This window comes from Ylistrum balloti, unplaced genomic scaffold (genome assembly GCF_031769215.1).
Source record: "Ylistrum balloti isolate Yb309-2 unplaced genomic scaffold, AGI_CSIRO_Ybal_v1 Utg371122, whole genome shotgun sequence".
Taxonomy (NCBI): Eukaryota; Metazoa; Mollusca; class Bivalvia; order Pectinida; family Pectinidae; genus Ylistrum; species Ylistrum balloti.
In genome coordinates this window covers 329,123-401,211 of record NW_026782616.1, presented here as the reverse complement: position 1 = coordinate 401,211, position 72,089 = coordinate 329,123, and the positions used below count along the sequence as shown (strand labels likewise).

The 72,089-nt window shown below is 35.1% G+C and overlaps 3 protein-coding genes and 1 pseudogene across 3 annotated transcripts in view; 2 read left to right on the top strand and 2 right to left on the bottom strand.

The window, feature by feature from the left end:
• Window positions 1–32,384: 32,384 nt before the first annotated feature.
• On the bottom strand, window positions 32,385–39,305 carry LOC132560844 (uncharacterized). The gene is made up of 13 exons (XM_060225536.1): window positions 39,251–39,305; window positions 38,316–38,681; window positions 37,827–37,983; window positions 37,031–37,242; window positions 36,763–36,828; window positions 36,532–36,558; window positions 36,183–36,273; window positions 35,296–36,032; window positions 35,042–35,132; window positions 33,968–34,158; window positions 33,550–33,747; window positions 33,070–33,260; window positions 32,385–32,709 (listed from the first exon to the last, which is right to left on the bottom strand). Exons 1-13 carry the CDS (start codon window positions 39,303–39,305, stop codon window positions 32,437–32,439), a joined length of 2,655 nt encoding a protein of 884 aa, XP_060081519.1. The 3' UTR covers window positions 32,385–32,436.
• A 6,128-nt stretch (window positions 39,306–45,433) lies between these two features.
• On the top strand, window positions 45,434–49,187 carry LOC132560833 (peptidoglycan-recognition protein SC2-like). The gene is made up of 5 exons (XM_060225524.1): window positions 45,434–45,497; window positions 46,454–46,597; window positions 46,952–47,164; window positions 47,942–48,328; window positions 49,183–49,187. The coding sequence occupies exons 1-5, from the start codon at window positions 45,434–45,436 to the stop codon at window positions 49,185–49,187; spliced, it is 813 nt and encodes a 270-aa protein (XP_060081507.1).
• Window positions 49,188–57,411: 8,224 nt separating this feature from the next.
• LOC132560832 (uncharacterized) lies at window positions 57,412–59,649 on the top strand (annotated as a pseudogene).
• An 8,222-nt stretch (window positions 59,650–67,871) lies between these two features.
• Window positions 67,872–72,089, bottom strand: part of LOC132560831 (uncharacterized) — a 20,893-nt gene continuing 16,675 nt past the window's right edge. The window contains exons 13-16 of the mRNA XM_060225522.1: window positions 69,484–71,294; window positions 69,112–69,171; window positions 68,650–68,742; window positions 67,872–68,172 (exon numbers count right to left, since the gene is read on the bottom strand). Of these exons, the coding sequence (XP_060081505.1) occupies window positions 67,958–68,172; window positions 68,650–68,742; window positions 69,112–69,171; window positions 69,484–71,294 (2,179 nt within the window). The 3' untranslated portion in view covers window positions 67,872–67,957. The remainder of the gene's footprint in view (window positions 68,173–68,649; window positions 68,743–69,111; window positions 69,172–69,483; window positions 71,295–72,089) is intronic.

Sequence of the window (72,089 nt, the reverse complement as noted above, 5' to 3'; positions counted from 1 at the left end):
TGTGCGGTGTACTAAAACAAGGCCAAGGCCTGCAACCTCTTAAATACCGAATAATTGTCAGAGCATTACTTTAATTTCATGTAAGCTAGGATAATAAAACTTGGTGTATACATTGGTGGTAACTAGGAGGACGTATAAGGTACCAAAACAGTGCTATATACTCCAATTTGATCACTTGAGAAACGTGACAGGCAATTATCGTCACTAGGTGTTGGTAACTAATGTTCTCCACCTGTTTCAGTACTTATCGATGTCACGTCACCTGACGCTGGATGGTTACATGATGGGTTATCTTTCCATGGTGATATACAGTTTACATCATCATCAGCTTCAAAGTCTTGTTACTGGAATAATTTTACTGATGCTGAGAGTGATGTCGACCATTATGAAGTGTCGGTTTTTGTGAATAATGAGCTGCGCAAAACATTTGTAACGACAAACAATTCAAACACTCTGACTGATTACACTGTTTCCATGGAACACAGTGACGTCGTATACTGGAAACTAACCGCATATAACGGTGCTGGTCTTGAAACGGATGTTAATAGTGACGGATTCCTGGTTGACCACACAGCCCCCGTGATGGAATACATTCGTGATACCGAACTGGACAGTAAATATCAATCAAATAACTCAAGGCTAGACATTTCATGGAAAGTTTCTGATCTGGAATCAGGAATAAGTCATCACTCGTTTTATATTCAAGAAAAAAAACATGGATCTAAATCTCGATTCTGGCCGACAGAAAAACAATCTGAAGTCATCTACGAGAGTACAGGAACAATGGCACTCCTTTTGGATGATTTAAGTCTCCAGGATGGGGCTATGTATAGCGTTAAAGTTATTTCTACAAACAACGCCCTGCTTTCGACTCATCACGAGTCTCCAGGTGTCATAATAGATACAACAGCCCCAGTTATGTCACAGGTATGTATTATACCTTATAGCATTTCAATAAGCAATTTTGAAAAATATACTAATTTTTTATTGCACTTGAATTTCTATGATCCGTTTCCACAGATACGGTTATCACAACATTGACTAAGTACAAGGTTTGATAACGAGATAAGAAAACTGACATATTTTGTGGTAATTTTGTCGCTTGTTTTTGCCAAAGGCTTCACCTGTTGTCCAAAAGACTTTCTTCTTCAAGACAGTTTAATAAAAAAAGTCTTTTGATTGATTATCAGATCATATGGTCGGATTCTGGTACTTGGCGTTGATATAAACTTGTTTTGCTTCTTTTTTTACAACATTAGTTCTTCGTTTCTGCGTTGGTTGACGCCACAAGGAGTTAACCTTATGAAAAGGATGCCTCTCGAAGTATGGTTTCATTGTTTTTCAAGATTAGTTGTATAAATTCAATTATTTCGTTATCGTTTCACATTCCGATTGGTTTTATTCCTGGGTTTGGATAATACAGTAGTATGATATGCAACTGGAATTTAGATGATAAGATCTTCATTCACCAAATACATCATACATGCCCAACAAATGGTGTTTACATATTGCAGCTGATTTCAATTACGATATTCAATGTGTTCCCGAACAAATGGTGTTTACATATTGCAGCTGATTCGATATTCAATGACCTGTTCCAATTATATCATGTTTCTGTGCAAGCAGTCGCCAACTAACGGACAGACACGGTTTCAAAAGATACAGGTTGATGAAAATTATGGGGAAGATTTACTGTCGTCATATTGATATCTTAAGTCTACTTTGTAGCTTTTGTGTTTGTACTGTTGTAGTTTTTATACACTTAATCATGAAACGTTATGAAACCTTGAGTATTTGTAGACATTTTTCCATTTTCATATAAACTTTGCAGGTACTCATTGGTGTGGCTGGGGAAGATGAAGACATGGATGAGAATGGTAATATTGTACATGTTGAAAATGCACCACTTCGAGTTAACTGGTTTGGTTTTGATTCCGATAGTGCTATTACCAATTACTACCTTGGAGTAGGGACCGAAGTTGGAGAGGTGTCTCTCACTGAGGGTATAATCAACATGCACCAAGATGTATCTGTCGTTCTTGAAAACTTAGACATGAAAAGTTTTGAATTATCACAGAAAAAGTACTATGTTACGATCTATGCCAAAAATGGTGCCGGATTATTGTCAAATTCTATGTCTTCAAAACCTATTGTATTGGTAGAAGAAAACGTTCCGGGCTCCGTAAATGATGGGTTTGAGGATTACACTGATTTTGATATAGACACTGACAAAAGGTCTATCAGCATGTCGTTCAATGATTTCAGAAGTGCTGCTTGCAACATTTTGAAATATGAATGGGCAGTTGGATCTGAGCCATATTTTTCAGACATTCTACCATATACTGACTTTGGAATTGTACTCCAAAATGCTACCTTTGGGCATGGGCAAATTAATGTCAGACTGATAGAAAATATCTTTTATTATACAACTGTACGTGCTACAACAGGATACGGCTGCCATGAACAATATATCTTATCATCGTCAGATGGCTTTAAGATTGACTCAACAAACCCGACGATATTGTCAATATCACCACGAGAAAATGATACCGATACCATCAACGACGCCGATAATATTTTCCAGCGAACCGCCGAATCCCCTTTATTGTACTGGCGAGTTTTGGATTCGTCACAAATTACCTCAATGAAATGGGCAGCCGGGTCACTTCCATATCAAGACAACCTGCATATCTTATCAGAAACGTCGAACACTCGACTACAACTTGGGGATTTATCTATATCGAGTGGAGAGACATTATGGGTGTACGTCATCGCGGAAGATGCAGCCGGAAACATTGGACGTGCTTTATCCTCACCGCTCACATCGGATGTAACATCACCATTAATCAACGGCCTTAATTGTGATCCAACTATATCAACTAAGTACGGTAGAGTATCATGTACGTGGGATGTTATAGAGGAATTTGAAAGTAAATTGAAGTGTCTAGAGATCGGTATTGGAACATCAGAGAGCCAACAGGACATTATGCCTTACACAGCAGTGCATTATGAAAAACAGGACTGGTTCAAAGATATACAGACAGAAATCAGTAATCTTCTACTTACCGAAATCTATGTGAGTTTTCGAGTTCTGAATATTTTGAACTCTACAATGGACTATGTTGTGAAAGTGGACATTGATTCCACTCCTCCCATGGTCGAATCTCTTTTGGTCACTACATCAATGAAAGCTGCATTGGATGGGTTGACAACTCCGACGTCATGTCAGATACCAACATCTTACGTAGAGATATCATTGGGAGCAATAGAAGATACAGAGTCTCTTATAAAAAGGTAAGCGTAACCCCTTTCATTCGTTTTACTTGTATAGTGATATTTTTCCGTAATTAATTTCGAATCAACGTCACTTTTGAAAACCGTACTATTTGGCGACAAGAAACCTTGTGCGAGTTTTGTTTTTGATTATATTGTAAAAAAAAATCATCGTATATGCTGGTTTTAAGCTCACTTGGCCCTTCATGAAGCAGCGTTTGTCCGTCTGTCTAGAAGAAATCAGCTTTTCACTTCAAACAACTTCTTCTCAATAACGGGCAGGTCCTGAGTGCTAATATTGGGACTGTAACATGCTGGGATGTAGAGCTACAAAATGATTGAATGAATGATTTGACCTACTTTCAAGGAATACAAAGCTATCAAGTTTGTTCAAATGGTAGATCTTGACCTACTTTTAATGTTTAAGGGGTCAAAAGGGTTAAAACAATTTTCAAACAGCTTCTTCTCAGTAAGGCAAAGGCCAAGTGTAAAGAAATTGCGCCTTTAGCATACTGGGAAAAACGATTAACAGGATTATCCAAATGATTTGTCTTTCCACTTTCAAGGTCAAAGGGGTCAAATGTATTGAAATCTTAAAAGTACTTCTTCTCAATAGCCAAAAGGCTCAGGTTACTGAAATAAGGCATGTACAAGTAGCTTGCTGCGATGAAGGGCTACAAAGTTTGTTCAAATGCGTGAACTGACCCCCTTGCGAGACAAAATGGGTCAAATGTATGAAAATCTTCTAACAACTTTTTTCCCATTAACCGAATGACCAGTGGTATTGATATTAATCCTGCATGCTGGAATAAAATGCTACCAAGTTTGTTCAAATGGCCTACTTACAAGGTTTTAGGTGTTAAGTGGGTTAAAAAACTTAAAACAGTTTTAAGTAAGGAAAAGGGCAAGTGTAATGAAATTGGGCCTATACTGGGAAAAACGATTACCTGGATTGACCAAATGAATTGCTTTGATCCATTTTAAAGGTCAAAGGTGTCAAATATATTGAAATCATAAAATAATTTCTTCTAAATAGTTAAAAAGCCCAGGGTACTGAAATAAGGCATGTACATGTAGCTGGCTGCGATTTTCTCAATCTACCTCGTTCTCCACCTTATAACAAATGCATTGTATATAATTGTTCATATTGAGGATTGACTATCCAGTCTTCTGTCTACTTCCAGGACAATAATATTGTAATTAAAATCTTTATACCGATATCTAAGTGAAGTCACTGTTCATGTTTTCACTTTTGCCATCCACCCCGAGTCCTCATATTATTGCTATGCCATTAGTGTCGATTTACAAAATCATTACAGTATTACTTATTCCAATGAATGACCTTGTCGACCCACATTCAACGTCACCCTGGTCAAATGGGTTGAAAACATTTGTTACAAATAAGTTGTTGAAACTTGTAACACAACCTAATGTCAATTAACAATCAAGTGAACGATGCAGACGCATTCGGTCTCCTGTTCTTTATTTGCATATACTAGTTTTAATCATTTATCAAAAATTGTTCTTTGTGTCAAATAGAAAAGAAAGCAATTGTTTGTCGCTGTTCATATGAATTAAATGTTCACTATTTATGCTAAAAACAGAAAGAGAGTAAAGCCTTAAACTTATTTGATTTTCAATTATTAGAAAACTTGAAAATAAAGTATTATATTTTTCACCATTTTCCCTTCATTCATTGATGTCAAGTTAATACTCAATCCGCGTACACGATCTTCATATTAGTATAATATTGTAGTACCAATACATAGTCATGTTCTTTGCGCTTGCAAATGGTTAATCAAACCCAAATGTCAATCTTCTGGTAACGCAAAATGCCACATTAGCTAAGAACGCATAATTCTGAATACTGAATATCGTATATCGAACGGTGTGGCATTCCAACTCGAGTATAAAACCTACTTCACACATTTTAAAAAAAACGTAATTAATAAATCGAAATATCTATTTTGTTACCTTTAATAATTCTAAATTTATCCTAAGTTTAAGCTCATCAATTGGTGTCACTTGCTATTTGAATATTTTCTTACCTACCACACTATATGTAGAATATATTCGTATGTAACTCATAGCCAAAAAAAGAATATATCATTTGCATTGTTTACGTTCGGAGTTGTGAAGAACACATTGTGATCGCACTCGTCCGTCCGTCAGTCACACCTCTATTTCCGTACAATGTTTGTTTAGTCGATTTTTCTCTTATGGCATTCATGACCTCCTGAGTGCAGTCACCTGTCTGGAATCGCTTTTCATCTAAAGAAACCGAAAGTCAACGTCACAGTTGATTAGAAAATCCATACAATGTCGCGAGTACTGTTAGTCTGTTTCCTCTCAGATTCCTTCAATCGTCCCTGTGTCGCTATGTATAGTGAATCTCTACGCCATATGTGGAGTCATTTCCAACAATATCTAAATTTTGGGTAAAATCCAACAATATCTTATCCACTGTTTCACTGCAGGAAAAGGCTACACCGGATTGCTTAATTTGTGTTAAGATTAAAAGTCAAGGTAGATGTTACTATAAATAGAAATAATGTGTATGTATATCTCAAATATTTTCTACGGCCTATTGCTTTTATAATTCATTAATTGTTTTCTCAAGAAAAGTAAAGCTGATGAGTGCATACATGGATGTGATCCACCATCATTAGCATATAAGCATGTATTTGTATACATTTGTAATAATTAATGTTACGATACATTTTTTTTCCAAATAATGAAGGTGATAATTAAAGCTGCCAAATGTGACTTGAATTATTCACCGATTTCTGTGATATCTTATTCATCATTGCATTCAAGGAGATCTATTAGTGTAATGTACATAGATGGACAAATGATATCTCAAAGTCAACATTAAAAATGAAATACGTATCACAATTGGATTCTAAAACACTTGTCGGTAAATAAGTATTGTGGCGATACAACGTTATTGCATTGTTAAAAACGTCAAATTTTAACGTCAGGTTGGAAGTTTCCCTCAGTACTGATATTGGAGAAGAAGACATTTTGCCATACACAGAAATCCAAATGCCTATCGAGGATCCAATCTTTATTGGACATCTTTCTCTTCAACCCGGAACACACGTTTACGTTAAGGCACGTGTTCATAATTCGGCAGGTATGTACAACACTGTTATTTCAGACCCAATCAAGGTCAGTCAATCACCTAAACTTGTCATACACGATGGAATATCGGGAATCGACAGAGACGTTCAGAGAGAGATCCATAAACTGGATGGCGAATGGTATTATTCTGGTCAATGTCAAGTACGGGAAGTAGAATGGTCCATACTTGACAGCACTGGTGCAGTTGTACAACATTTCCAAACCCTCCCTGACACTGGCGGCTTGTTCTATAACGATGAGCTTTTACTTAATGATGGGATAACTTATACAAATGTCTTAAAAGTCACGGACTACCTCAACAGAACAATAGAAGATAAATCAGATGGTATAACAGTTTATATTCAACCACCATCACCAGGATACGTACGGGATGGATTGGATGAAGACATTGATTATCAGCTGGCAAATGACCACTTGTCAGGAAACTGGGATGAGTTCGGAGATCAAATATCGACAGATCCAACGCAATTAATATCTCATTACGAAGTGGCTATTGGAAACGACGTTCGTTATTCCTCAATGACAGCCAATGTCCATTATTTTGTTAATACTGGACTGGATACATACATAACATTCAATTCACTGAATTTGACTAAAAGAACAGTTGTGTATCATATAACAGTAAGGGCATACAGTTTATCTGGAAGCTATGCCGAAGCATATTCAAATGGCATACAAGTTGGTTACCAAGACGGTATAGAAGGAGGAGAAGTAAGTAACGAAAGACACCAACAGGAGACAAATCAGATGTCATTTTCCTGGTCCGGATTTAAATCTGATATTGGACTGAATAGATTTTACGTAGGAATAGCTTCTACAAATGTACCGGTGACAAATAAAACTTTTAATATCGAACAACTTACAAGTTTTGCAAACATTTGTGATATATTCCCCCTGACGGATGTTAATGAAGACATGTTTTTTACCTCCGACAAACTTACGCTTCTTCACGGCCAAAGGTATCAGCCAGTTGTAGTAGCTGTTGACAATGCTGGGGATTGTAAAGTTGTAGTCGGAGAAAACGTCCTAGTTGATACAACGTCACCATTAACATCGGGCGCTACCCTGCTGGTGAATGGAAGATTATCTAGTACATATACTTATATTGACAGCTCGGACACTATAAGTGTCGACTGGAAAAATATATCTGACCCTGAAAGCGGCATATTATCGTACACTGTAACCGTTTATGCATATTACGGATGTAATGGAACAGGTGACGATAACCAGAAAGTATATTTGAAAAGTATGACTGTGTCGTCAGAGACACAAGTGAATTTCCGCTCAATGAACCTTGCAACAGACCAGAACTATGTTATAGGTATAGAAGCGGTAAACAATGCCGGTTTGTCGGGGTTTGCAAAGGAAGTATATTTCCGAGTTGATGCATCAAAACCAATGAAAGGTACAATTAAAATAACAGATAATTGGCTGCACGAAAACGCACATCAGTCTTCACATACATCAATGACAGTATGGGTCGCCATCGCACGTTCTGCAGAGGCATTTACCTGTCCTTCTCAATCACAACTGATTCCAAATGATGCAAATTCCGTCGATTGGTTTGAAGATAGCGTCTGTGACAACGAATGCGTTTACATATCAAACAATTTACTTAGGATAAAAATAGGATACAACATCGCTCTTACATCAATTGATGCGGGGTGCATTTCAAGTGAGGATATTATATTGCGAAAAGGTAAATACATTGCAACGATGAACATTGCAAAGGGAACAAATACGATAACCTCTTTCTTTATCGGAACATCACAGCGAGCAGTATCTATACATCTAACGCCTCCTATTCCGGATGATTTCTCTTCGGTGATAGATGGGTACGACTTTGTAACAGGTGATACATCTAACACAACTTCATCATCAAACGGTACTGTGAGAGATGTGGAAACAGCTGAAATTGTTAGTGAAGAGGAAAATATCGGCGTCCATGGCTGCGGTGTAAGTATTATCGGAGAAAGGCAGGCAAATAGTTCATTCTGGGATGGATTATTTTGGTGTGTAGATACATATGGCCGAAATAAACAATGGTTTCAATTGGAAAATGACCCTACAGATCGTCGGAATTCATTCACAATTCGACTACTAAACAAGGAATCAGGAACATGGAAGCTAGATCTCCTAATAAATGGAAAACAGGAGGCGGTTTTGAGCGGGATTACATTGCCTTTGCAGGTTAGAATATATTTCCATACCGAGACCAATAACGATTACATCTATACAAAGGACCCATTTGACCCATTCCAGGCACATGTAACAATAACGGAAGTATCAATACCAACCGAGATTGACTCACTCTGTCAACATGGTCAAGGTTTCTTTGACAACGAAAGTGGCATTCAAAGTATATGGCTAGGAGTATCTGATGGACTTAATGAAGCTGTTAACATTTCACCACTTGAGAACATGAGGACATTTTGCGAGAAATGCACTGACAAATGTTCTGTCGGATGTGATGAAAATTGCTCCTTCATCTCTGACTATGAATTGTATTCATTTAAATTATCAAATCTGCAATTACAATCAGCTGTTATTGCGGAAACAGAAAGCACTGTTACTGTGCAAAACGATACTACGTATTACGCCGTTGCTAAGTTAATTGATTTCGCCGGTAATGAAATCATTTCGTATTCGAACGGCATAATTGTCGATGTAACCCCTCCAGTATGTGAGCTTATAAAATGTATCGATCCAGCTTACAGCAGCACGGAGGAGACGGACTTCATTGGCACCGATCGGATGATAGGCGCATATTGGACTTGTAGCGAAGAAATTAGTGAGCTCCAAGAAACAATAGTTAATGTAACTTGTCTTGATGATGGATTGACTGTTTATCCCAATGAGAATATTGGCCTGCAGTCATCATTCAACATTGAGTTACCAAATGAAACCTACTTTGAAGATAAAAAACATTACAGGTTTAATATGAAGATAAGTAATACGGCTGGACTATCGTCTTTCTATTCCTGTGATGTTACTGCCCTGTTTTATCCCCCGAATACAGACAGTCTCCATGTGACTTCTTTGTTTAATGCTGTGACAGACAACAATGCTAGCGCGGTTGAATGGATACAAAACAACGACAGAATAGGAATATCTTGGACCAACGACGGGGATACCGTGGAGTTTTATGGTAATGTCATATTGTTATTTTTATTGTTATATGGTCTCCATGGAATGAATCAATCAAATGTAAACAATGGTAAAGACCGATTTTATCACAAGCAAAGATAGTAGTAACTTTGTCATTGTATTATCTTTCATAGAATACCAAAATTAATATGTTTTGACATTTACAGACAACATTCTAAACGTTGCTTCATTTACAAATATTTTAGAGTGGACAGTAGGTACAGCGCCAGGAGAAGAAGACATCATTCCCTTGTCCATTATTGGTGGGAACTCAACATCAAGTAGTTTTTATATTATTAACAATCAAATATGGATTGACGGTGTCGTGGCAGAATGGACGCTAGCTGACCTCGCTAACCCCTCGACAACAAATCAGTACAATGTGAGTGGCGCTGCTCCGATGCTTTTAATGGAGCCGGGTCGATGTCTCTACATTACGCTGCTGGTACTCGGACCCTCACACTTAACTAGTGCCCAGCAGCAGACACCAATATGTATTGCAAGTAAGACCAACAGGTTCATAATGTGTACAGAAACTTTGATTACAAATATGTGTTTACAATAGCGTATATTATAACAGTAGCAGAATATTAACTACGTTAGAGCTACATTTAACATCAAATGATTATTGATGAAACGGTTTCTAAATATAATTGTTATATAAAAACAACACTCGTTTGTTTACTGAACAGGAAATAATGATACTATACTGAATTCAACAACACAAACACAAATGGTGGTGAGGTCTATCGGAAGCGCCATGACGACATTGCAGGTCGAAAACGGGACAGAATCGGATTTGATCGTCAATTTTACAGGTAACTTGAATAAGGTTTATAGTTCCTAATGCCGATGAATATGAAACAGGCTTCTGTCCTTCGTCCTGTGCATCATTGGTCCACAAGATTGATATTTGGACAATGAAGTAATAACGAAACAATATTAGGAATGATAACACCATCTCCTCATAGGACTTAATCAAAATCTAAGCAAATTTCAGATCAAGGTATAGAGGACACAAATACTAGCGGAGCAAAGCTTCTGTTGTCCTTTTTGATTTCGTTACATTTCTACGAATATCGGTAGGCTACATAACGAACATTTGCATTTCCCTTTGTCAATAGATGTGTACGTGTCTTAAGAGACTAATCAAAAATCAAAATGGCCCACAGGCGGCCATCTCGGATTTAGACTTTGACAGATTGTTTGGCAATTTCCTGAAAAATTACTTGATGGATTTTGTCTCAAATTTCATTTATTAGTTCCCCTTGTTCCCTAGTTATGCCCGCTTTAATTTGGCGCAAGATCCTTACGGGACCTCTTGTTGGACATACTGGTTTATTTTCGATCCAAATAACTTTGAAATGATTTTAGTTGAATGCCAATTTCAATATTATATTCTACATAAGGCTTTACGTATGGACTAATGCGATAAAACTGATTTTAAATTCAACAATATAATTCTTTATACTCAGATACTTGTAATATTTTACAACGCAGAAAAGTTTTTAAAATTTCGGAAATGAATTATATATTATATATCACCATTTTCTTATGATTATTCATCTTTGATCACTTTACAAAACAATGTCGAAAGTCTGTGCAGAGATTTAGTTTTACTTAGTTTTATCAACAAAAAATACCACACGACAGATGTGATGACGAATATTTGGAATCGGTCTATGTCTATGTCAGCAAAGTTTTATTTCTGATGACTCATTGATGAATTAAAAATCAGTTTGTCAAGTCCCGATATGTATAATACACAATATAATACTGCTTTCTCTCCAGATTTCTATGGAGACGCTGTTGTGGGCAGGTTGACTGACGCTGATATGATGGCAACATACGGCTCTGCATCCTCTGCAACGTTTTTGTCTTTTATCAGCAACCCTTATAGCACGCACGAAATAACGTCACGGATGTTAACAAATAGGTCCGTCAGTGATATTTTGCTATCTTCGGATTCCTGACAAGTGATATGATCATTTCATTGATGCAAATTAACAAGAAGAAAAGATATTGTTTAACGAAGTTTTGTAACATGCTGGTGACTTCAGATAAAGCTATTAAATGAAAGTACATAATAAGATTATGAGTTGCAACTATTGTTACAATAGGAATTCATGTATTAACCTGTGAAACCGATGTTCTCTTTTCATTCATTTAAGGATTTACCGTTTCCTCGGTCAGAGTTTTTTCATATCTCCAACACAATCTTATCAGTTCTTCACCATGAGTGTGATGATCAGGGTCAACTCAACCTTTGACACTAATACTAAACCCGTGTTAGCGGTGTGGATAACAAACCATGATGGTAAATATATATTTAGTTGTAGACATGGTTTTAGAAGCTGTATTGCTTTTAATTTGAAGAAAATATGTCAAACTGGTTTTGGTGCTATTATCGAATTGGACCTGAAGACAACACAATGTTTCGGTTAAACAACCAACTTGGTAAATCTGCTCACAAAATTTGGTTTAAAAAGACCTTAAGAGGGCACACTATCGATATCTCTACGTAAACCTCTTTCACGAATCATCGAAGCATTTTTATGATAAACATATCTCAATGTAACTTTCAGGAAAGGGTTATTGGGATGTCGTTGATCAATCATGTGCAGTTGGAAGTTATGAGATGGATAATTATGGCTACATTGTGTTTAAGGTATGTAATTAAGTTTAAAAAACTCGTTAAGTAAACATATCAAGTAAAATCACGGATGTATAATGAAGCAGGAAAAACACGTTATAGTTATGTATCCACTAAAAACGAAAAAAAAGAAAAGAACTATACACAACGGTATATTTATTAAGAATGGCAATTTCTGTTGAAAGCATGTCTTAAAACATGTCTCTATTGATTGTCTTTCTTTTTTATACGGAGGTTACCGCAGGTAAAATAAAATCAAGCCCAGTATATATTGTGTGGCCCGGTCGTGCAACGTGCAATTCTAATCAAGACAACGATAAAAAGACCTTGATTGATGACTTGCATCATTGCTGATTGGTTTTATGATAACAAGAATTGATGATGACATTAATTCAAAGGCCAAATTCGTTTTCAAGGAATTATACAAAAACATACAGACACTTATCAAAAATTAACTTTCGTTAAGAGCTGTGATTTATGATATATTGGAAGTGTATGGAAAATATTCGTGGTTATGTCACCGCACTGCCGTTCTGGCCGTACCGGAAATCATAACTACGCTCATCCCCACACATGTGCATTTCAGGCCAGGTGTAAATTCTGCCATGAAATACAGGTAACCGCGAGCTTTTGTTGTAATCAATTTTACTGTATCTCTTCATTTTCGAAGTATTGTCACTGAATGAAAGTTATTAATAGCAAATAAATCAAGTGATAAAGGAATGTTCATTTTTTCCCTTAGGTATGTGGAAGTATCCTGTCATCAACAAGTCGACGTAAAAAGAGAGGTACAGGTGAGACTGTCAGCACTCCGTTACAGTTTTCTGTATTTCTAATGAATGAAACATATTCAAACACGGCTCCAGTGTTGGAAACTCGATTGCTTACAATGGATGAGGATGATTACATAAATACAACACAACTTGTTTGGTCCGATTTAGAATCAGACAGCGTGACATTTAATATCTCCTCTATTCATCGGAACGACGCGATTAACGTTACAGCTGACGGGAAGCTAAGTTTCACTCCATCCCCTCACTACACTGGCGTTTTTCAAGTACATTTGATATTACAGGAAACTACGCCAGATGCAGAGAACATGGAGACAAATGATGTATTAGAAATTGAAGTTATAAATTTAAACGACGCACCGGTTTTGTTATTTACAGATCTGGATGGATTTGTTTTTGATTCACGTCAAATTCAAAATACAACACTCTTTCGTGAAAGTAATAATACACATTATGACCTCGGGACGTTAGTAGTCTTCGACTTTGACGACAATGACACCTTTGTGTTTTTGGAAATGGCTAAACAAGATGGACAAATCACTAATGAAACAACTATGTTTCTTCAAATGCATGCAACTAGTCCAATAGTAGTGGACGTGTCAGACTCGGAATATATCAAGCAGTCTTCCCATGCCAGTGTGTCAGTTTCGTCTCATAACAACATCACAGGAGAGATACATTTCCATTTCCGCGTCCATGATCGCGAAGTAGCCTACTCACACGAATTTGTTTCAGTAGTTTACTTTCTGTTCAATCCATGCGTCCATGGTTCTTGCGGAACTGTCAATGTGAATGGGCCACCGTGTAACAGTACGCTTAGATCGGTGACTTTTGAACCATATTACTGCGTTTGTGAGAAGGGATATGAAGGCAACTGGTGTCAAGAAGAAATAAACGAATGTGTCACCATAGGCTGTTCATGGATGCATCATTGCACTGACAAAATAGGATACGTGGAATGTACAATAAACTACAGTAAATTGGTCCCAATTACAATCGTATTTTTCTTGGCCATCGTAGCACTTGCCGTCGGTATACGGATATTCGGAAGAAAAATATGTCACAAATCCATCGATGTCGATGGCTTTGAATCACAAAGCAAGTAAGTATCTTTTTCTATTATCATATATCATTTTTGTCCTCATTTTAGTCAGTAAATGTTGATAGAAAAAGTCAATTGTATAGGTTAGCCAGTATTGCACAGTTTTAACTTTTCATGACAGACGAGCAAATATAGAAACAAATTGAAGAAAAATTGTTCTCTTATGTGTGGACAAATTTAATCCTTACAGCTTTGCCTTTGAGGATATGGAAGAAGATCCATCTTTAAAACAAGCAGCAAGGCCCCCGATAGCTACGGTTTTCCCGAATCCTCAAAACAAAAAGGTATGCTCTGTACATTGTACGGGTTGTGGGTATACAAATGTAGGAAACAATCGATATTTAATGATAATACTTAGGCAGTTCCTGGCTTACACTTACTATACTTATTGCACAAACCTTTGTATGCTCATGTACTGGAATTCTTCCCTCATTATCTTCGAAGTTTGCTCATCTGGTCAGAAGGTTCTTGTTTTCTGGGCCGATGGATCTATAACCTCTCTTCGTCGAATTTAATTTTGGAGTGTTGAAAACGAAAGAGATGGTTCGATCAGATCGATCGTTTCGTACTACTAGCATATATGCTAAGTTTGCCTCTTTTATCCTAAGCTAAAAGTATTTTTATTTAGGGTCATATGTAGTTGTATACAATATGAGCAGATAACTTTTATACGGTGTTACCAGCAATGAGAAACACTTTCAGGATTAATACAGGATCCATGAGAAAAATAAAGAAATATTTTTGTTATCGGATATTAAGGTATTCCGTTAGATATACATTGACTGTCCGTATGCTTTTCTTCAGCCAATATTCAACGGGAAACTGTTTCGACTTGATTTAGGCGAAGTTGATTTCCCTAAAGGGGAATTTTCAGAACCCGATCAGCGATTTTTGAATGGACCGAAAGAGGACAAGGTATAGTATTTAGTCTACAACTTTTGATTTGAGTGTAAGAATATAATGCACTGGAGTTTATGACAATTACACTGAATAAGCTTATTACATTTATAACTTTAAATAGTCACTAAACCGGTATTATAACTCAACAGTGTGTAGCCATTTGTGCTCGTCGTACCATCAAAAAGACGTTCAAATAAGTTCGATTATGAAATTCTGGCTTTCCAACACGCCTTCATTATAATATTGTTCCGATAAAATTGGAGGACTTTAAAATTCATTAAATTTCTGATAATATATAATACCTTTGGTGTATGCTCTAATTTACAATAGTTCTGAAATAATAGATAATTATAGATAGTTTTACGTACGTTGTGAGATACCGTGAATAATTTTCTTGTTATGGCTAACGTATGGTGCCAAAAGCAAATGCAGTTTTTTCATAAACAATCGAATACACGACAAATATGCTACTTAACTTCAGCTTCATTGGTTTAACATCTTGATCATCTTTGGTTGTCATGGTTTGACAGGACATCATATAAGTGTCCTGGATTACTGGAGATGATATGTATTCAGAAATGGGAATCACATCATAAAAATAGTTGTATAATAACAATAAGTAGTAAGCGATCTACTGTCTTGATATATATATATATATGTGTGTGTGTGTGTGTGTGTATCTATTAATTAAGGAAAACATGCTTATAAATTTCAATGTTATAATATCATCTTCAAGACCTGTAAACCTAGATTCAAATTTTTTCTAAACCAGAAAATATTCAGAGACGAACCTAACATGGGATCTTTCGGAAGTCTTCAATCTGGGCCGTTTCTTGTGAGGCATGCATGGCTAGAAACCCCAAATGTACGTTATTCCCAAGATCAAGAAGACGTATGTTATAATGTTTATGCACGTATGCCTATATTTTGTTCATGGAACATTTCAACTATAAATCACGAGAGCTTCCTTTCAATTCATAATTTATTATTAAACTTACACATCACGGTAAAATTTACACAATTTAATCTGAATCTTTAGTAAGAATGAAAATAGTGCTCTAAGATTGTATTTCGTTATATTTTTCTTTATATTAAAACTTGGAATTGAGATGATACTCAAAATAAAACCATTAATACAAGTTGGACATTTAACGCATAGTAAACTAGCAAAAACCAAATATATCTAGCCCAAGGTTGGTTTGCAATAACCCCAGAATTATTCTAAGAATAATTTACATCTTAAATTTATTAAGGATACCTTTGATGAAGATGAAGATAGATCATCGTCATTTTGGAGTAGCCTTTTAAAGAATCCAAGCCAGCCTCCAACATATAATTCGTACCCGTTACCTGGAACGGAATAGAAAGGTATTGTAAAATAATTCAATCGCTTATATTTCCTGAATTTGTTTGCATAGGTCTCTCAATAATGCCAATACCGCACAATATACGAATCATCGTTATAAATATCATAGTAATAGATAAACAAATATGTTTGGTATTTGAAGGGTTGGTGGTATACTATGTGATAAAGGTGTGATAGTTGTATATTATGTCGCATGGGAATGGAAATTGACGTTCTGAGAACGTGGTAATGTAACATTCTGTCGTGAGGACGTTATATTTTATCTTGTCATGAGAGAGCGGATGTTGTATAACCTCTCATGAAGACCTCGTTGAGATACATTCTTTCATATATTTAGTATGTAACCTAGCCAAGACGATGGATTGCAACACAAGAGTGAACAACAGTTTATAATATTTACATTTATTACAATTTACAACGGCTACTGTACAAAAGAAAATCTCTCACACGACATATTCACACTACCAATAATGATATTTCACACTGATCTAAAGAACTATTATGAAGATCAGAAGATAATATAGAATAAGCTACTACCTAAAACTTGTAAACCCTAATATATTCGCACCCTATATATACCCTACAGTTCATATATGAGCTCCTTTTGACGACCGGTCTTCACGAATAACCCACTCAACAATGTCTGTGATTCCTTCCGTCACAACCAATGAGATGGTCCCTCCGTTGTTCCAAAAAGTGACTGAAAGTGTCCAAATCATCTAACTGATATACAGGGCTGCATATGGTACAGTTCCAACAATAAATGAACAACCAAGTCAAGGCATAACAAGTGACCTGCCTCACGCCGCTGGGCCTCCATAGTGTTAGTGTATCAATGACGTCCAACACGACCAAATGAACATGTCTATGCCCTGCATTGTAAACCCGTATGCAGTAAAATCGACAGGAATCAACAGCACATATCGTACGACGTGTCCACTCTGGTAAACACCAACTGTATTTGGCTGTTTAGAGCGCGATAACGTTTGAAAAGTTTCGCACGAGAATAGAAGCGAAATTCAAATAGTGCAATCATTACACATGAAATATTCAAATATTTACACACTTCCAACCGGTATGTGACTTTGTAAGTGCATGATAGTGGTACATTCTGTCGAGAGAGTGTAGTAGTGGTATAATATGTCATGAGATCGTAGCAGTGGTATATTCTTTCATTAGGACATTGTAGTCGTTTATTCTGTTATGTGATCATGATAGTGGTATATTTTGTCGTGAGGGCGTGGTAGTGGAATAATCTATAGCGAGGGCCTTGTACTGAGAACGTATTAGTGGCAACGAGGGCCTTGCACAGAGAACGTATTAGTGGCATTTTATGTCATGAGAGCGAATTAGTGTTAGTGTATAATCAGTTATGAGGACGTGGTTTGAGTTTGTTTTGTAATGTGTACAAGGTAGCGGTATTTTCAGCCCTACGGCACAGAAAGGGAGAAAGAGAAACCCATGGAAAGCTATAGACATGAAAATCTTACCCCGTCTTTATTGGTAATGTGTACTGTCTTTCTTCTTGACAGAATTCCAAATTACCGGAAGCAACGGAGAAATCAAGCAGAATCATACAGTAAAACCATGATAAAAAGTGAGAGACGGCTGCCAAATAGACTGTTTCTATTTACAAAACATTTTGGTTACGATTTCCTTTATTGCTTCATCACGTCAATATGGTGTTTTCGATATGAAGATTATACACACGTTTCTCGTGGAGTATAAAGTACTGATTGTAACAATTTTGTTTTTATTTTACTTACTCATATCTTCAGAATAACTCCTTTAAAGGATTTCTTACATGAGTGATATTTTTTAATTGATTGTTCATATTTATCAATTTAAAAAAAAACTTTGATCTTTAGTTGATTTTTTTTATTTATGATTCATATATATCAATGTTGTAATCATGATTTAAGCGTGTTATGCTTGTGAAATATCCGCCATTTCACATATGTATTCAATATCGTGTATGATACAGGTCATCTACCTGGTTTCATCGGTAATATAGGGTGATATTACTGGACCACAGGTTGTCTTGACCCTGAATGGTTTGGTTAGTTCAAACTTGTCATACGAAAACCTGAACATCTACACCGATACCCTTTCTATTAACGTTGATAGTGAGTAATTATATGCATTTTCATCCAATAATATCGAAAGCACTGTTCTACAACACTGAAAATTGTTAATAAAGGTGCTCTGTGCATATCATTGCAAAAAACGTTTGTGGTGTATATGTGACGGATCGCCGTGCTAAATGAGATACAAACGATTGCATTTCATTTTTAATCCATTTTTCAATTTCCTCCTATTCTGTATCTTTATTCAAATGAACATTCCTAGTCAACATTCACACTGAGTATCTGAGTCATCCTCATCTGTCTCCCACAGAGTACAGACAAGCTTCTCCTACTGCTCTATCTCCCTTGCTCAGAACATCGACATCCATCTTTCTTGCTGGTATTATCTCTCTCTCTCTCTCTGGGATCAGACAAATTTCTCGATGCATCGACAACGTTCTGTTGTATTCCCTCCCACTCTCGCTCTCTCTTCATTCATATTAAATCATATTAATACAGAATAAAGTTAAAACAAATTAATTAAAAGTAAAATAATCTCCAAGAGCGTATATATATGTATATGAAATTAACATAACACAAGATTTAACTATGATATTTAAGCATCATTTCTGTGAAACTTAATTCATGAAAATTAAATTGTTGTTAAAAACTCTGACACCTCGTTCATTGATTACATCTTATCATTCTATATATATATACACGAGACGTAGTTGATGAATAGTGACATAGCTCAGAATTGACATGTTCTTTTAGAATGAAATTTCACGAAATATACTTGAATGAAATGGTAAGTGCTACTTCTCATATTCATTTTAGCATAAGCTTTTGCGGATTTCAATATTTACTAAGTCGCTTTCTAGTTGTACTTCTGGAATTACAAGTCCAAGAACAGGTGGATTACACAGTGTTATGGAACGATTTCAAAGTACATGGTTACCATTTGGTGTATTGTTTGGTCTATAATCTGTTTTGCCATCTCGTCACATTATATTCGACCTAATCTTATGCACTTCGTACGTCGGTGATTGTACTCTCCACACTGGTCATTTGTCTGATGAACGTGACCGTTCAGTCATAGAAACGCCTCATAATAATCTACTACTAGTTGTGTTATAAGAACTTTTTTGTACCGCCATATGGAACAGTAAGTTAAGAAGACATTTTAGTGCGTCTAAAACACAATGCCCAACGTTAATACATTTGACGGGAATAGCTGATGCATGATCAGCACTATCTACCTGTCATAATATATCACCTAGCAATCTTCCTGTAAACAATTCTGTTTGTTATATAACATAATCAGATTTATTGTTTACTTGTAGCCCGACTGTACTTTTGGTATGATAACAGTGTCGCATATGTGTAGATGTAGAATTATACATTGTACAGATGGGTTAGCCCTCATTTGGTTTCTAGAGGAAATACCTTCCATTACAGTCTCTTAAGCCTGGGGTGTCACCTTACCTACATCAATGATTTACAGTTTTCTATTTTAAACACCTGGTCACTTTCTTTCCCTCATTAATGAATTAGTGGCTAATCACTTTCACTTTATCCATCTCCTTGAAGAATCATATTGCTTCACGGATAACATCTGTTCTACCTAATGTATTTCAGATGCACGAGTTTAATTCTAACTTAAATCGATGCATCATAACACAATAATATATTTGAAAAGTGTTTATTCACTTATGCTTTATATTAAGCTATTTTAAATATAAATGATACATATTTAACGCCTATTTTATTACATATTTGAGAATAATCAGTCGATCATGCATTCAAGAAATCTATTTGCTAGGCATGTAAAGTCTGTAAATCATATATCTCCCCGAAATAGTATGGTTGTCATTAATCACGAACCTATTGTTCCTATATATTATGTGTTTTTCCCAAATATTAATAATCTTTGCATGTTGATAGCTGATTAAATGACTTATACTGAATTATGAAATCATACGCATAAAACGTAGCATTGAAATGGAAACAAGGACATAGATACAACTGTAGGTTATCATACAGGTAAGGACTAAACACATTAAACAGCTAAAAATCACTGAGGGGCATAGGAACTGTCCATATCTTATATTGGGAGAGATAGCTCCATTACTTCAAGAAAGTCTAGTGCACAAGTTTACCTGTAGCTTAAATCTCGTCTAAATCTGCACTAGCTGTAAATAAAGATTAGTCAACACTCAACTGCTTATTTGTCATACGAATGCGATGTAAACTATTATATTTCTGTTTCATAACATATGTATTTACTTTAGTTTTTTTATAAACTACAATAGGCAATAACTAGAACAGTCTAGTGGTTTAAAGCAAAGTACCGCCTTGAGATTGTTCAAATGGTAAAATATACATGTATTCTAACCTACTCGTGTATTATATATGGAACTCAATAGGACACCATTATATATCTATTTATCACATATCTAGTTTTTATTAATAAAAAAGCGTTCACTTATTTGTATTTTGAAATAAAATGTTTATCACACATCAATCAATATTTTATTTGTATTTCGTCTTCTATCACGCTCATTTGGGTTAAAATGTGGATAATGATAATGTCATCTTTACACTATGTTCTCGATATGCGTTTTCCTTTATGTAAAAATGGAGGCCATTTTAATTGTTTCGCGTTTAATAGTTTAACATACGTGTTACGATGACACAGTATCTACATCGTTGCAATCGAGTGAAACATATATATTCTGTCATAAAATTCGACCAAAACATAAAATAAAGGGGCGTAAATTTTTTTAGCGTCCTCTTTGACGTTAGATGAATTAACAAGACGACGATGTTTTCATCACACTTCTTTATTATACCATTTCACTTAAATCGAAGCTCCATATGTGTCTGAAAAAGAAAATCGGCGAATGACAATGAAGTGACTAGAAGACTAGAAAGCATTGCTCTATTTGGTCAAAACTTCGAAATTTATATCATCACTGCAAAAAATATAATATCTTAGTGATAAAATTTCTTATAAAATCACTGCCATAATGATATAGGTTTTCATTATCAAGATGATAATTTCCTATATTGCATTGGCTTAGAATTATAAAAGATCTGAAAATATAATTAATGTTAAATCCACACTTCAAAACTTTACATGACGGGTATGTTATTGTGCCTGCAGATAAGGTATCCGGTAACTTGATCCTTTTCTACAAACATTATTACATTTCCTGTATACAAAAAGAAATGGGCTTGCTTGAAACCATAGGAAAATCCACCTATCTATCATGCAATATTTCAAATGACGAAATTCTAGCTAATCAAGATTCGATATTGCAATCATTCAGATTGCCCATTTATGATACCGACCTCTCCGGTTTATACTGAATCCATATACACAACGTTTTATAAGCTATCTCGTCTAACTGTTCAACCAAGCGTTTGTCTAAACTTCATTCTAAGTACTATCTAATTTAGGTTACAGTTTTATCTTGATACCGTTTACTCAAGAAGTGGAATTAATAATATGTGGATTTTGAAGACCTCTAAAGAGCTTTTGACCAATTTTCAACGCCCTGTTCTAAAAACATTTCTTCTATATGAACATTTGATTTTCAACCCTTTACACCTACATACCCCATTATAAACTGAACACATTTGTTCTCTTGTTATGACAGCATTCTTCTCCAAGAAGGGTGAACGGCGGAATAAATATAGTGTTGTGAACTATGTTGAGACGTGTTTCGTAAAGATTAGGCCCAAATTGATAAGGAAATATATAGGGGACGAAATAATAAAAATACCCGAATTTCTGGTTGACAACATCTTCGACAAGTTTGGTGGTAAGGTCTTCCAACAGACTATTGGCATACCTATGGGACCCTACAGCGCCTCTCTGTTGGCAACTTGATTTTGCTTTCATACGAGGCTGAATTTATGGAAGAGCTTATCAAAAAAGGTCACAAAGACCTTTCAGAGTCGTTTAATTTCACCTTCAGATATATGAATGACGTCTTGTCTTGAAATAATGATAAATTTATTTACGTCCACATAGCAACCAGAAATGCAAATCAAAGATACGATAGAATCTTCTACAAAAGCTGCTTAACTCGATCTTTTCCTACAACAAAACCAACATGGACAGTTTTCCATCAACCCTTAGGATACACGTGATGATTTCAATTTCCCTATTGTGAATTCAATATTTCTAGACAGCAATATTCTTGCATCACAAATCTATGGTATTTACATGACATAGTTGATTCGATATTCAGCAGCCTGTTCCCTGTATCCTGAGTTTCTGTTTTCATCAGGTCTGTCAATTCTTCCTTTGTTGACTGACTTGTGTTTGTTTGAATACGAGACTGAATTTTCCTAAAACTGTTTTTCCTACAACGAAACCAACATGGATATCTTTTCACCTTGATTGAGAGACGTAATGATTTTGATTTTCCTATTGTAAATTTGTCATGTTTGGATAGCAGGACTCCTACATCCCTAAGCTATGTTGCTTACAGTTGATTTGATAATCATTGACTAGTTCCCATTATCATGATTTTCTTATACAAGACGTATTCAACTGATGGGCAAACTCAAATTACCGGGTTTCAAAATATGCATTATAATGAAAATTATGGAGAAGTTTTTCAGTCCTCATGGTGATCTTATTGAGAAATATTCTATCTTTTTGCTTGATTTGAAGCCGGGCGTGTTTTCTGTTTGATAATTTTTCTATTCGGTCCGTTTTTGTATACCTAATGCTCATTTGAGAGTGACATTAATTTAATTACTTTGATCGACCACGATTTAAAGGGCGAAAGTCGTCGATGAAGCACGACCGGAACACCTGGTCTTATTTTCTCTGTACTTTTTCATAAGTCTCCATCTAAATCGTTGTTCTGTTACTAATTGGCCTTTGTTTCATGGAACTTGTGTTAGGCTTGTAATTATGTTGACATGTTGGCATTTTTTAAAAATGTTTCCTGTATCTTAATTCAGATTACCATCTTCATCGTTGTCAACTCCCTTTACACAGAATATCTGAGTCATTCGTTCTGTATCTCTAGATGGTATCCTTTCTATGTCTTCATCCCTTGGAGCACAAATTACCTTATCTGCGTGGTATTCCTACTATGATTTCGTTCCTCGATGCACAACTTCTTCGTTTAGATAGCATGTTATAACTATACATTTGGTTTACATATAAACCAACCGGGTTGATATAGCCATATGTATTGCTTTGTATGTGAAGTTTACACTGATCAAGATATGGATATGTCATAATAGTATTTTTGGTTGTTCATTGCATCAACAGACTAAAAGAGAGTAGGAAATGTGACCTTATGTTTCAAACCTTATCAGATTTTGGTTTATCATCGATAAACGTTTTAGATTTACAACAATATGGTAATACTGGGGTGTTTAGTGGCCAAAGTTAAAGTTCACAGCAACACGGTGTCCGAAAATCACCCGTATAGTACCCGTTTATATTCGAGATAGATTTATCCCAGCTGACATTCTGTAACAGATCGTTCTCTGCTTCACCTCGAACAAATTTTATTAATCTTTCCTCAAAATGTAAGTGTAAGTTGTATCATTAGTAATCAATCCCGTTCCAAATGAAGTGCAATAAAAATATGTTCACATCAAATCAAACTGAAAAGAAATGAGAGAACTCAGACGTCATTATGATTTTTCCTGTCTTTCTTGCCAGATTTATGATTTCTTAAGAATTTAAATGTTTAAAGATGGCAAGTCATGGATGCTGGAGCACAGATATACTGTAAAATCATATATTTTCATGAGATTTGATTTCCGTGTTTTTCATATGGACTTTAAACTCTATGGGTAGCATACTGTAAACGGCCGTCATAAGTAAATTATAAATTCCTAAAATAAACATACCTGTCACTTAAATAGCATTGATTAAGCATGATTTCTTTTACATATTGCCTTACACCGTACTCGTGCTAGCTGACGCAATTTGGGTCCCTTAGTCTCTATACATATTACAAGCGATCGGACTACGGGATGTCGGCATGGATATTGTCAAGTAGCAACAGTGTTTCACTTCACATTTTGATAAGATAATCACATAAAAACTATCCCAATAATTGTATCAGCCATCGAGATTTTAACCAACATTAATCTGTTGTGTAGTCATATTAAGTCTCAATCAACACTCCGCTAACTTACAAACATGTGCTCTCAACATTGTTTCTTCATCGCGATATCCAACATAAATCTTTTAAATTTGATTGCCATGTATTGCAGTACAGTAGGCTAGGTGTTTAAAAAAACAATCATACTACTTTTTCAGAAAATGCCATTAGCGATTTGTAGTTTCATGCCTGGCAAGGACACTTATAAACAATTTATTTTGATTTTGGTCACGACCTACTTTAATACTAGTTCGAATTCAAATATATTTTCACCAGCATGCTTTCATATAATTCGAGCAAGTTTGACAATATTAATTTATGTTTATATCTTGCGTGCTTTAATCCGCGTTTTAAAAACTGTAATTAAAGTCAGTTACACAAAGAGATTGAGCGGTCTACACAAAACGAACCCTTGTATCTTTTACATGCAGGTACTTACAAAAAAAAAAACAACAAGATACAAGGTCTATATGATAACACGATATTATATATGATGTATTGGACGCTTTGTCATTATATATATGTTTGTGGACAAGTGAAATACAGAGTTATTCTAAATCAATGAGCATGACTTTGACAAAAAAAGATAGGCGTATGCAATGCCGAAATTGAATTGTGAAAGAAAACAATTCATGACTCGTTCCCTGACCTGCTTCAATTAATTTTGCAAATAATGTTGCCTAATCACATCTTAAAGTACAGTGAATTTGTCTTACAAACATATTGTAGTATTAACAATAGGTGGTCTTAATAGGACAATAAAGTCAATCGCTAATGTGATATTCGGCAGTGGAGGTCGACTGTAAACAATTTAAGGCTCCAGGAGGTCTTTAACAAATTCTTGTACACATTTCAAAATGTATTAATTCATTCCGTCCAGTGCCAAAACTAAAAAAAAAAGAGAAAAAGCGATCGTCTATCGATATTACAGCTCAAATTATGAGGAGTGTCGTTATATACAAAAAGTGCGATTATAAAGAACCGATCGTCATGGCGTAAAATAAATATTGATCGATAATGTTATCTTTCATAATCATGATTTACATAATTTTCTTATTGGTAGTGTTCAAATTAGCCGTAATTGAAAGCCGATAATGATTTATATGGTACATATTCAGTTTTAGTATCGAGCAATACAAGACTGTACTAAATGCACATAAGTGAAAGGCAACTTTCCAATACAAATAAATCATAAATTTAGAGTTAGATAAAGTAGAATCAATAAAACAAATCTAACCGCTTCATACACCTGAATAGATGCTAATAGATAAAATTATGGTACCTTGGGGTAACCGAGGAAAATCTAGAGTGGTTCGAAAATAAGGTCAAAATCTCGATGGGGAGGAGCACTAGCCCCATGATTAACCCAATCTCGTAATTGTCATATATATAATATTTTTTATAGCAACATCAAACACATATCTATATTCAATTCTGTTATAGTTAATTAACACCTATATCAGTCATGTCATTGATGTAATGTCTACGAAAGTCTTTTAAAGTCATTTGGTAAAAACATTTTATTTTCCTCTGAAAAACGCAATAACTACCTCAGGAATGAAAATTGTAAATCGTTAATTTCGTTATAATACGATTATAATCTCATTTTACTTCGTTAGTTAACATACTTTTCCGTTCCATCAGGTTTTAAATACGTTAATTACCAGTCTTGGTATAAAACAATTAGTTGCCATGATTGTGGCACTTGAAAAACGTGTTAAAGGGGGAGAGCAGTAGTTTCGCTTAATCTGTTTTGAAATTCCAGGGTCATCCTGAATATGAACGTGAAAATACTACTTCACTCATTGTTGATGCCTGTGGTAATTTGGGGATAATTGTAACACCCTCTTATATCAGTATCATCATGTCGACCTCAAATTAGCGGCCCATCCTAGAGATTTTATAGACAGCTTTACTTCCTATGCCACACGCGCTGAAGTGTACGACGGGAGATTTCGTAAGCTGTAAACTTGATATATCAACTTTCAAGCCTCGTTCGCTGACGTAACACGTAGCAAGCTTTAAGGAAGCTCTGTAAAAAGAGCTTGTGGCAGTATACGCTAAAGCCATGAACCTTCGGTCAATTGGAACTTTTCCAGCACGTGGACACCTGATGGTAAAATCAGCGCGTTACATTCCATTACGATATTATGTGAACCTGACAGTTACACCGATCCCCTTTTGATGTCACCCAATCAGAAACCTGATATCGCCACAAAACCACACCGCCCACTTTGCACGGAGCCCCATCTCGAGCCACTACTTTATTTATCTCGTGGACTCCGAGTCACACACAGCTAAGTGCCACCATAGAATTTACTCTTCAAGCTAAGAGTGGCCCAAATACAACCCCATCTGTGAAAGTTTCTACGGGACAGTGACTTAAATATTTTTATTCTATATGTACATGATCTAGTGTGGTGTATTTCTTTAAGATAATTACGTTAACATGGTGATGTAACTATGTAAATTAATCCATAGAAATAGTCGTTGAATTACACCTATGACTGACTGATATACATCCAATGTAAACTAAATATATCTATAATTTGTATGATTATTTATCAAAACTTATGACTGGTGTATCCGTTAAACTTACACAGAGTTATCAGAGATACCTTTACTATCAAATTAGTATACATGTATATGCTTTATTCTGCTAATATACATATATTATAAAATGGATAAGTTATTCCTTAACTGTGTACATCCTATATTGACCTAATGTTTATATTCATATTTATTCTAGTTGTATAGTTATATTAATATATCCCTTACAGAGATTAATTGCAACCTATTATTCAATTTTTCGAATATAATACCAAGTATTGCCTAATACTAATATCTAAACCTGGAGAATATATAAATACTCTAATAAATAAATTACCATTCGATCCCAATCAGTAGCCTACATGTATTACTTACGTTATTAAAATAATGTTTCCTTTTTTCATTTTACACTTAGTGTGCTCAATATAATATGAGATTAATGTAATTCCCTACAATGAGATGTTCGCTCTTGTTTTGAATAAGAATGAAATTCCTTTCTTTATGTCTACCATCCGCGTTTTTTTTTAATTCCTATGAATCTTATCTGCCTGAGAAATATTCTTCAAATGTACATATATTCTAATAACCTAAATATAAAATTTAGTGTTGTTTCTATTGTTAAAAAGTTTCATTCATCTGAGTGACTATTCAACTATACAAGACTGAATTATTAATTCTGTTAGATAATTACTCATTAAGATAGGTGACTGATTAGTGATTGTTTATATCTTGTCTATAATTTACATTCTTGTATTGACTGCTTATTCATATGTGGTTATATTTGCTTCAAATACCTACAGTATATCTAAACCATATATGTTTACACATATGTATTATCATATACATAATTGTTCCAGATGTACAGTTATATCAATGAGGACCATGATGATTAAAAACGCATCATGGGTTTTGTTGGCCAAGCAAATTATTCTTATTTTGCCATTTTCATTACTTTCCGTATTTGATGAAAATAAAAACATACCTCTACAAAAATAATTATTTTCCCATCATGATATCAATGTTATTACATGTGTATATTGTGTGTCAGCCTATGTTATATATCCATTACAAATATATATATTCTTTTTTAGATCCATTCATGATATATTGTTTGGGAACCTACAGATCCAGACGAATGTAAATGTAGTTACAGAGTCGGGATACTTGTTATAACAACCGGGTTAAGCTATAACAGGTCAGTAATGTGCATGGGTCAAATGTGTAGGCATTAATGTATTCGTTTTTCCATTTCAAACAAATAAACTTTAGTTATGACTTGGAGATCGCAAACGTTTTCAGGGCTTTTACTTCAGGGATAAAAAACATCGTTGATTACGGATGATACCGGGATAAGTCATTTGTGTCTTAATATTTTTGACATGCAAAAAAAAAAAATAAATAAATAAAATAAAATAAATACGTGGTTATATGGTGATGATCTCGACTGTTTCTAAGATTAAACTCCCGGGACTAAGGATGACCCAGGGGTCAATTCTTAAGCTATATGTGTATTAGTCTCCGCTTTCCTAACAAAAGCATATGAAGTTTAATGGTGAAGATCTCCGTGCTAAGACCCCATTGAGATGACTCTGGTGTAAATTATGTCATGAGTCCGTCCTCTCCATTCCTAACAAGGATATATAAACATGTAGTTACATAGTCTGAATCTCAACTGTTTACACGCATTCATGCCCCGAGTACTTGGGATGACCCCGAGGTTAATTCTTATGACATGTTAAGAGTGTGTTCGTCCATCCATTCCTAACCAATGTATATATAGTTTGACGATGGAGATCTCAAACTGTTCCCACACGTTGACCTCCGTCCTATAGATATGATCCACGGGTTCAGACCATAGTGGCCAGTGAGGAACACTGGATCAATTCTGGACGCATGTCGTGTATCTACATTGGATTAGTATAGTAATGGCAACGCACAATGCACCAAAAACTTCGTGCGCATATCGTGCGCGTACACGCACAATGCCCTATCATGCGCACAACTGTGCGATAGGATCGCACATTTTGTGCGTTTTGGTATAAATGGTTGGCTTATAAAACGGATTGAAAATTAAACGAAAATTCGTGAAGTTGTTTAATAAATACCGATCACATGAACATTAAAATTAATCGGTGATTATAAAAGTCAGTTTTGATTCGACAGTTTTCGAAATAACACTGCACCTGTATAATTAGTGTTATCATATATAGTTTCATACCTCAGAAAGTGGCGAGTATTGGTGCATCGGGCACCTGTTTACCTGTATACGTGTATATACGTGACAGGTCCGTACCGCCCATGTAACGAACACAACACTTAAGATTTACCTGCGGATATATTTTTATTTTTTACAAAATAAATGAAAAATGAGAGTATTACAGAAGTAATGACAATGAAATTTTCTTGACGATGGTATGAAATTTTAAATGATTCATTGCTATGACATAATGTTTAATGTTATATATTGTGTATATGTATAATGTGATTCCGTACACAAAATCTGGTTCTCTGTAACAAACACTTAAATTACGAGTGTATCTTAGCAAGGTCACTCTATTTTCCTAACTGTTATACCGGTGTAGTTTGAAGTATTAAATAATATCAATACCTATCTTTTTGTTTTAAAACAATGCAACCTTACTTAAAACATTTTAAGACTACAAAACCTAACATCAATGTTTTACAAAAAAATAGTTATTTAAATACACTTGAACGATCTAATGCAATATTACTGTACTAAACCCAACGTTATGTATACATCATGTTTTTTTACTTTATATTTATTTTTTATTTATCATTTTGATATTACGTTTTAGTATGTATCATTTATGTAAAAACTGGAGAATGCATCTTAGAAGTCGTTTGATCGGTTCATTAAATGTATTGTATGTCTGCGAGATTGAAGGAGTTTAGCGTAATGTTAGTCTTAAACAATGACTCTTTACATATGGTTTTATGTTACACAAATAAACGAACGTATGCAACTGATAAATTAAAGAGCGATAGAATAAATCATTTACCTATAAACATATTGATGGTGTAGATGCGTCGTGGTCCCGTCATCAGGTGGATCCTCCTTCCTTGGTTGTTTCGGCGCTGTCCACGACAACCTCCAGAGGTACGCCGGCTGGGGTGATTAGGTCCCAGCCCGGAACCACTGGGCTATCCGCTAGTGACACTGGTGGCATTTTACTTGGTGTTATTAAATGTTCATATGCCACCTCCTACCATGTTATGTCTCCGATGATTCTCGAGATCACTGATGTTAGATCCACTTCTCCTCTCTCTTCCTCTATAGCCACAATGAAGCCATCTCAGCTTCTTTACAGAGACAGCTTATGAGCTTCCGCCTGTCTGCACCAATGATGACTATGACCCGCATAGCTCTCCACATCCACTGGCCCTAATCCTCTGCAACCTGTCTCCACTGGAAAGCACCATACTTCCCATCCTCTGTGTTGGCAGCCCTCCACTAGACCCTGATATTTAATCTTCTTGCGCTCATAGGCTTCCTCCATTCTTTATTATCATCATTTAAAAGATTGTTACATGTATAATAAATCATATTTGTATTGCGTTATATTTAATGAGTTTTAATTGATCAATAAATACACATGATTCCCATGTATAATATTCTTGTGAAGTGTTTAAAATTTCAACGATATATAATAGTATGGAATTCCATGCAAGTTTGATGAATTATAAAACTGCATTTATAGAATAAGCAGTAAATACATGTGTGTTAAAACTCTAGTCTGAATTTATTTTCGCGCATTCAGCTTTAAAAAATGTATAAGCTATATTGGTTTGTCTTTGTGTGTGCTTTTCTGTTAAGGTATGGAGCAAGTGCGAAATGTCATCATCCTTATGTAACAGAGGAGAACCCGGGACTCCTGATTTACTAGTCTTACGCTCAACCAATCGAGCTAAAGAAGAGTTCTTTCTAGCCGAGTGGTATATTTCGGCTAGTACCAGGGTCACACTTATACACAAAGATTGTCTGACAAATAATGTTGCGTGTAAGTAAGCTATTGAATTGGACGCGTAATCAAGTAATACGTTTATAATAGATTGATACATAACCCTTATCGCCTAAACTACCAGTAAAGATAAATTATACTATAGAATTAAACCGTTTATCTGTCAGAAAACGAACACTCTGTAGTTGGTTATTTTCTTTTTGGTAATGTTTGAAATATTGCTTTAAAATTACAATGACTGGAAAGAAACGAAGTCTGGCCTTTAAATATGTACCTTGAGGTCATGTTATCGTAATTAGTGCTTACTCCCCACGCCTCATTTATTTCTTGATCCATAATGACAGACCAGCATATATCATTATTTACAACACTTGTTTGTCAAACACAGCCATCACGGGTTGTTTCTGGTAAGCAAACATTTTATTGTTATCTTTAGAATATGACGCAGACTTCCGATATTTAGTCGCACAACCTGCCAACTGTACCGGAACTAAATTGTCAATCATACATGGCTAATGTAGTTTTTTCTCAATGACCTGGTGTGCAACTTGTTTTATTTGAAGTTTTTATCACGGCACTAAAGAAACATACTGTCGACTAGACAGTCATTCATTCTCGCAATTTCATATAATTATTCATGCATCTTTTTTTTAACCTCTCCAAAACTGTTAAATGTAGATTTCAAATATCAAATTAATACCACTTACAAGCCTATACCGGACTGTATTTTAATACCATATCGTTAAAGATAAAAAGTATGAAAGGAGACAATAGACCTCGTCTTAAACGAAATCTGAGAAAAAATGTTACTTTTACAATGTATATCATAAGACATAATATTCAAATGTATTTCTTCTTTCGACTTTGCGTTCAAGATATTGTTTTTGTATCCATAAAATTACAACTCCATAAGTATGAATATATTGATCTTCACAATGAAGATATTACGATTTATTAAATTAAGTCATGATACAATGATCAAACCTATCATTTTATGCTTAAAAACAGTTATTATGCTACACTAATAGTGTCTGACGATTACATATGAAATATTCGTATGAGTAATGTAATTCATAATGAATAAATCATTTTGTACATGTGTGACAACTATAAATGTTCATATACAATATGAGGATAAAACGTAGTAAAGATTTCAGAGAAATATTTAAGAAATGTATATAAATATATAATATTATCCTGTTAGTATAATACATAATGGTGTTAAGTTTAATTTATTGTTTCAAAGAAAAATTGACACTGGTGCAAGTGGTCCTATATCACTGTTAAAAATTGTTCATACTACAGAAACATTTTTTTTTCAATTTCGCATCAACCAAGCCAGTTCATCATTGCGAAGTTTCGAAGGACGTACATAGGAAGCTTTGCCTGCGAATCTTTTCCTTCTATCTTGTTCTCCTGCTATGTTAACTAGTCTGTAAGGTGCAACGGAAATTCTGCTGCGAGAGGGACACACAGATGTAGACCATCTCTGCATCTTATTTTTCAAAGATGAAATAATCCATCTACGGGATATTCCATCCGCTAAGTTAAATTCTACTTCCTTTACGTTACGATTGTAAGTCATCAGTATCTGTAAGATAAGAACAAGCCAAAAATTTATAAATTGTGATTAATTACTTACATTCGTACAATGTACCTTATGATAATCAACGTTTGTCTACAATATTTTAATACTGTGAATGATAAATGAATGAAACATGACAGAGTGTTAAATCATTAAAGAGAATGAAATAGATGTATAATGTACAATAACAGTATAACCAATGCCTACTTGATCTGCATGGAAATGTGTTGCACTTACCAACTTTCTTTCCATGAAGAAAAACATTCCATTTTAATAGTAGTTACGGTTACCACATCATTTGTAATGCTTGTATAAATTCTAGCCATTAAAAGAAATTAAGCAAGCTCCTGAAATGCTGTAAAGTACCTTTAGTATTGGATAGAGTGCAATAAGGTCATCTTTAGATGTCAGGTAAATCTTAACAACACCACTGGCAGATATCGCCCTTTCTTGGTCAAGAAGATCTAGAACCGGAAGTGGATTGTCTGATGGTCCATAAAGCACTTCCTCTACGTCCATGTCAGGGTTTGGCTGGTAGGTCTCCTCTAAAGTCTCCACTGCAGTTTGAGTAAAGATTCTTAGGTTAAGAATGAACGCATGATTATATAAGAGGGAAAATATAACTTCAATATGATTTTAAATAACTCAGCGTTTCTTAATTACACTTCAGTAGTTATTGCCTGTACTCAATCAACTACTTAAGTAGTGGGTAAATATAGCTTGGTTAAATGAATACGAATAGCTTATTTTTCACAGGAATTCGTTGTTTTACAAAATACGGCGCATTTCTATTTGTTTTCAGCTTTAAATAGTCGAATACAATATTGAAAAAAGTAATTTTCTTACTTAATATGGAATAAAATTGCATGTCCTGGAAACAGACGTTACCGCTGTCACAGGCAACAGACGAAATGTTGGATGGACGATCCATGTTGTAGAATACAGCATTATCATTGAGGCTTCCTCCAAACGGAACGGACAAGGCTGACAGGAACGTCTTTATAAATGACATGCAACTCTTTGTTTTTTCCGTCCATATACTTCCTGTTATTTCAATAAAATCTTAATAGGTCATACCTTTGTGTTCAAGCAAGCAGTGTTTGATAGTTTTGGTTGTTTTAGACAAACAAATAAAAGAAACAGTAGTTATCATCAATTTCACTATTTTTCGTTTACTCTAATCAATGCCATTAATTAGAAATTCCGCCAAGTAACATATTCAGGAACCAACTGTTCCTGGTTTCAATGACGTTAAACTACTAACCTCGCCCAAGACATCCTCCACAATTGGTTATGAAACATCTTTCAGCTTCTTCTCTGATACTTGATTCTGAAAACTGCCCTGAACCGACCACACTGACAAGATTATCGAGTAACTTTTTCACTGCTTTTTCCCTTGCTGCCATGGTTTCTTCACAAAAGTCTTGATTGTTAAATATACAGGTGTTCAGTATGCTACAAATGAAACAAAGATCCCGAATGCTTTATCGTCACACCAAACTATATTGTTTGCTGCCTTCCTGCTTTCTAATGCTGACCATATTTAGTATAATACTGCTTGCTATTCAAAACATCATTTCAAGGATTTCAAACATGTCGTATAATGAATACTTCGTTAAATAAAGGCTTTGGTATTAAAGGGATATTCCAACCAAGGTGCAAAAATATTTTGTTGCGCCATTCGTTTTTAGTAGATCGTTTGACTATTAAAATCATTGCAAGCATTAAAACATTCTTCATATGGTCACGTCGGACAGGTAAAGTTGGTAGAAACACCCTCTGCCCTGACCAATATAGCGCATACATTCGTTTTGCACTGGCTGGTCTCTTCCACAAACCGCAGCCATATCTCGTACTGTTTCCATATTGTGATGCGTGGATTATATCTCGACCATTTCGACTTCCTCCTCTTTTTCTCTGACGTAGAAATCGCTTTCTTTTGCCGTAAACGTTTCCCCGTGGGAGTCGCCATTTTCGTATGTTTACAGTGTATTTTGCAGGCGCAAATCGGTTGTAACGTGACGTCATTAGGGCAGCACGAACATAATTTGTATACAGATTTAGCTAGACCTAAATGGAATTTCCTCAAATAGATAGCGAAAGTTGAGTTTTGGGGAAATCTAGTCGTGTGATTTTCATAAGAATTTAAGTAGATGCTTTTGTACAATTTTCTAAAAATAAAGCATTCTATCAAATCCTAACACGGAATATCCTTTTAACGAATGGTAACTAAGATCGTGATATAGGATGCTATGTGCAATTCAGTTAATAAGCAATATTGTTGATTAAAGTCATACTGATTCACTATAATTTCATTATTTGTGAAGATCATACTTACCTCGCTGGTTGTCTTATATAGTACAAGGGTTCCCCGAGTGGTGGGTCTTTGCATGCCAGTCTAATATCTGTCGGTCTGATCATAGGTCCACCTGATATGTAAAAAGAATCTTCATTTGTATTATTGCCGAGTATTTGTATTTCCATTGGTTGTTCTGTTATAAAGATTTATCTAACAACCTGGAAAACCTTTAATATACATTAACAAAATAAGGTGATTTTGACTAATGTCTGACGATAATATGATTTACTTACCAGCAAAGAGATCGTCTTGTACCTGCTTCATTCTGTTGTACAAATGAAGATTATCAACGTTCCACAATGTCAGGAGATCTCTCGGACCAGTGCTTTCTCGAATGTCCAAATACAGACGGTCAGAGTGAGTCCCTATGCCTATTTTCATCTGTTTTAATCTTAGAAGAGCAGTGCACGTTCTTACAACCGTAATCCCCAACTCATACATAGGATCGTCTTCCATCGTGTTGACTGGGATGATTTCTACGGCTTTCCCGCGAGGAAATTTCTGTCTTTCTTCAATATGTCTCTCTTCGATATTGATGTCATTAATAGATATGGTTCTATACGCTGAACCTTTCACTATCGGAATACACGACCCATACTCATAGCTGGCTTCATCTAGACACTGAAGAAGCATTGAATCAAATCTGAAATAACGCTTATTTGTTCCTTGGTTCTGAATGTCTGATACTGAATAGCAGTCAGATAACTTTAGCTCAGTTTTATATCCGTCATACAATGGTAGTCGTTCGTCAGTGACAACATATTCGTCGCCGCTATTGGTAGGATGATTCACATCAATTAGATTAACCAGCGGAAACGGTGTTATGCTTGTCCAAATCCCTGCCTGATTTTTAACGTAAACATCCAGATAGGATTCGCGGATTGCAACAAAATCAAATCCCGCAAACACAGCCAGACTGGCGGCATACTCCATGGTAACGTTCATATTGGAAAGGTCGATCTGTATAGCCCTGCAGATAGACAAATCGTAAACAAAACCAGTAGTCATATTTAATTTATTTAATCCCAAAAAACATCAATAATGTTTTGGTTGAAGTGGAATTGCCATTGAAATATCAGTTGCCAAATTATTCAAATTGTAGGTAAGATAAAACACATACCTTCCGTTGTTTTGGTATTTTGTCAGAATTTCGCTCGTTGTAAATGCTGACCGTTTTGTCCTGATACCCCGTTGCATTTTCTGATAGTTCCCTGTTAATTAATCAACTATAGTGTTTATATGTAATTTTAACCAAATACACTTCAGATATAAGTTAACAGTATAGAAATCAGTATTCTTATTTTGTCATTGTTCCCATAGCTATGGAAATTTGACTATACAAAATATTCCCAAGTAATGAAGTTACATATGGCACTTTAGCATATCTATTGCCAATGAAGCAGGTAAAGTGATTCATATATCTGATGATGCTCACCTTATTACGTCTAAATAAGTACAACAATACATACCGGTTTGCCGTTTCCTCCTCGAGTTACCTGTAATACCAGTATTACAAAGTCAATTTACCTATTTCAATCTTACTTCTGGAATCTCCATTTTAGGTCAAGCAGAATGGAAAATTACTGTTTCATTTAAAAATATATATTTTAAAGATAGATGTACAACTAATTTTAACCTAATGCTAAAATTTTACGATATCAAGTCTTAATTCGATTGATAAAATGTAGTCTTCACTGTACCTGCGCAAGACCACTCCTCAGGTATGCAGACACCGGCACAGTATTTTAAAGAATTGAAACATGGGTCTTTAGAAGGAAAGAATAATCAAAATATTAGAACATGTAGAAATTAACAGAAAAAATCAACACATGGAAACATATTGACTGCGGCATCAACATCAACAGAAACGGTACCGAAACCTTAATTACAGGACATGTTGCACTTATAACGATAATTTAACGGAATTATTTTCTAAGTCATGTGTTAAGAATAAAACAAGATATTTACTTATGACGTCGGTTTCTATAAGATATCGGTTGAACAAAGAAAGTCTAGAGGCTAGTCTCGGTGTCATGATCCTGCTGTTTGGCCATCGCAAAGGATCAGAAGAATAACTATATGAGGTATCCTGAACACATCGTCTTGTTTCAGACCCACACGTTTGTCCACTAGAGCCTTCCGATTGGAACTCAAAATCATTATATGGATACTGGAGTAGTCTAAAACATGAAATATGTATAATTTTTAAAGAGGAATATTTTATTTTCACACTAGCAACCTCAGGACCCAAGACGACAAACTGTTTACAAGGTGATAAGCAATATAAGAACATCTTATTGAAAAACACCATTAACAATTTCATAATATTACATAGAATGTTATTCTCTGGAATGTTTAAATTTTAGTTGGCTCATCAATAACTTTACCAAAAAGGAAAAGGATGTATTTTCCATGAAAAAGGATCCCGGTTTACTATTTAAACTTTTTTGCAAGGCATATAGGTTTTGCAATTTGATTCTATCCTCTTTAAAACAAATCATAGAAACCCGCGAATTAGATATCTTTACAGTGTCCTTTTGCATTTCGATGTTAACAGTTATGGTTATGAATGGATACACTTCCCATACATGCGAGGTGAGTGCATATGCTAAAAGCATGTGTTTGTGGGAGGCTGCGATATTCCTTATTTAGTATCCTTGTAACAGTGACACAATGTCCGGTTTCATTCATACAACGGATAACTGGTTGTTAAACTACGGCATAGTGAATGAATCGAATGTAGCATTACTTGCAGAAAAATCACCTTTGCATTTGTATCATATTATCTCTGGAGTAAATTTCGTCGATATCACCACATACGTCTTCAACTGTTTTCTGTGAAGGATACTCTGTAGTTCCGGACTGAAATAAATCTAACTCTTCTATTTTAGAAGATATCCTTGAAAAATCAATAGTCAGATCTAAAATGGAAATAAGCGACATAAAGTTAGAATTGCACTGCAATAAGGTTAGTACAGAATTCTTTAACGTTTTTCTTATTTTCATAAAAAATTATTAATTCATGTCCAAGATTTTCCCTATCAATCTCTCTACTTTCAGTTTTAAAGAGTAAAGTTATATTGGTACAAAATGAACAAAAGGCCATTTTCTCATTTTGGTCCTCTCTGGAAAGGTGCTTGAGGTTTATCTTTGGGATATGATTATTAATTTTGATGGGTGCGTGAGGGCCAGTAATCGATTATATCCCACATGTTATACAGATCATTGAAAATAACAATTAATTAACATAAACCTGCTAATATGCCATGAAATAAGTCGATGCATGGCCAGATGGAATCTTTGCAATTAGAATCAAAACCAGATCCAGTCGATCTGCGTGACCTTAGTGATCGTTTACGCCGGGAATGGTCGGTTTGTTCTCCAACACACACTTCTTTATACCCATCTGTTTGGCTCTTAAGCATTCGTAAACCTGCACATTGGACCAGCTGATAGAATCTTTGATTAACCCCTTCATTCTGGGATCGAACCTGGTCAGACTCCTCACTGACTGCTATGGTGGCTGCTCGGCCCTCGTAGTAAAGGGACGTGTTACCGTGTTGCCTGTCTGGATATTGTTGTGTAGGTTCATCAAAGCCCTCGTCTATTATTAGTTTTCCTTCATGTAAGAAATAAGCAATTGCTTGTATATATTCATCAAACTATTCCTTATTATTGTGACCGGTGATATGTTTTTTGTTTAATCATGCTTAATACACATGACCTATGAAATGTATCATCCCGACAATGATATTAAATGATTCATCACCGCGTAGAAAGTATCAAATGAAATCATTTGATTGAAATACTGTTATTCTACAGTGTTTGGCTTGTCCTTAATTCAAACCTTTAATCGATATAACAAAGACTTAATTTTCGCTAACACTCCCGCAAAATTACAACGAAGACACCACCTGATGTTCCAGATGTTTCATCCATGTAGTCTAAATAATATTGAACACAACTAATACCATATCGAACAAGGGAAAACAAATTTCCCCACCGAGATCATGAAGGTAAAAATAAATATTTCAAATATTCTTGATCAATTTATATATCGCTCCAAATATTCGTGTATGGTCTCCCGTCAACTAACTCATCATGTTCGGAATAATCTTCTTTATATCAATTCGACTATGACATATTAAAACCACCTTGAGGAAGTATGAGTATTGTATAATAACTTACGTAGTGGCCATTCTGCTATCACTAGTTTTGCAAGCTTAGTCAGAGCAAAGTGCATATCTCTTGATACCAATCTGTCAGCACATATACTGGTGACATCACTGTTACTGCAGTCAGAACATGTCGTGAATTCATTGCCACACCAAGTAGATTGGGCCGACTCGTCCGATGGAAATATGATAATGTTCCCAAACAGCTCGTCAAGTCTGGGATAAAGCAATATTCGTGTGATCGAGTTGAAAAAGAAGCGAGTGCGATATAAAAGCATAAATGTATGAATGTAAGTGTGCAGCAGCAGAGTCACAGGATGATGTATCTAGTTTAAGAATCGTGGAAGATATTTAGATACAGGAAAAAACATAATATGCTTACACTTTCCATACATTCAAATTAACTCAAGAATGAATGTTTTTAGAAAAGCACAACGTGATTTAGTTTAAAACCTGTCTTAATATGCATGAAAATATATCGTTAGCGTTATTTCTTTGGCGATCAACTTCGTACGTGAAATTGACGGAAAATACATACACATACAACAATCACTTAAGATATATGAAACTGTAATTATCAAATTATCTGCTTTAATATACGCCAAACTCTTCATGCTTACAAACATATACAGAGTAACGAATATTAGTATTTTTTTAACCATATGATGTTATATGAATGTGTTTAATTTAGGAAAAAGATACAAAATGAGTCAGGTCACATATTATTTCATGAATAAAGTTTAAATCCACCACGATTATATTCAGACATTTTTAAATACCTACACATTCAGGGCGTCCGCTTTATCGTTGATAGGCGAGTTTGGCTCCCCGCAGGCATCCTCTAAACTTTCGTATACTTCCGGAGTTTTTGATCCAGAGCAGTAGGCTTTACTTGTATTCAAAACATTCATTGTGGAAAGGGATCGATTTCCTAGATGGTGAGTCATATCGATATCTCCACAACTATATATTAAGGCAATGTAAATTATTATCATCATAATTAAGTAATGCTTCACCATGGTAAATAAATAAATATATAATGATTCTCTATTTCATTCATACGTACTATTTAACAATATACTGAAATTGATTTTGTTATTTTTTCCATCTCACTTCGAATATTAATTAACTTTTGAAATAAAGATGCAGTAAGTTTCATGTTTTCATTTCCGGAAATATATCTTAACATACCACAGTGGAAAGTTGAATGCGGTAAGGTCTGCAGTCATATTCTCTAAGTCTATCTTCCCTATTGATTCTGCCATCAGAGACGAATACATCGCTTCCTCGTCAACATTGGAATTTACCTTCAGCTGCGTTGTTGTACTTAACATACAAAATACATTTATTCGTACGAAGCACGGATTTGACTAATTACATACGTTCAAGTATCAGAAAACTATGTATGTGGGTTTGAAATATCAAAAGATATGCAGTAGCACAATGTCCTTTACCTAAATATCGCTGGGGACTCAAAACTCCAAAACACGTCCTTTTCTGACCATGACATTGCTGGAATCAATCTAAGCTAAAACGAAAATGTGACAATGAATGGTTACACATACATAAAAACAGGTATATTGGTAAATACTAATTATGTCTGTGAACTGATTTGCTAAGAAAATTGAAATGTAAGATAGGATGTAAAAGCGATGTTAATACTGGACGATTTCTATGTTGACTGACCACTGAGCTCTTACCTTGTTTGTTACTCTAGCTGTAACGTTTACGATGTTGTCAGTGTCCAGGATGTTTGTACCGCCTTCAGTGTACCTCCAATCCGTCATTGTAGAGTTCACACGTATGTTGCCATCAGACCCCATAGAACGCACTATAATGATATATGACCATAACAGAATTACATCAGTAATCTGGTCAGTTTCTTAACCTTCCTTAACGAAACCTAATGTTAAACAGCTATGACGTACACTGTTCTAATCTAAAGGGTCTCTATTATCATGGCAATAAACAAATAGCTGTAAAATGCGCTAGAGATTTTTGTTTACATCAATTTTGGACAAGTGGTAGACAGGGACATTGTGCTTGTCGTCCCAGAACAAGTATTTCCTTTATATACTCACAGCAACAGCTACGACAACATATCGATAGCACAGCCTATTTCTATCAGGTACCGCGAAAATAGAGAACTACGATATACAATGAAATTAAATTGTAAAAACATTGATGGCAACATTTTCTAGTTTGACCACAATTGCGCTAATAGGTCTGCGAAATACGACGTCTTCAATTTATACAATTGTTTAACAATAGAACTGTAGAACGTACAATATAAATAAAGACCCCTAAACCTACCCCCCCCCCCAACCCACAATCCCCAAGAATAATCGGAAATTATCACACACAAAATGTAATGACTTCTTGACGTGCACAAACGATAGTATTTGACTTACAAATTTCGAACCGTCCACTTCCGTGAATATCCAATCTAGCGTTCATGGCTCCAGTGGCGATCATATCGATGGCTACTGACGTTGTTAGTTGGGATCGTATTGTGAGATTCAGAGGGGGTAAATCAGGAAGTACGGCTACAGGAATGGTAACGAGATCAAACACACCAGTATCAAGTACGTCAGCACTGTGGTAACTAGACACTGCTTTAGTCGTCATCGCCGATATATTCAGTTGATTTTGTATTATCCCGGATATCTGATATTCGTAAAATATTACAATAAAACGTTTTTAAATCGCATTTAATTGAAGAAAATGACTACAACCATAGTTTGTTTAACATTTGACAAATATTAGACTTTTTTAAAATTTCAAAAGAATCAATTTCAAAACATGTATTTATTATACAGTTTAAACAGTGTAAAACAATTTAATCATGCGTCCGTTTGATTATTCGATGCACTCACACATAATCATTCTTGCATGAAAATATGTTTAGGATCAATCGCAGCGACATATAACAAAACTTACCTCTGATTCAAACACTTCCAGTTCAGCCTTTTTGTCCGGAGTACGTTTTAGCTTAATTTGTCTACAATAAATGTGTATGGAAACAATTTGATTAAAACAATCAAATAAGTCGTACATATAGTAAACAAATATGTGAGATATTGACGCATACATATGTAAAACACTTCACAGATTTATGACATTATATCGACTTTAGATATTATGTCGTAAGCTCCTCAAATGCACTTTGAGCTATGAAAGATAAACTTACAGCCTATATGATGTAGAAATATCGCCAGAACATGTTTCACAGACAACACGGAACACCACATCATCCGTTTCTGTGGTAGGCAGACTGATGTCACTAAATACATCTGGAGTTGTTTGTGTTGATAACTTCTGGATACCAAATATTTTGTTTTCAGGGTTAAAGCTAATCGTTTCCGTCATATTCATGTTAAAGTTTACAGCATCAACAATGGCCGATGGTAGTCCCCTCTTCACACGTGTGTGGGGTCCAAAGTAACGAAGATCAACATCTAAGGCCTCAAATATGTTCACAAACCTAAAAATAAAGCATACCTCAAAAAGACTGAGGACCATTTTATAGATATGAAAATGTTCAATTCTAATACATATGTTAAAATGCTTTTAAGTTAAAGTTTCTTAATATTCATCTTACTTGTAACATATGTTTTTTGTATTACGTAAAATGACCGCACAAAGCAAAAATCTATTATTATTCATAATGCAAAATATGAAATATCTCATTACTTTTAAGCTCGTTTTATTCTTAATTAGTTAATGGTTTGCAGGAATTTGATATGACAGTGAAATATTTTTAAAACAAAAAAAAAGGTTATATCACATGGTAGGTGAGCTGTTTTATCTTACTCCGTTGGCTCCGTCAACAGTTCAACACGATCATCCCGTTTCGACATAATTTCTATCACTTGTCGTAATTCGTTTTTTTTTTTTTTTTCGTCTATGAAGCATTGGCGAGCAGCTTCCCCGATGACAATGTCCCCTATGGCCCAAGCTACAATCGTCTTAGGGTCAAACGTTACAACAATCAAGCGTTTTTCCTTACATCTTGTGCCCTATAACATAGATATAGTTATCAAATATAAAATTATAGCAGGGCATGTTAAATATCAAAGATAGTTGCGACATTACAATAAACGTTATGTATTTATCACAGTATATTATTGTTACGTTTGCCAATAACTGAAATTAATCCAACCGAAATTTAGTACAAAAGCTTCAATGAACGACAATGTAACAGTAACAAAAAAGGAAACTACTAACATATCAAAATAATCATAATCCAAACTAAACATGCATTAAGTAAGGCAAAATATGAACAAAAGAAAGATTTACATGGGAAATCTTCATTAACCTGCCACAGGGGGGCAAAACACACAAAAATCAAGGAGAAATCAGGATATTTTAGATCATACGTAAATATGAAATGAAACTAAATCACTTGAACTGTAGTAAGTGTTCCAAGCAACAAACAACTAGTATGATGTTTTGTGAACAAATACCGTCTAAAATTGTGTCCAGTCCCCGTCGAGATTAAACATAGCTCTAGTAAGATAGGGGTCATACTCGGAAATTTGACATTGTATCTCGTATTATATTTTAATCGCAGATAAAGGAATTGAAGAAAGATTACTACATTGAGCTAAAGTTAACTCGTCATATAATTTTGTATAATCTCCACAACATCATATTTGGTTTGGGCTAATAAATAGTTTGGGGGCAAAACTTTTCTTTTTCTGTGAATTTACTGATTTTACTAATATTAAAGTTTAAATTAACGTATTATTCTCAAACGTCACATGATTTTAATCAAATATCGTAGCATTGATAATGTGTTGATGGTGACAAGAATCATTATTGACCTGCCCTCTGGGACCTGATGGGGAGACTATTCTGGATAGGTACACTCTATGTTGTTAAAGACGAATGGTCGGTAGAATACTGTAACATCCATGAACAATAGACTATATTTCGTAGTGTTTTTATGGTAGTATTATGACATCGACTGTTGCAATAATCATTAGTATTTAGGAATCGTACAAATCATGTTAAAACTATCTAGCTAATAAGCAACATGCATAATGTAAATGGTTCAATTTTGTCGTAGGCTCATAATTAAACCTGATAATAATACAAAACCGTGCTGTATCCATACAGATCCACTGTTATTGGATAATACATGTTTGAAACATTTCCTAGTAAATTCGTGATTTTCAAGCATACGCAAACAAACTAGGTTGTATTATCAATAGGTTAGTGGGGCTGCGGACCTAAATCGATGTAATCTAGATGCAATAACGTACAAGTATCTAGTTTGATGCATTTGTGATGCTAGTAATCAATTTTTTTCACAGCAGAACATATTATTTTTCATCTATATCGCGATTATTTTCAGGTATTTTCTTAAAATCATTTGTTTTCGGCACCGATATATATATATATATATTATAAATGTCTGGTAACATTTCATCGGATGAAAAAGAGGAACTGAAAATGATTGATATTAATTCCTTTACAAGATGTAGAGAGCTTGATTTCCTTTGCTAAAAGTATATTTACAAGGAACAACTAAATGAGCTGTCATATATATATATATATATATATAAAGAATAACAAATTGGCAATAATCATGTTTACATCAACACAATGTCTTTTGTGTATCAAGGTGTTTCTACAGACGAGAAATAAACACTTTGAATACAGTAACCAGTAAACGGGGTGACTTGCTTAAGATTGTACAAAAGAAACGCAAATGAATAATACATTATAATGCAATCAGAATTCGAGCCAAAGAATGTTTGAGACAGCTAAATACTATGTTAATGCCTAAATCGAATACATATACATGAAACTAACCTTTAATAAAGATATAACATGTAACACACACGATTCGTATAAAAATTACCCACAAATATCCGCACACAAACCTTTATTTTAGACTGGTCATCGAGGTTGATGACATGTCTTGTATGTCCTGAACTAGTGAGGTGATAAACATGTTCGTCATTGCCGGTAACAAATCTTGTCTCGTGATGAAAATTGTGTGAGTTGACACTGTCTAATAAAGCTGTGACAACAAATAAAACACACAGAACACACACACCCGCCATGTTTAGACTGTCCCTGTAACGGATTGTTTACCGACCGGGAAGTAGAAACACTATGTAAGTATTACAGTGTTCTAGCTAGTTAAATTTACTCGCATACCTGTCACTAACCTGTGTCGTTAGAAATGGACGGTTTTTCCACTCAGCTAAAGTGGACTTGTATTTTTCTACTATATGGATCCCTTGCAGGTAAGTATGAAATCGAGTTTGATTTCAACTGTTGAAATGTATTATTTCCCACAATCTCTACATACCGTATACAATATCTTTAACTTTAATGTGTATCAAAGTGTTCCAGTTGTAAATGATACAATAGGTGGATTAAATAAGCTGTCATACATAATGGAGCCTTACTAACGGGAATGGACATTTTTATAGTAATAGTAAACAATGAATTGAGATTGGACAAGATTAAATAAAATGATGACGCCTGTGTCAGGCTTCTTGATGTTTCGTGATTGTGATTTAGCACTGACTGTCGAGCAGTTAACCATTACTATCAGTTCCTCCTGTAGCGGACACAATCAAGCAAGCAAACAAAATAATAATAATGAAACGATTGCAAATTTAATTAAAACACTTTTTTACTAAAAAAAAAACATTCAATTTTTGAGCACAAGAGCACGAGTGTAGTTCTGAGATGTATCATGTAATAGATAGCAGCATATCAAAGTTAAAACGACATCCATGGTAAATGCACCAGAATAATGTGTAGATGAATTCCCCAAAACTGATCCAAATGCATCAGCGAGTTAAAAAAAACACTAGTGTATACATTGTTTTTTATCGTTGCCAATAAATCATCAAAAAGGCCAGACTCCGAAAGAGGATACATTGTTAGACGATACTCAATTAATTATGAAATACAACAATAAATAATTTATAAATCTTGTAATGTATATGGTGCTACATTTTTTACAGTCAATACCGGCTTTAAAGGCCAGCTAGTGGCACAAAATTGCGACCTTCACAGGTTCGTTTACTGTAAATTGTATAACATATGGAACCAAAGATAGATTTCTTCATGAGCAGGTAATTGATGTATAGAGGTCATTATACATGTTTATGACGATACACATGTGTCAATTTAATCCAACATCAAATGTAAATTACATTTTCTACAATATTCTTCTCATATCCTAAAGGTGACTCAAATGTTGCTGTCAAACCTTGTAATGGTGTATCAGGAACATGTCAGAATGAAAATACTCAATGCAAAGGATCGTATCTGCAGCAATTTGACGACAAATGTCCAGATAATGAACGATTCTGTACTAACATACATCAAAGTAAGTAATTATATCGCATTGTTCAAGAAAAATAAGAAGTTCTTTATTTTTGTTGTCATTATCCTCGCTTTCATACATTTTCGCACTTTCAACTGTGCTTAAGACTGACATATATTATCGGATGTCGTTGATATAGAAAGAGATGCCTTCATGAAGCAGACGAATGATAGATAGTTCGAATCCATATAAACTAATGGATAACTGGAAGCGTCGACTGTGCCAACTGAAATCCCATTTAGGTCTTTGCTGACCGAATAAAACGCTATACATTGTTTAACAATAAGTAAATGCCATTCAACCTTAAATTGATGGTATTTTATGGTAATATCTCAATTCATTGTTTCATTTTTCCAGTACAAAGCACCAAAGAATGTGACACTAAGGGGTTGCCAATCGTAAAACGAGATTCTTGGGGAGCCAGAACCTCATTGAAGACCTTAAATGATTTGGATTCCGATCTGTCCTTCTTCGTTATCCATCATGCGGATGGATATAGCTGCTCAGATCAAAAGACCTGTCTGCAACGCATGAAAGAGGTTCAGAAGGATCATCAGTCAAAAAGAAAAGGTTAATTAATCTGCTTCTCTTGCACATTATTTGATATGACATGCGATCAAATCAGCACAATGGATGTGGTTATTACGTATTAATTGTACACGGGACATACAAGTATATAGCATATTTAATTACAAATCTCGAATCAGATAGAGTAGAGCCAAGTAATGAGTTAACCTATAACCTAAAGCTATTTCGTCTTATTTAATATATTGTTTAATACAGCTGTGGAATCGCACAACGGAATGTTGCACTATGTGCAATGTGTATATAGTGTCTGCACGATAGGAACCTAGAAAAATGTGCCATAGTACATCTGTAAAAACGTTATGGGGTTCTATCGCATGGATGTGTTATGCTATCGCGTATCGTAAAAAAATAGAAAAAGTGTGTGATATGGTTTACTTATGTTTACTTAAGTGCCACACGTGACCAATATACACACATACACACACACACACACACACACACACATATATATATATAATTTGCGTTGAAACATTAAATGGACGTAAATGGACGCCTCTTCTTGTCTTGGCGATGAATCATTTAAAATCTTATTCCGTCAGAAAGGAAATAATTTTTACACTGCTTCTGTATTACTCTAATTTTCCTATCATTTGAAATTTGTTATTGGTATACGATACTTTGTGTTTTACAACAATTTAATCAATAAGAATAATGAAATATATGTACTGAAAACACAATCAAGTATTTATTACTGAGAAATCTCATATTAAGTAGGAATTGCATCGTACCAATGACCCTGTCATTTATAAGAAACGTAAGAGAAGGGTAAGAGCTATTTTGGTGTACCTATATCTTTTTCAGGTTTTGATGACATTGGCTACCAGTATGTGATAGGAGGAGATGGGACGGTGTTTGAAGGCCGGGGTTGGAAGTACCAAGGCGCACACTCACCAGGTTACAATACAAAAAGCATCGGTGTCTGCCTTCTCGGTAACTTCACGGCAACTCTGCCTTCTAATGACGCAGCTACATCACTAAAGAATCTCCACGTATGTCTGCAAAGCATTAACGTGCTTTCTCCAAATAACAGCGTTTACGGCCATAGAGATATCAGGCAAACTGAATGTCCTGGAACCGAGTTCTACAAGACATTAAAGACCCAGTTCGCACCGTTTTGGCACAGTATCGAACCGGAAATGTGGAAAGGTAAACTTTTATCTTTTTTCTAAAAGATGTTTAATTTTATATGAATGGAGGTTCGTGTATATTCTAGTTTGTCCCCAAAATATGGGTAGTATTCTACAAAGTGTATCTTAAGCCAGCGACTGTTAAATTGTCTAAATAGATTCATGGGCATGTTGGATCTGTAACTACTCCTTGATAAATCCGGAGAAACATAATGGAAACCTATATTGAATTGGAATGTTTTGAAATTAACTTGAAACTCTTGATTATCTACATTTTCCTTAATTCCATTTTACAAATATATCAAGTCTGCCTGTTGTGTAGGATAATTTCTGAAATCATGAGTTTGCTTAAGCGGCACTTTTTAATGGTGGGTAACTGGAAACCAAATATAGCACGAGGAAAACTATTTTAAAATAATGATATGATAAATAACACTGATGTTTTGTATTTAGTGGTCATGAAGTTGTAGTTTCTCTTTACTACACTGACACCTTCATCAGAGAAATAATAATGATGCTGAGGTATACATTGTTTGAGTTGTTAAAAAATCCACGTGTCTTTTCAGCTGAAGTATTTTGTTTGTGACGAGATGGCGATACTTTTAGAGTAAAAACAGGTCAAACTGATTATTTCAGTACATATATTAAGTGTTTACCATGTACCATCCCATTAAAGTCGATTTAAGCATTCTTGTCCTGTGGTTTTTTTTATTGTAATGTACACTGTATTATCTCACTACAAATAAGTGTACACTTTACCCTAGTCAATTCTGTGATGAAGGTGATGTGGTAGTCATTGTAAAGTCACGCGTCATTTTATAAGCAGCTGTGAAATAAAAAAAAATCTACTTGGTGTTTTATATTATTTTTCAGGCTAGAGTAAAACTGGAATTTGCAGAAACACTTCTGAATAGTGTAATGGAACCTTCATGATGAAACTGTGCCCAGGCTTAAAAGCTATCAAATATTTTATGCCTAACAAGAAATAGATATAAGATTCGAAGGGAATGACTTTTATTTTCTGCAATATGAAAAACAGGCGAACAAAGCGTTCTCTTTTATTGATGCAAATTTTCGTATAAGAAATGATTATACAATACATATTTCAACAACTTCATTTGGAAACGACTTCTGGTATGTTTTCATATTAGTGCTTAATGTAAAGTGCCTTTAATCGAGATTCCCTTTAATCGAGATTTCATTATTAAACGTGTAACTTCTAATTTGATGTCCCTTATCTATTTATCTATAGCTCCATGTGATGGCTCTCGAACCTAATTTTTTTTAAGAAATCATTTAAGTTTAAATATAATAGTATAAGACATTATCTAAATTATCATAATGAAATTAAACTAATTTATTACTATATGACCTCTATCATTTCAAATTCATAGTTTAACTTGAACCTCTGTCAATCTTGAAATTCGGAATTTGAAATCCTGTATTTTGAAACATAGCAGGCGACAGAAGAAAATCAAAATTGATCGAAAGAACTAGATGGTGCACTAGCCACATAATTCAGTATTTTTTGTAATGTTCATATGTCTGATAATTTCAAAAAAACACCAAATACCTGTGTATATTTCAAATCATGCCACTATTTGAATGAATCGAAAGGTGGCATGCAGGTTATGACAAGTTTCGGGGAGTCCATCAGTAGAGTACCATCTGCAATTTCGAAGATTGCACAATAGGCACACAAGTATGAACAGCACCTTTCGACAAAAAATCATAATTAGTAAATCTAAATAATGAATAATACTGCATCACACAAGCGTTTCGTGCTTCGATGCTGAGGTCCTCTTATATTATAAAACCTTGAAGGGGACAATGGGATGCAGTGATCCAAAGCAATGTCAAGATCTATATGGAGAGGTGCACTACCGGCAGTATTCGTGCGAATTATAACGTGGCGTGTAGGTAAGCCTAGGGGATAAATAAATACACATACATTATCTACCACATGCAATTTCGTAGATTCGATAAAAGACACGCAAATGAATAACACCTTTCAATAAAGAGGACCTCCCGATCATAGTATCGTACAAATTTGATGATCGTCGTCTCCAAAATTTGATTTATCATTTGGAAAGAAAACTACAAAAAAGATTATAATGGTATCACCGCCATGTTTAGCTCCCAAATTCTGGAACACGAAGACATTTGTCCACTACACATTAAGTCATTTCTTCGGGGTAGGCGGAGTCAAATAAAAGTTGTTGGAACTTTCTGTGCCTCATAAATGGCTTATGAAAATAAAATAAAGCTTGGCTTACATTAACAATATCTTTACGGCTAAACTGGATCACTTGTTCACTCAATATTGGGGGAAAATTTTATTTCTGTCACAATTATTCGATGCACACGAACAGTCAATTATTCAGCCAGGATACAGATTTTCAGGAAGACAAATAAAACAATCTTAAAACCTTTTTGTGAAATTACAGCCTAACCCCATGTCTGAATTCCATGACATCACATGTCTAAACATACTTTGTCATCTATTCGCAGGTAACACATGATGGAAAATTCAATAACAAGAAAATACAGGATGACTTCACTGAAACCAAATATCGGGCTTACAAAAAAACAACAAACATGCTTTTAAGATAATCTTAATTCAAGCTCAAATACGGTGTAACTATGACAAACTATGAAGAATGAAAAATCACACCGATACCAATGAAAAAAAATACAAGAATAATAAGACCAATATCTTATGCTTCATCTACGAAACCCATTATGTAAATCAGTGCAATGCAATAATAATCTTATCACCACGTCCAAAAACGTGTGTTTTAATTGTTTGTCTCTTGTTACACGAGTTGAATGCACGGGACGTAATACGTTGTGACTTTGCCGGTGTGCTAACGTGAATCTCGTCTTCCATTCAGCAGTCAACGGGTATGAATGTACATGTAATTTTCACTACGGTCTCTAATCTTTAATATTTAACCGAGAAACTGACTGAGAGTAAGCTAATAATTCTAAATTATTATTTTGAACCACCTTCGCTTTTGTTATCGTTTCCCGTTGGGCTATATGTACCTGTAGTTATGTAGCTTGTCTGTCATCTATAAATTCTTGCTTTCTATACATTGTATGTAGGGTATAGAATGAAGAACGTGTGAAAACGACCCTGGTGTCTGAATGTTTCTATAGGTCTTTATCGTCTCATCACGATCCAGATTGAGAACAAATGATATAAAAAGTTTGGAAAAGTGCCAAAACATTGCAAGACTGAAATATTTCTGTACCTTTAAAAATTCTTTTTAAGTCTCATACCAAAGACTCTTTTGTATGATGCAGGTGCTTAAACCAGTATGTAATTATTTTATTTAATGCTACCATTATGTTATTATTTACATTACTGCTACCCTCATATTCCTGTCCATGAGAATCGTTGGAATAGGTCATGGCCTACATCTAATTGCAAAGTACCAAACAGTGTAATGCTTAATAACATTTTGAAACTTAAACGTCGATTGACAAATAGTTGGCAACTGTTCAAAGACGTTATTGAAACATGTATAGTGCTGGCGCCAAAAGACCTTTAGTTTTTTGAAAGACATTTTATCACGCGGCTAATGAATAGACTTCAGGTTATGAACTCTACAGGTTGTCAATACATTGTCTAAGTTATATAGACATCTTCAAAATGTAAATCAACAACAGAGAAAAATTCTAATTGCTATTTCAGTCCATTTGTTAACTGTAGGACCTTCGCGATCAGCACCAGATTTATCATTACTGTAAAGTATCGACTATAAGTCCTTACATACAGTTCCTTATAGATGTAGTATCGAACTATATAAAAACAGGAGTCTCTGTGTAAGTCTTTCCCTTGTTCATATTTTGCCCTATTTTGATTATTGAATTTGAGTTTGAATTAGGATTATGGTGACATCTTTGTATGTTGTTGCTTTTTTGTAAACGCCATAAAATCTCGAGCAAACATACTTCGCAAACACTTAACCTTTTCCCATTTATTATTGGTTTGAATTTGTTTCTGGTAGTGACATGTATCATTCATCACTTGGGCCATATTAAACAATGAAAATCGCTTTTAAACTTGAACAATGCAATAAAAATCTTATCACAACGTCCAATAATGTGTGTTTTAATTGTTTGTCTTTTGTTACACGAGTTGAATGCACGGAACGATGTCCTTCCGTAAGTAGACAAGTAAAATACACGAGGAAATAAACATTAATACAGATAAACAGCTCGAGCTTGTAGGTTTGCAAGATGACTTACATATTGTAATTAGGTATTCGATTCTTTTCTTTCTACTATGTTAATATGTCGGTATTTTTATGTTTTTTATGATTTGTCAATAAACATTTTTTATCGAAACCTTACTATAGGCAAGTCCTAAAATCGTTAACGTATTACCAAACTTAACCGTGCAAACATGTTCCCATAACCCTAGTGTAAAAAAGGAAAAATACAAAATGAAAACCAACATGACAATAATGGTCTTAGTCTGAACTTTAATTCAATGAAACTTATCAACAAAATAAAGATTTACAGGCGGCTCTTGAAAAAAAACCACATGGATAATAAAATCATGCGTTCTGGAAGAGCAAGCGCCTTCTGCTTCATTGACGACACCAGCCATGTAAATCTTGGTCTATCTAAGTAAGAAATGTAACGTTTCCAACTGAGAGTACGCTAAACAATAACAAAAATCCGACAGGTATGCTTTTGTGCGTTCCGCTTCTCCCGATCCGTAATACGCAGCGACTGTGCTGGTGTACCAACGTGAATCTCTTGCTTTATTTCCATATTTCCATTATTTGGCTTAGACTACTGTATATACAAAATGTATTCCTCCTTGCCAAAGAAAGTCCCAGGGCTAAATCTAATCTTTCCTGAAGGAGAAATAGTATCGTCAATCTTCGCCAAAGGATGCTTCTGAGCAGTCGTTTATGACTAGTAGCGTTTTGTTGAAAAAGTTGACAGACAGCGGTATGTCATAAGTTCGCTTGACTCCTCAGCCCTGGTGAGCTTATATGTCCCTATATAGTGTAACGTGACGCATAATGCATTGGTCGGGTTGGAACATGAAAAAGTATGGGAAGACAAACAAGAAAATCAGTCAAGATGTACTCAAGATGGAAAGTCGGATTCAAAACATCAATAAGTCCAAATTAGTTTTAAAATTGTGTTTATGCAAGTATTTCATAAATGAATTAGTCAAAAATTATCTACAATACGCATATCCACCAATGTATATTGTCTATGTATGTACAATGCACTTATATATGCTATCATTAACAAGAAAGTTGTAATTCGTGAAGGATCATGTAGTTTTATGCTTTCTTATCAAAATAATTGATATTTATCAAGTAAAACATTTTACTTACTGGTAGAACATTAGATTTAACGGCCAACACAGCGTGAACATAATATGTAGTTTGCTTTTTGTAAGTCATATCTAAGTATTTGATTATGTAAAATTATTGTCCGTTATTATATCCGTCGCTATTCATAATCAACAACTTAATAATACATATCTTTTTTAAATAGCTGTAAATGACACATATTTGTTTACAAGTTAACATGAGAGGGGTTTTTTTTCCTGCGCTCTAATTGTTCCGTTCATGTTTAATGTAGAACATGCAAATATGTTGTATATTTCAAAAGAAATAAACATGATGACATCTAAGAGTAATCTTTAATGTGATATGAGTATTTTATTATTTATAATTATGAGAAACAGTGAGTGCCTACAAATTATAAAAACAAAATTATAAATGTTTAATATAAAGATTATTCGTAAGTATATGTCACTTTCCGCCTTATATCATTTTCCCTCGAAAAATTGAATATGATATTAAGCTGTTTCCATTGTATACTTTGTTGTCTGAGTTAAATTCATATGATGGCCAACTAAAAAGCATTCATTTTAATCTTTATTGCTTCTTTATGTTAACAATAGATTGGCCCAAAAAGCGAGAAGCACTGGTATATTCGTTTATATCGAAAATACAAGACCTTATCTTTTCGACTTTGCAGTGCAATTCGACCGTTTTCTACGATAATCTGAACATAATTCAAATGATAGGCATTCGTAATATAATCGGTATTTATATTAAGATTACTTTAAGGTCTTTTCAGATAAGTCATTGATATGCGATATACGGATCCTATGTCATTTCCTAACTACCATGGAAATAAACATGCAACATTGACTTCCTCCAAATGTATAAATATGTGTAAACATCATCCTCATCATTTAACAACTTTGGTAAATTTAGAGTATAAGATCTATGAGGAAGAGGCGGGGTTCAGTATTTTGGGTTGTGTTATGTGTGTTAGTAGCACTCTCAATCATGTAGTGAAACCATATAAGCGCTAAGCATGCTAGAGTTATTTCCCTTTAACTTCCTCGTGTAGTAAAGGCCGGGTCATGTTTTTTATACTTCATGGTGTCAGAAGTAGGATAGAAAATGAACAGGTTAAAGCCGCCCAATGAACTGCAATTTACCTGCAATTTGTCAGAAAATTGGCGAAGGTTTAAGCAGGCGCATGATATATACGAGGTAGCTGCGAAAATTGACAAGGAAGATGGTAAGGTGCGTGCTTACAATTTTTTGCACGTAGCTGGCCCTGCAGCTCACGACGTTTACAAGACGTTCGTGTTTGAAACAGAGGGTGATGAAGTCAAATTAGACAAAATATACGAGAAGTTTCAGTCTTATGGTAACCCTAGAAAGAACATTACGGACGAACGCCACGTTTTCTTTACATGAAAGACGGTGAAAACATAGACGCCTATGTAACGGATTTGAAAACAAAGGCTAAGAACTGTCTTATTCGTTATCGTATTATTTGCGGTATACGCAATGAACATCTTCGCGAAAGACTCTTGAGAGAGTCAGAACTGACATTAGACAAATGCGTACAATTCTGTCGAGCATCTGAGGCAAGTTCACGGCAAATAAAAGAACTACAGAGGGAGACAACAAATGTACACGCAATCAAATCAAAACAACACGCCAATCAAAATAAAGACATTTGAAAAACCTAAACATGAAGACAAAAATATTAAAAAGTTCAAATGTAAGAGGTAGGGATTCAGACACCTTCCCAAAAGCTGTCCAGCGTATGGAAAATCATGTCTAAAACTGTCATGGGAAAAATAATTTTGCTAAAATGTGTAAAAAGGGTGTAAACGCTCTAGATGCAGAAACGGACGACTACAGCAACACACAATTTGTGGGAACGGTTAACAAAATGGCAATGTCCAAAAAAGAGACAGAATGGCACATTAAAGTGAAAATAAACGAACAAAAAGTGACATTCAAACTCGACACAAGAGTTGTGTTTAGACCCGAGAGATCTAAACAAAGCAGTGAAAAGGGAACATTTTCCTATGCATATTGTAGAAGAGGTAGCAGCCAAACTCGATGATGCTAAAATCTTCACCAAGCTTGATGCCGTTCAGGGATTCTTCCATATAACGCTAGCGGAGGAAAGTACATGGCTTACAACTTTCAATACACCATTTGGAAGGTACAAATTCGAGAGACTACCATTCGGCATCAATTCCGCGAGTGAGGTGTTTCAGAGAACAACAACACAAATATTTGAGAGCATTGAAGGCTGTGAAGTCAGTTGTCGACATTTTGTTCTGGGCTAAGGACGAGACCGAGATGAATGAACGGTTAGAAAAAGTGAGAGAGAGCAGACAGTGTGAATTTCAGGTTTAATAAAGACTCGTGTAACAAAAGACAAACAATTAAAACACATTATTGGACGTTGTGATAAGATCATTATTGCATAGTTCAAGTTTAAAAGCGGGAAAAGGTTAAGTGTTTGCGAAGTACGTTTGCTCGAGATTTTATGGCGTTTACAAAAAAGCAACAACATACAAAGATGTCACCATAATCCTAATTCAAACTCAAATTCAATAATCAAAATAGGGCAAAATATGAACAAGGGAAAGACTTACACAGAGACTCCTGTTTTTATATAGTTCGATACTACATCTATAAGGATCTTTATGTAAGGACTTATAGTCGATACTTCGCAGTAATGATAAACCTGGTGTTTCAATAACGTCTTTGAATAGTTGCCAAATATTTGTCAATCGACGTTTAAGTTTCAAAATGTTATTAAGCATTACACTGTTTGGTACTTTGCAATTAGATGTAGGCCATGACCTATTCCAACGATTCTCATGGACAGGAATATGAGGGTAGCAGTAATGTAAATAATAACATAATGGTAGCATTAAATAAAATAATTACATACTGGTTTCAGCACCTGCATCATACAAAAGAGTCTTTGGTATGAGACTTAAAAAGAATTTTTAAAGGTACAGAAATATTTCAGTCCTGCAATGTTTTGGCACTTTTCCAAACTTTTTATATCATTTGTTCTCAATCTGGATCGTGATGAGACGATAAAGACCTATAGAAACATTCAGACACCAGGGTCGTTTTCACACGTTCTTCATTCTATACCCTACATACAATGTATAGAAAGCAAGAATTTATAGATGACAGACAAGCTACATAACTACAGGTACATATAGCCCAACGGGAAACGATAACAAAAGCGACGGTAGTTCAAAATAATAATTTAGAATTATTAGCTTACTCTCAGTCAGTTTCTCGGCTAAATATTAAAGATTAGAGACCGTAGTGAAAATTACATGTACATTCATACCCGTTGACTGCTGAATGGAAGACGAGATTCACGTTGGCACACCGGCACAATCACAACGTATTACGTCCCGTGCATTCAATTCGTGTAACAAAAGATCAGTATGACTTTAATCAACAATATTGCTTATTAACTGAATTGCACATAGCATCCTATATCACTATCTTAGTTACCATTCGTTAAAAGGATAATCCGTGTTAGGATTTGATAGAATGCTTTATTTTTAGAAAATTGTACAAAAGCATCTACTTAAATTCTTATGAAAATCACACGACTAGATTTCCCCAAAACTCAAATTTCGCTATCTATTTGAGGAAATTCCATTTAGGTCTAGCTAAATCTGTATACAAATTATGTTCGTGCTGCCCTAATGACGTCACGTCACAACCGATTTGCGCCTGCAAAATACACTGTAAACAAAAGAAAATGGCGACTCCCACGGGGAAACGTTTACGGCAAAAGAAAGCGACTTCTATGTCAGAGAAAAAGAGTAGGAAGTCGAAATGGTCGAGATATAATCCACGCATCACAATATGGAAACAGTACGAGATATGGCTGCGGTTTGTGGAAGAGACCAGCCAGTGCAAAACGAATGTATGCGCTATATTGGTCAGGGCAGAGAGTGTTTCCACCAACTTTACCTGTCCGACGTGACCATATGAAGAATGTTTTAACGCTTGCAATAATTTTAATAGTCAAACGATCTACTAAAAACGAATGGCGCAACAAAATATCTTTGCACCTTGGTTGGAATATCCCTTTAATACCAAAGCCTTTATTTAACGAAGTATTCATTATACATGTTTGAAATCCTTGAAATGATGTTTTGAATAGCAAGCAGTATTATACTAAATATGGTCAGCATTAGAAAGCAGGAAGGCGGCAAACAATATAGTTTGGTATGACGATAAAGCATTCGAGATCTTTGTTTCATTTGTAGCATACTGAACACCTGTATATTTAGCAATCAAGACTTTTGTGAAGAAACCATGGCAGCAAGGGAAAAAGCAGTGAAAAAGTTACTCGATAATCTTGTCAGTGTGGTCGGTTCAGGGCAGTTTTCAGAATCATGTATCAGAGAAGAAGCTGAAAGATGTTTCATAACCAATTGTGGAGGATGTCTTGGGCGAGGTTAGTAATTTAACGTCATTGAAACCAGGGACAGTTGGTTCCTGAATATGTTACTTGGCGGAATTTCTAATTAATGGCATTGATTAGAGTGACCGAAAAATAGTGAAATTGATGATAACTACTGTTTCTTTTATTTGTTTGTCTAAAACAACCAAAACTATCAAACACTGCTTGCTTGAACACAAAGGTATGACGTATTAAGATTTTATTGAAATAACAGGAAGTATATGGACGGAAAAGACAAAGAGTTGCATGTCATTTATAAAGACGTTCCTGTCAGCCTTGTCCGTTCCGTTTGGAGGAAGCCTCAATGATAATGCTGTATTCTACAACATGGATCGTCCATCCAACATTTTGTCTGTTGCCTGTGACAGCGGTAACGTCTGTTTCCAGGACATGCAATTTTATTCCATATTAAGTAAGAAAATTACTTTTTTTCAATATTGTATTCGACTATTTAAAGCTGAAAACAAATAGAAATGCGCCGTATTTTGTAAAACAACGAATTCCTGTGAAAAATAAGCTATTCGTATTCATTTAACCAAGCTATATTTACCCACTACTTAAGTAGTTGATTCAGTACAGGCAATAACTACTGAGGTGTAATTAAGAAACGCTGAGCTATTTAAAATCATATTGAAGTTATATTTTCCCTCTTATGTAATCATGCGTTCATTCTTAACCTAAGAATCTTTACTCAAACTGCAGTGGAGACTTTAGAGGAGACCTACCAGCCAAACCCTGACATGGACGTAGAGGAAGCGCTTTATGGACCATCAGACAATCCACTTCCGGTTCTAGATCTTCTTGACCAAGAAAGGGCGATATCTGCCAGTGGTGTTGTTAAGATTTACCTGACATCTAAAGATGACCTTATTGCACTCTATGCAATACTAAAGGTACTTTACAGCATTTCAGGAGCTTGCTTAATTTCTTTTAATGGCTAGAATTTATACAAGCATTACAAATGATGTGGTAACCGTAACTACTATTAAAATGGAATGTTTTTCTTCATGGAAAGAAAGTTGCTAAGTGCAACACATTTCCATGCAGATCAAGTAGGCATTGGTTATACTGTTATTGTACATTATACATCTATTTCATTCTCTTCAATGATTTAACACTCTGTCATGTTTCATTTATTTATTATTCACAGTATTAAAAATATTGTAGACAAACGTTGATTATCAAAAAGTACATTGTACAAATGTAAGCAATTAATCACAATTTATAAATTTTTGGCTTGTTCTTATCTTGCAGATACTGATGACTTACATTCGTAACGTAAAGGAAGTAGAATTTAACTTAGCGGATGGAATATCCCGTAGATGGATTATTTCATCTTTGAAAAAATAAGATGCAGAGATGGTCTACATCTGTGTGTCCCTCTCGCAGCAGAATTTCCGTTGCACCTTACAGACTAGTTAACATAGCAGGAGAACAAGATAGAAGAAAAAGATTCGCAGGCAAACTTCCTATGTACGTCCTTCGAAACTTCGCAATGATGAACTGGCTTGGTTGATGCGAAATTGAAAAAAAAATGTTTCTGTAGTATGAACAATTTTAACAGTGTTATAGGACCATTTGCACCAGTATCAATATTTCTTTGAAACAATAAATTAAACTTAACACTATTATGTATTATACAAACAGGATAATATTATATATTTTTATTTATATACATTTCTTATACATTTCTCTAAAAAAAATTTAATACTTTTTATCCTAATATTGTATGTGAACATTTATAGTTGTCACACATGTACAAAATGATTTATTCATTATGAATTACATTACTCATACGAATATTTGATACGTAATCGTTAGACACTATTATTGAAGCATAATAGTTGTTTTTTAAACATGAAACGATAGGTTTGATAATTGAATCATGACTTAATTTAATAAATCGTAATATCTTCATTGTGTAGATCAATATATTCATACTTGTGGAGTTGTAATTTTATGAATACAAAAATATCTTGAACACACAGTCGACAGAAGAAATACATTTGAATATATATATATATATATATATATATATGTCTTATGATATAAATTGTAAAAGTAACGTTTTTTTTCACAGATTTAGTTTCAGACGAGATCTATTGTCTCCGTTCATACTTTTTTTTATCTTTTGCGATATGGTATCAAAATGCAGTCCGGTATAGGCTTGTAAATGTACATTTAATAGTTTAATAGGTTTCTAGTCGACAGTATGTTTCTTTAGTGATGTGATAAAATCTTCAAACAAAACAAGTTGAACACCAGGTCATTGAGAAAAACTACATTAGCCATGTATGATTGACAATTTAGTGCCGGTACAGTTGGCAGGTTGTGCGACTAAATATCGGAAGTCTTCGTCATATGCTAAAGATAACAATAAAATGTCTATTTACCGTTAACAACCCGTGATGGCTGTGTTTGACAAACAAGTGGTGTAAATAATGATATATGCTAGTCAGTCATTATAATTTTAAAGCAACATTTCAAACTTTACCGAAATGAAAAGAACCAACCACAGAGTGTTCGTTTTCTGACAGATAAATTCAATTCAAATAGCTTACTTACACGCAACAGTATCTGTCAGACAATCTTTGTGTATAAGTATGACCATTCGGCTGGAAAAAAACTTCTCTTTAGGTCGATTGGTTGAGCGTAAGACTAGTAAACAAGTGGTCCCAGGTTCTCCTGTGTTTCATAGGTATAATGACATTTCACACTTGCTCCACACTTAAACACACACAAAGACGAACCAATATAGTTTATACATTTTTAAGATGAATGCACGAAGACAAATTCAGACTAGAGTTTTAACACACAGGTATTTACTGCTTATTCTATAAATGCAGTTTTATAATTCATCAAACTTGCATGGAATTCCATACTATTATATATCGTTGAAATTTTAAACACTTCACAAGAGTATTATACATGGCAATCATGTGTATTTATTGATCAATTAAAACTCATTAAATATAACGCAATACAGCTATGATTTGTTAAATATGTAACAATCTTTTAAAAGATTATAAAAACAATAATGATTTATTCTATTGCTCTTTAATTTTGTCAGTTGCATTCATTCGTTTATTTGGGTAACATAAAGCCAAATGTAAAGAGTCATTGTTTAAGACTAACATTACGCTAAACTCCTTAAATCTCGCAGACATACAATACATTTAATGAACTGATCAAACGACTTCTAACATGCATTCTCCAGTTTTAACATAAATGATACATACTACAACGTAATATCAAAATAGAAAAATATAAAGTAAAAAAACATGATGTATACATAACGTATGGTTTAGTACAGTAATATTGCATTAGAGCGTTCAAGTGTATTTAAGTGATGCAAATAACTATTTTTTTGTGTAAAGTATTGATGTTAGGTTTTGTAGTCTTAAATGATATTAGTTAGTTTAGTTTAGTTTAGTTTATTACCAGTGCAGGATCGTTATGATCCTCTATACCGGTCTCAGTGATACAATGATAATGTTTATAATTATTGTCATTTGAAACGTCAGATCCAGGAACTACAGAATTTCTGATTTATAATTATATACCAGTTCCTGATTTGCCCAGTTTTCATCTAATCTGTTTTTGAAAGAGTTAACTGTTGGTGCCGATACAATATACTCCGGAAGATTGTTCCATATTTTGACCACAGGGAAAGCAAAAGAATGTTTCCTGATGTCAAGTTTACAGTGCTGCATGTAAAGGTTTTTGAGTGATCCCTTGTCAGCTGAATTAGAACTTTGTCGATCCACAATTTACGGAAACCAGCAGCGTTACTATCACAAACACTATTAGTAATTTTAAAGACTTCAATCATATCTCTACGAAGGTAGGAGAATTCAAATTTTAGAAAACATAGAAAAACTGTTTCCTATATTATATATTCAGATTCGAACACTTGGTATTTTTGCTTTAACTTCAATGATTCAAATTATCTGTGGACTTTCAATATTTGTTCTTATCAAAAATTCTTCTCATTTGTTCCTCAGCTGATCGGCGTTGGTGTATAAACACTTTAACGACGACTTTACTTCCTTCCTCTTTCCCTGCCCCGAGTTCCGCTTTCAATTTTGACTATTCGCCGAGCCCATAGAGGTCCGCGAACCCTGAACATGTATTTCCCTGACGAGTTTTCTGTTTTTCGTTTGGCTTCATCTCTGAGTGCCTTTTCTGCCGTTCTTTCATTCACTGTTAAGTCATTACTATTATGGATGCCGTTAAATTCGGCCTTGTCCCGTAGATTGCTAATATTGCGGAATAAGTCCCGCTTTATTTGCTCGGATTCAAACACGACTAGCATGGGCCTCTTTGATGCTTCAGCACTTTCTGTTTTTTTGTACTTTCCTAGTCTTGAGATTTGAAGGATTTTCGTTTCCTCCAATTCCAATTTGCATGCCCAGAACATTTTCCGTATTTTCTCTAAATCCATTTTCTTCCTCTCTTGACCAGATGTGCCTGTTTGATCAGGAATACCGTAAACAACAATATTTCTCTGTTTTTCCTTTCCGATATTTCGGACATAACAGTATCAAGTGTACGAGTCCTTTCCTTCTTCCCTTCCGTTGTAGGTGTAACCAGGACATTTTTCTGACCAATCTCCTCCTTCACTATCTCGCGTACTCTTTTTTCGTCACATTTGCTGACAAGACACTTCCCTATTTCTGCGACTCGTTTCCTAAATTTCTTGAATATTAGTAATACTGCATTGTTTTAAAACAAAAAGATAGGTATTGATATAATCAATATCTAATACTTCAAACTACACCGGTATACTAGTTCGGAAAATAGAGTGACCTGGCTAAGATACACTCGTAATTTAATTGTTTCTTTACAGAGAACCACACATAACCAGATTTTGTGTACGGAATCACATTATATATATACACAATATATAACATTAAACATTATGTCATAGCAATGAATCATTTAAAATCTCATACCATCGTAAAGCAAATTTCGTTGTCATTACTTCTGTAATACTCTCATTTTTCATTTATTTTGAAAAAATATAAATATTTCCGCTGGTAAATCTTGAGTGTTGTGTTCGTTATACGGGCGGTACGGACCTGTCACATATATACCCGTATACAGGTAAGCAGGTGCCCGATGCACCCAATACTCGCCACTTTCTGAGGTATGAAACTATATACGATAACACTAATAATACAGGTCCAGTGTTATTTCGAAAATTAAAAATGACTTTTATAATCACTGATCAATTTCAATGTTCATGTGATCGGTATTTAGTAAACAACTTCACGAATTTTCGTTTAATTTTCAATCCGTTATATAAGCACAGTTGTGCGCATGATAGTGCATCGTGCGTTGCAATAACTATACTTTTGTTAGGAAAGCGGAGACTAATACACTTATAGCTTAATTATTGACCCCTGGGTCATCCTTAGTCCCGGGAGTCTAATCTTAGAAACAGTCGAGATCATCACCATATAACCACATATTTATTTTTTTGGCATGGCAAACATATTAATGCACAAATGACTTATCTCGGTATCATCCGTAATCAACGATGTTTTTACCCTGAAGTCAGAGCGTGTAATCAGTTGGGACCCTTCCCTATAACTTTATATACCTTTGTTGGATTGGAGAGACAAACAAATACATGATTTCAGAGCTGACTCGGGTTCACACCTAGCCCCTTTTTATCCCTGAAGTAAAAGCCTTGAAATCATATGCGATCTCCAAGCCATATCTAAAGTTTATTTGTTTGAAATGGAAAAACGAATACATTAATGCCTACAGATTTGACCCATACACATTACTGACCTGTTGGAGCTTACCCCGGTTATCATAACAAGTATCCCGGCTCCGTAACTACATTTACATTCGTCTGGATCTGTAGGTTCCCAAACAATATATCATGAATGGATCTAAAAACGAATATATACTGAGAGGAAGAAGAAACGCAATTAGCAGAAAGTTAATATTGTAAATTAAATCTTTGACGTACACCCTTGAAACTTGACAAATGTGTGCATTTGAGTTAGGTCCCGATGGAATCGTATTAAAATCACTGTTGCATAACTAAACTGCTCAAGCCGCTTGTACAAAAGAATAAGAGACAAAAACACGATATCTCGAACCCAGTATAAAGGATTGGTTCAATTGAACCACAGCTTAATGCGCGGCGACGTGCCAGACGAATGCAATGGCCGTAAGACGCTTCCCAATGCAACGTTGGAGAATGGTCCTGTTCTCAGATGAGTCCAGGTTTTAGCTTTACCGGGCAGTCGGCCGACGTCGTGTCTATAGACGTCCCCACGAACGCTATGCAAATGCATGCGTGATAGAGAATGACCGCTTTGGGGGAGGATCTGTCATGGTATGGGGAGGGATTGCGCATGGTATCAATACTCCTCTGGTTGTTATTCTGGGCAATCTCACGGTCGTCCGCTTTAGAGATCAAGTCCTAGCGCCGCATGTTGTTCCTCTAGTACAGTAGCGTCAACTGACTTTTCAGCAGAACGCCCGGCCGCATGTAGCGAGGGTTTGCTGTGGTTATCACGCAGCAAACAATGCCCCCACCCAAGACTGGCCTCCATACAGCCCTGACCTCTCCACAACAGAACATGTATGGGACGAGTTGGACAGAAGGATAAGACGTAGGCAGAATCCTCCAATCAAGGTCGCTCAGTTGGCGTTGGCGCTGGATGAGGAATAGAATCTTATGCCAATGAGAAGGGTTAATACCCCGATCAATTCAATGCACAAAAAAGTTCGTGCAGTAACTGCAGCTTGCGGGGGGCATACACGATATTGATTGGTCCTTAACGCACTTCATTTTGAGTGGGATACTCTTAAATCACCGTCAAATTTGAAAGGGTTACTTAACGTTATGATGTATTTAATATGTACTGTTAGCATGGATATTTTACATATACTGTAATTAGAAAACAATTGACTGGGCAACTGTTTGTACTCGCATATAGCTACATTGTACATGGAAAATCAAACCTGCTGTAAAGGACACATCTTTGTTCAACAAACAAACACACACACACACACACACACACACACACACACACACACACACACACACACACACACACACACAAACACACAAACACACACACACACACACACACACACACACACACACACACACACACACACACACACACACACACACACACGTATTTGGTACAAAGTCAGGACCTGGATCCCAAAGGTAAACCAAGGGCACTCACATATAATGGTATTATCACAGTAATTAATGACTGCAAACAACGGGCTTGGAAGGTATACTCACCACGTAATTTTCATTTAACCTAAGTAATTTAAATGCTTCGTTATCATCATTTGAAAATGAATGAAAAGAGAGGACATTTGCGACAAAGGGAGGACAAATGTGTCTTAGATACAAAACGAGGACGCGTGTGTGTACATACGGAGGACGCGTGTGTGTACATACAGAGGACGTGTGTTTACATACAGAGGACGTGTGTTACCTCCAAAGAGAGGACGTGTGTGTACATACAGAGGCCGCGTGTTACCTACAAAGAGACGACGTGTGTGAACATACAGAGGACGTGTGTGCACATACAGAGGACGTGTGTGCACATACAGAGGACGTGTGTGAACACACAGAGGACGTCAGATACCTCCAAAGAGAGGACGTGTGTGAACATACAGAGGACGTGTGTGTACATACAGCGGACGTGTGTGAACATACAGAGGACGTCAGACACCTCCAAAGAGAGGACGTGTGTTACCTACAAAGAGACCACGTGTGTGAACATACAGAGGACGTGTGTGAATATACAGAGGACGTCAGACACCTCCAAAGAGAGGACGTGTGTAACCTCCAAAAAGAGGACGTGACTGTACATACATGTTCTATACATATATATGTATTACTTGGCTAATACGTTCATATTGACTATCCATAGAAAAAGATACATCGGTTAATATCCGTTTTCTATGCAGTCAATCGCCTTTGTTAATGTTTTCTTCTAGCAAATAGAACAGCATTTTGACCTAGTAAAAAGTTCATAATTCTTTTACTATATAGAAGAGGTCCATGGGCCTTAATAGTCACCTGAGTTCTGATGTATTTATACATATAACTGATATTTTGTTTTCATAATAAGAGAGATATCAAACAGGCTTCTAACCAGAGACCTAGTTATATAACCATGGTGATATAGGTCTCTGCTCTAACCCAGCGACCGGGGGCGGATTTTTTCTTACCTTTGCCCAGTGACTTTGACCTTTTGTCATTTTACTTCTCCTTTGATTCCAGTCAATTTTGCTTCATCATGTGAAAACAAAACATTTATCAGTGACTAGATACCACATTTGACCTTGACCTTTCCCCCAGTGACATTGACCTTTGGTAAATTGGCTCCACGTTTAGTTCTCACCAACTTTGCTCCATGTTATAATCAAATGTTTATCAGTGAAAAGATATCAAATAGTAAATTCAATCTTTCATTCGGTTTGATCCTTTGTCCCTGTTATCAGCCCCTAGGGGCAATATTGTATTAAGTAACACAAAAGGCGAGATAAATCATTGAGGTTTATTTTTTATTATTATTTCTTTCAAATCGAACACAAGCAACACAAACAGATGCAATATACAATGTAACTTGTCTAAACCGGATGTCACCAGGACCAAACTTTTTGGCCGGTTTACCCAGGTGTCCGGTTTGTAGAGGTCAACATTGCTTACATTTTCCAGTGCTGGGACCAAACATTTTGGCCGGAATACTGAGAGATCCGGATTACACAGGGGCCGGTTTAGACAAGTTACACTGTATTACCATCTGACAAAGATAAGAATAAAACATGTCAAAAATTGGGGGAAAAATGAAATTATTTCCGTAAATTGAATCCGTCTCATTATTAGAACAACAAAAACAAAAGTCATTATGATCCAACATAATTTCTATTCTAATGTGGATTCCAAAAGCATTTTTTAAACTGTCATTGAATAACAACTTTATATCTCAGCATCAAAATGTGAAACAATATTTACGTCTGACATTTCATTGAATAACAACTTTATATCTCAGCAACAAAAGGTGAAACACTACGTCTGACATTTCATTTGCCATGACAATGCATGTCTTGTGTTTAGACCCTTGTGCAATACAAAGTAATCAAATTTTACCTCAGTTTGAATTTATTTGGCAATGTAAAGTAATGCCAAAGTCATTTTTTTTTAATCAAACTATCAATGATTACTTGTTTACTCAATAGCTTAAAAAAATACATGAGGAATAAAACATGCAAATGAAATGTTCAATATAAGTGAACTTTATTCCTGCATTAAGCATCAATGAACAGAATTTAACACATTGTGTGACCTTCTGCCACTTTTAAAATAAAAAAAAGTGACGTATCTGATACAGTAATGTTATAGAGAACAAGAATAATCATTACCAGTAAGTTTGATCACAGTCAAACTTGTACACTGCAATATGTAAAGGATGACAAAGCATGAAATATACAGTTTTCTTCTAAAATTTCATTCCATTACAAATACTTTTAATGCAACTAGTGTAGAAGGTAAATATCAACAAAATGGTATTTCATCTTAACACTAAATAATGCATCTTCTAAATTTCATTTATAAATCCCCTTGACCGAATCGAGTCTGCCAAAACAACAATTATCCTTTATCAATCCATCATGCAATCACTACCTTACAATTATTATCATTAAAAAATTTCAATAAAAAGAATATTCAAAAATTCTTACAAAATCTCATTTTAATTGCAATGAATCTCATTTATATTGTCCAACATGTAACTTGAAATTGCTTTTCTTTTTATGTCTATATTGCCTACTTAGACATCATTTAATGACATTTCTTTAAACTTTGAATGCAATTGTAGACAAAGTTTTTGATGTTTTTCCAATTTCTTCTACTCAGACATTGATATTTGCGTAAACAGTTGTCACAGTCCAGTTTTCCTGGAGTTTTCCTGATATGAAGAAAATGCTCCATTTCTGATTTAACAGCACTTCTCTCTTCTTCTGTCCATGGTATTCTCTTTACAGTTCTCCTACTTCCTATTAAAGAAACAAGATAAACTATACAGGATTATTTTGTGAACTGCTCTTAAAACCCTTTTCAGTATAAATTTTTTGGTTACTTCTATCTTTAAATCCAATTACATGTATGTACCACAGACATTTATGGTCCAGATATAATATGATATACAGATACACAAGTTATATTTTACTGTGACAATCATTTATTCTATAAACTATAAACTTTATTTATTTTACAACAATTATGGAACAAGTTATACAACTTATATTAATCACTCTTGTTGGCCCAGATGTTAGCGCGCGAGGGGTCTTTGTGTGGAAGGAAACCAGAGAACCCGGAGGAAACCCACGTGGTCGGGCAGGTGACCCCATACCTTTTCACGTCCGATCGGGGAATCGAACCCCGGCCGCCTTGGTGAAAGGCAAGTGCGCTATCCACTGCACCACCCGACCACCCTATTTTATTCTATATGATGTATAAACATAAAAAAATACCTGGTTTCTGTGTCATGCAAGTGGCTTCTGTACTGTGGAGAGATTTTCTGCTATTTCTCTTTCCTGCTTTCTCATTATCTTGATCTGCATCATCTGCGGGGAAAAAATGATGGGACTTTTACATCTTTACTGATGTTTGAAGGCTTTCCTACAATACATTTACTAAAAGCTCATTCACAGGTATATTCTGCCAAAGTCACGAGATGAAGACAGGTTCTGCCAACTGGCCAAGACATAAAAGATCTACAACATGGCATTTACAGTGGACCCTCGAAAATCCAGACGCTTTCATTTCCAGCCTAAATCGTCCGGATTACGAGTTTTCCGGACTGCCGAATTTATGTACAAATAACATTAAAGAAATCTGTTCCCAAACATTTTGTCTGGATTGTGAGTTTTCCGGATTTTAGGCGTTTGGATTATCGTGGGTCCACTGTATTTCAATTCATGCATGTTATTTACCTTGATCTCTGACTTCTGTAGACTGTGTAGTTTCATCCTCAGATTCGGATTCATCAGACACTGTAACAAGGACAAATTAAATGATTTAATTGTACAAGAGTTATTCAAAATAACTATTTAACATAAGAATGAAATACCAACTGTTTCTGTAATGAAATCAAACTATTGAAACAATATTAGATATCCTGACTAACTACATTGGTCATGGCAGATGCCAAAAGATATTATCAATGTGACCTTTCATGAAAGCAGTTTGAACTTTTTGAGTACAGAACATGATATATAAAAATTCTAAAAGCATCATTACCACCGTAATAAACCTATTAAAGAACTCAATGATACACTATAATTATATGTCTTATTTATTTTTACCTTCTTGGTCAATGCTAATATCATCTAAAGACTTTCCAGAAAACTTTCCCAATGTTCCTTTGTTTGCTGCCATAAGTAATTTTCCCACTTTAGCAATTTGAATAGTATCCTCAGGGAGACGATAGAAATTTCTATGGACCTTCACATCGTGTCCAAGGAACTGAGCTAAAATGTCTAGTTCATTGTCCCTCAAGTTAACAACTTGCGAAAGTGTTGCAACATGTTTTCTTAAATTTGTAGACCTCATATTTTCTGGATTTTCTAACTTTGCTTCCGATGCTGTACTTCTCATGCAGTCAGCTCCGCGTACATAGCCTATTGCGTTGTTAGCGAACACATATGGGTTTCCCTTTTCTATTCCAGCTGCTGATCGGTATTGTATGAGAAGATCCAGTGCTTCCTCTGTTTTTTTGGGGAACAAAATTGGCACCTTTCTTCCCCGCTTTCCACGAGTTTCCACTCTTGACAAATTCTCCACAAGATGTTTTTCCAAATTGTTAAGGGTTTCCTTCACGTCTGGCATGAGGTCAGTTTTGCTTTTGAGACTGAAAACATCCAAGGACAACCTCTCCACTTCACCACTCCTTCTTCTGTTGAACAGTATGATGCTAACTAAAATAGCTTCACACAATGGCCTCCAACCTTGGGCGTTTTTTGATTCCAGAAGTTTTATGTTGGCATCAATTTGCTGGTCCAAGTACTTTTGGAACTTCACTACATCATTTGTGAGTGGAAGCAATGAAGGCTTGTTCCACTTCTTTGTTTCTAGACTTTTTAATGCTGTGGAAGAAACTTCAGTATTCCAATCCATAGAATACAGTCTCTGAAACCTTTCCACATTATCCTGTACCTTAGAATCACCCTCTACCAGAGCTTTTGATAATCTGATATTGGCACATTTGCTCAATGAAAATCCAATTTTCAAAGCTAAAGATGGGATATCCGCTTTTGTGCCACATTTAACTCCACATAATGATCTCACAGCTTTGACACAGGTCTCAAACTTGTTTGCTTGGATGCAATCTGATAATGTAACTATATCTTCATCTTCCTCTCGTGCCTTCAGTAGAAAACGAGACAGTTCCCTCATTTTTGTTCGGATGTATTGATGCATGTGGGGCAAAGCTTTATGTTTTTTGTAAAGCTTTTCCCCAAACAGAATGATTAACTCGTCATTTCTTGCACACAGTGAAATGTTATCCACACTCATGTCGGCGACGACATCCTTCTGAAAATCTGAACCAGCCTTTTCTGAAGCAGTTGATGGCAGAAGAAAAGCACTATTACTTTGGTGTCTTGTCCCTTTAACAAGTTTTTCCTCACGGAAGGTACACTTGCTGACATGCCGATATAGATCATGCTTTAGGTAAAATCCAAGGCAATGTCTACATGGCAAATAATCATCACTGCTTCTTGACTTACTTAAACTTTTCTTTGGTACAACCTCTCCTTGTCCAGATTTCAGAACTTCTATGTTATGGTTATAGTTACCGGCTTTTCTCAGCTTGTCAATCAGAGTAGCTCTTGCACTTTTTTGTTCTTTACTACGCCTGTCTAGTGAACGCAATTTTATTACATCAATTTCATCTTTATGCTGAGTTTCCAAATGTCGAGGAAGTTTTGCAAAAGGCTTGTTACAATATAGGCAGTAGTGTTTTTTATCCCAAATTTTTTTCCCGTTTTCATTCTGAGAAAACAGTTTAACTGTAACTCCATCTTTTTGGATATTTTCTTCAGTCTGATTCAAAGCCTTGGGATCCAAGATTGGGATTTCACTTGAGTCATCTGATCTGGCTGAGTTGTCAATAACTCTGTAAAAATTAACTAAAAGCTAGAAATATGTCTGGACGACATCATTAGTAACTGATGGGAATGCAAGAGATATATCTGGTTGTACTGTCATAGGTTAGAATTTTTTCATTTCAATTTCAGATACTCTGTAAGACAACCTCTACCTCTCTAGATCATTTACCAAATGATATGAAATATTGCATAAAACAATTGATTTTTACCTATAGCTAACTACATATTAAAGTATGGCATGGATTGATTGATTTCCGGTGTTAATCAACAGTTCATAGAAGTATTGTAAATAAATTGTTTCCACCTTTAAAAAATTCAAATAAAGAACTTTTAAAGTACTATACAAGTGTAGTTAAATGAAAATACTGCCAGACTAGATCCAACCAGGATATATTTTTCTTCCAATGAATATATAATACTAGAAAACATTTTGTATTAAAAACTGGCAAGTGATACAAGCAATTTTTTTTTGAAAACGGTCCATGTTATAGATGGAAAAGGACCGTTTATGTTATAACTAGAACTGTCATCATGAAGATAGCTAAAACCCCTGCAGATGCAAAGAATTTATACATGCATTGTTTTAGCCACGGAGTCTGACAAGTGATTCCAGTATATATGCCCCATACACTGTTTCAGGTGTTAAAATCAGAAAAAGAACTGCATTGCCATGTTCCTCACAGACAATACCTTTGACTCAATTTTCACAAAAATTCCAACAATATCTAAATTTGACAAATCAGAAGCCTCCCTCGAAGGCCATATTTTCACATTAGAAAATGGACTTCATCTTTGTGTTCCTG

Coding starts and splice junctions, on each gene's coding strand:
- LOC132560844 (XM_060225536.1), bottom strand. CDS start 39,305: ATGCACTTTGCTCTGACTAAGCTTGCAAAACTAGTGATAGCAGAATGG. Junction 36,559..36,762: donor TGAGGAGTGGTCTTGCGCAG/GTACAGTGAAGA, acceptor CTGGTATTACAG/GTAACTCGAGGAGGAAACGG. Junction 36,033..36,182: donor AAATACCAAAACAACGGAAG/GTATGTGTTTTA, acceptor GTCTATCTGCAG/GGCTATACAGATCGACCTTT.
- LOC132560833 (XM_060225524.1), top strand. CDS start 45,434: ATGGACGGTTTTTCCACTCAGCTAAAGTGGACTTGTATTTTTCTACTA. Junction 45,498..46,453: donor ACTATATGGATCCCTTGCAG/GTAAGTATGAAA, acceptor CATATCCTAAAG/GTGACTCAAATGTTGCTGTC. Junction 46,598..46,951: donor CTGTACTAACATACATCAAA/GTAAGTAATTAT, acceptor TCATTTTTCCAG/TACAAAGCACCAAAGAATGT.